Source organism: Macrobrachium rosenbergii, chromosome 35 (genome assembly GCF_040412425.1).
Source record: "Macrobrachium rosenbergii isolate ZJJX-2024 chromosome 35, ASM4041242v1, whole genome shotgun sequence".
In the NCBI taxonomy this organism is placed as follows: Eukaryota; Metazoa; Arthropoda; class Malacostraca; order Decapoda; family Palaemonidae; genus Macrobrachium; species Macrobrachium rosenbergii.
This window is the reverse complement of record NC_089775.1, coordinates 4,212,454-4,273,401: the sequence shown is the minus strand read 5'-3', so window position 1 is coordinate 4,273,401 and position 60,948 is coordinate 4,212,454. Positions and strand designations below refer to the sequence as shown.

At 38.1% G+C, this 60,948-nt stretch overlaps 5 protein-coding genes and 1 long non-coding RNA gene across 10 annotated transcripts in view; 2 read left to right on the top strand and 4 right to left on the bottom strand.

Moving 5' to 3' along the window:
• Positions 1–717: 717 nt before the first annotated feature.
• Positions 718–10,742, bottom strand: LOC136856398 (uncharacterized). The gene is made up of 3 exons (XR_010858324.1): positions 10,604–10,742; positions 7,147–7,255; positions 718–3,231 (listed from the first exon to the last, which is right to left on the bottom strand). It is a non-coding gene; the product is annotated as an uncharacterized lncRNA (long non-coding RNA).
• A 2,982-nt stretch (positions 10,743–13,724) lies between these two features.
• Positions 13,725–20,661, bottom strand: LOC136856397 (uncharacterized). 4 transcript variants are annotated; one of them, XM_067134228.1, is made up of 4 exons: positions 20,464–20,656; positions 16,773–16,880; positions 15,308–16,464; positions 13,725–14,896 (listed from the first exon to the last, which is right to left on the bottom strand). In XM_067134228.1, exons 3-4 carry the CDS (start codon positions 16,434–16,436, stop codon positions 13,989–13,991), a joined length of 2,037 nt encoding a protein of 678 aa, XP_066990329.1. In that variant the 5' UTR covers positions 16,437–16,464; positions 16,773–16,880; positions 20,464–20,656; the 3' UTR covers positions 13,725–13,988. The 4 variants fall into 4 exon arrangements, with proteins under 4 accessions (XP_066990329.1, XP_066990327.1, XP_066990328.1 ...); XM_067134229.1 differs by having other exon boundaries at positions 14,292–14,500; positions 14,598–16,464; positions 20,464–20,661; XM_067134226.1 differs by having other exon boundaries at positions 13,725–16,464; positions 20,464–20,657.
• A 1,093-nt stretch (positions 20,662–21,754) lies between these two features.
• Positions 21,755–29,801, top strand: mRpL42 (mitochondrial ribosomal protein L42). The gene is made up of 4 exons (XM_067134225.1): positions 21,755–21,923; positions 25,550–25,686; positions 27,248–27,396; positions 29,673–29,801. The coding sequence occupies exons 1-4, from the start codon at positions 21,869–21,871 to the stop codon at positions 29,725–29,727; spliced, it is 396 nt and encodes a 131-aa protein (XP_066990326.1). The 5' UTR covers positions 21,755–21,868; the 3' UTR covers positions 29,728–29,801.
• LOC136856394 (uncharacterized) lies at positions 29,757–39,479 on the bottom strand. Of its 2 annotated transcripts, none has more exons than XM_067134224.1 (6): positions 39,070–39,479; positions 37,240–37,612; positions 32,617–32,755; positions 31,937–32,105; positions 30,529–30,735; positions 29,757–30,002 (listed from the first exon to the last, which is right to left on the bottom strand). In XM_067134224.1, exons 1-6 carry the CDS (start codon positions 39,133–39,135, stop codon positions 29,973–29,975), a joined length of 984 nt encoding a protein of 327 aa, XP_066990325.1. In that variant the 5' UTR covers positions 39,136–39,479; the 3' UTR covers positions 29,757–29,972. The 2 variants fall into 2 exon arrangements, with proteins under 2 accessions (XP_066990325.1, XP_066990324.1); XM_067134223.1 differs by having other exon boundaries at positions 36,853–37,612; positions 39,070–39,276.
• Positions 39,480–42,343: 2,864 nt separating this feature from the next.
• On the top strand, positions 42,344–53,993 carry LOC136856393 (adenosine 5'-monophosphoramidase HINT3-like). The gene is given in 7 exon segments (XM_067134222.1): positions 42,344–42,483; positions 45,211–45,313; positions 47,149–47,255; positions 48,083–48,200; positions 48,867–48,909; positions 48,911–49,058; positions 50,059–53,993. Coding segments are annotated over 6 exon segments (561 nt in total). The 5' UTR covers positions 42,344–42,483; the 3' UTR covers positions 50,101–53,993.
• A 3,942-nt stretch (positions 53,994–57,935) lies between these two features.
• The window catches only part of LOC136856254 (uncharacterized), a 31,349-nt gene continuing 28,336 nt past the window's right edge, over positions 57,936–60,948 (bottom strand). Inside the window, 4 exon segments of the mRNA XM_067133947.1 lie at positions 57,936–58,184; positions 58,187–58,245; positions 60,002–60,114; positions 60,571–60,771. Of these exon segments, the coding sequence (XP_066990048.1) occupies positions 58,084–58,184; positions 58,187–58,245; positions 60,002–60,114; positions 60,571–60,771 (474 nt within the window). The 3' untranslated portion in view covers positions 57,936–58,083.

Sequence of the window (60,948 nt, the reverse complement as noted above, 5' to 3'; positions counted from 1 at the left end):
ACCATAAAGTACCAGTGTTTATCAATGCAAAACCCATTACAGTACAGTCCTTTAAAAGAAGTACCTTGTACCCATCTTCCAAACTCACGGCTTTTTCACAGCCAAGACAGACAATGCAGAGACCGATTTGGTTAGCGACCAGGGACCTGAGGACCTGTTGCACATGCACTGACCTTCTTCAGTGGAATGAAAAGCCTGGAATTGAGAGTGACGCATGAAACAGGCGACATTAATGTCGTGAGTTTGCACAGAAAATAAAAATGATTTTCTTTCAAACATTACTTATTTAGGAGCTGATATATGGCTGTAATATATATAAAAGGAATGACAGGCATCACATATGTAAATTTCTGCTTCAACCCCATTCTAAAACCTTCCCCTTTTCAGCACCATTTCAGTTAAAAGATGGAAAATTTAAAATGGCTACACCTACATTAAATTAAATTAATAAGATACAAGGCGAAAGATTTGAGAAATATAAAATTTTGAATCTTTAGGAATTAATGAAACTGTAAAAACTGGAAAAAACTGCAAATTAATCTTCTTAGATATAACAAAAGACTTGATAACATCATACCTAGGCCTACTGTGTAAATGTACCAGCGTTATCATTGCGCTTGGAGATATCTGCCTTCAAGTTCTTGACTAGCAGTGAACTCACTCATATGGTCACACAATATCACATCTTTCTTCAGCCTAGGATAATAAAAATATACATATTTTCCATATTTTATTACCTATCGTGATTTCCAGGCAGGGTGTAATCTTATTTAGGGTGGCTGCATAATTTCGTAACAGCCACCATAACAGAGGTAAGTGTCGAAAATAAGTCTTCATTAGGAAAAGTATTCACATTCTTCAAAATAACCACCGATACCTTCACAATTCCGTCTACTTTAATTTGTCGACAATGTTTATCGTTTCCCACGTACGCCTTGAAGTCCCCTATTCCAGGACCACAAAAACCATCTATACTATAATGTAAGGGTACCGTACACAAGGCGTACATTTCTCTTGCGGAGTTCTGCACGTCACTCTGCTTTCACGACCATTTCAAATCCACTGGGATAAAGTCTACGACACCATCCCTTTTCTCACGTGAACGTCTACGACGAAATCATCTCATTAAGCCTAGTACTTTTAGTAAAGATAATATAGTGCAACCAATCTCACTATGAGGGCTCTCTTCCTAGTTCTTTCAGTTAAAATCATCACAATCAACTGTCACAAAAATATGACCCTTACCACAAGGACACATTTGTGACGGCGAGGATCGTGAGTCCACCACAACTACGAAGCGCCGACTAACTTTAATAAAATACTTTATTTATCACACAATGGAATACCATACAAACGTATGAAAATAATTTTACAACTTCCATTTTTAGCTTCAGAATTCTTTCCGGCCGCCACCGTCACGCGAAGAACGAAGCTTTTTTTTTTCTGTTAGATCTCGGGGCGAATGTCTTGTACTGTGTCCAGCGTTAGTCTTCACCAGCTTTGTGAGACAGTCTTTTGGAAAATACGCTTCCCTGCAATTCACATAACTTTAACTCTAGTAGACTACAGTATCCCCATGCCGTGTAAGTCGATATTTACTAAACATACCTTCGTGGGTTCATCACTTCTGACTAGTCTTATCAGAGTGAACCTTCATGTGGTTTTTCAGAACACTTTCCTCGTTGAAGGCTTTCCCACACTGGTCACACGTAAACTGCTTCTCCCCGGCGTGGACTTTCTTATGATTCTTCAGGAAATACGCTTGATTGAAGGCTTTCCCACACTCCTCGCAAACATACGGTTTCTCTCGGGCGTGAGTCTTCATGTGATACTTGAGGTGAATTTTGTGGGACAAGGCTTTCCCACACTTCAAACACTTGAACGGCTTCTCGTCGGTGTGAGTCTTCATGTGGTATCGGAGGTGGATTTTCTGGGAGAAAGCGACCTCGCATTTCCCACACTTGAACGGCTTCTCCCCGGTGTGGGTCCTCGTGTGGTACTCGAGGTACACTTCCTGGGAGAAGACTTTCCCGCACTCGGTACACTTGAACGGCCGCTCTTTGGACTGGCGTTCCCGTTCCTCCTCGCTGTCCTCCGGCGAACTCCGCTTGTTCGAATACTTTGCGTCGTCTTCGTCCGACTCGTAGAACTCCTCCGGCTCCGCCTTGACCTCCACGAACGATTCCGAGGACACGGGGCCGTCTTTGGCAGCTGCGCTACAGCCCACCATGTCCCTGTTTTCACGTTTGACCGAGGGGAGTGCTAATGGCTCTTCCATTTCGCACTTCATGGGGTATTCCACGGAAAGTTCCGAACTCATCTTAGCTGTCCGTCCCTCGCTCTCGAAGCCTCGTTACCGATTTCAGTAAGTTCCGGGAACTAGTGTTTGTTACTTGATCTGTATGGCAACATCATCCATAATCAATTGATGTACCACATTCTCGCACTACCCAGTCCCTGAATTTTTGTTTCTTACGCCGATAAACTGAATCGATGAACTGTTTTCAAGGTCACTGCCTTAGATTTCTCGTCATGTATTGTTCATGAATACATGTGTACTGTATATATTTACTATTCACATCCATTGTTACTCATTTTTCAATTATCTCTCAACTTTCTCTTTTTCCACTATTCAGGACAAGTTAACTTTGCAGGTAAATTGCTTTGTAGCCTAGGTAAATACTGTACATTAATAATAATAATAATAATAATAATAATAATAATAATAATCTAGGATAAAGCTATATTAGTCGACATAACAGCTTCCGACAGTCTACTAGTTCTGAATTCCTTACAAACAAAGGTGCTAAAGTGAGCAGTTTCCCTCGTCAAGACAGCATCTACCCTGACAAAGCAAATGGAATCGCACCACCAAACGAAAGGTTTGACCGTTTTCGCTGCGTACATGACATAAAGGAATGTCCGATGTCACTCGTGTGTGATGAATAAATACTGAATAGAAAGTTTTTCCACTTACAAAACTATTACAAATAAATATCTGACAACATTAGGTGATGAATAGGTATTGGATAGAGAGATTTTCACTTACAAAACTGCCTAAAAATAAATATTGGATAACACGTGTTAGCAGCGAAGTATAATCGACACTATCTTTCAGGTGTATATGGTATTCGTAACTGATGTTTTCTATATAATTTAAAGTAATGGGACACTATCTTCCTGCCTCAGTCAACTCACAGCCACGAACTCCATGCTTCCGGAAGAAAATGTCTGAAACGACAGAATGCAACGCAATTAGAGTGCAGTATATATGTATATATTTTTATCTATTTATCTATTTTTATCAACTGATCTATAGATTAATTTATTTCTTCTTTTTTAAGAAGTGGGAACGATTCTTTCTGTACTACCCTTTACTTCCTCTTACTTCTTCCGAATGAACACTTTAATATTCTCTGGAAGCTTCAATTTCAAGTTAATGGTCCCTGTGGTGGGCTTGTTCTACAAGAATAGGTTTCATCTAATAATAATAATAATAATAATAATAATAATAATAATAATAATAATAATAATAATAATAATCATAATACTGTACACTGGTAACAGCTGTGGAACAAGTGGTGCATGTGACTATCTTCAATTTAATATTAAATGCAAATTAACTAAGGACTGTTCACACAAAAGATTTAAAGGCAGGCAGTCCCAGGTTATCGGAGGGGGTTCTGTTCCTGACGGCGTGACGACAAACTGAAAATCACCGATAACTGAAAATCGGCGAAAAGATAACCTGATATCGGAACTGCTGTTAAGTGGGAATCGGCGCCAATAACCGGAGATCGGCACCAATAACCAGAGATCGGCACCGATAATCGGAGGTCGGCACCAATAACCGGAGATCGGCACCAATAACTGGAGATTGGCACCAATAACTGGAGATCAGCACCGATAACCGGAGATCGGCACCGGTAACTGGAGATCGACACTGATAGGCAGAGATCGGCACATGTTGGCACCGAAAATCCAGTTATCATCGTTGCTAGACAAGCATCATAAAACCAGATTGCCGATAACCGAGGCCACCGATGAATGGGGACTACCTGTATTCTTGAAGGAACAATATGACACTAATAATTACAGCAAGCATCTGGTTGCAGAAATTCAGTAAAAGCCTTAAAAAAGAAAACTGAGTATTTTCAGCAACCTGGACACACAATGTCTCATAAAAATTCATAGCAGTTCAGTAGTTACGAGGGATTTCCCAGCCCCCAAAACATGTCCCTGTCGTGCATACTAACTGTGACAGTTTATGTTTGTTAAAATAATACACAAGAAGTAGCCTTGAAACTGAAGAATGACAGTTCTTCTTCACTGGGTGGCAACACACGAAATCAGGAAGATAAATAAGCTAACAATAAGTAAATACTATTATCATTATCATTATTCAGAAGATGAACCCTATTCATGTGGAACAAGCCCACCAAAGGGGCCACTGGCTTGGAATTCAAGCTTCCAAAGAATATGGGGTTCATTTGGAAGAAGTAACAGAAGGTCATGGGGAAATTGAGAAAGAAGAGGTCTATCATTAAAAGAAAAAATACATTAACAAATTAATGAATACGAAGATAAAAATGTAAGTAAAACCTGACAAAGTTGGCTTCATTAGTCCTCCTTACAAGCCCAACTCTCAACAAACCACAGTTTCCTGCGATAAGGACATAATCATAAGAGCATATACCTTGGTTCTGGGGCACAAAATCACACTGGTATGTGGTCGTTTTGAATTTCATCAGTATCTTTACCTTCAGTTCTCAAAACCATTCAAGGACTACGACACAGGCCTTGGTTCAGGGGCAAGATCTCACAATTACTATTTCGTTACAGCAAGCTCCGAACGCAACGCAAAGGCTGTTCACACATCCACACTGGGGCGAACTATAAATGAGTGCTCGAAGATTGTTTAACGAATTAAGTTTCAAGCCCAAATATAAAATTTTAAGAACAATTTCAGATGCCAAGCAATGGTCCTTAATTGGCTTTGAACTCCATCACTATTCAGCATTTTTCAAACGACAATTTGCACTCTTCCAAATGTACAAACTAAAAACATCCACTACGATTTTCTATTTCCATATGAAAACCCTATTTCATTCTTCCCATTACCTATACCTGGGCCATTTCGTCACAGAATCATACCAAACTTAACCCTTGCCTACAAGTAAGAAACAGGGCAGGAGTCACCTGGTAGCACTGCACATGCATGCATAGATTTCCTAATCTATGGCAGTCAACTTTCTCACATTGTTTTTGTGTGTGTGTGTGTGTGAATTTACTATTTTATCCTGTAATCCATCTTGTAACGAGTCTCTGTCGTTTCCATGAAGCATAATTTTAATTTTTTTAATTTTCATAGTTAGATGGATCCAAGTTTATTTATCAGATTCAACAAGATGAAGGTTGCTTTTATGGTATCCTGACAAGAATATTTTTCAGTGCTTTTTCCTGTCTGTTCTAAATGAAAACCAATCAACATTGTTCTCCTTCTTCCGTGTTCCCATTACCTTCCGTTCCTTATTTCGAACGACCACCGTATTCTTTGGAAGCTTCAATTTCAAATCAATGGCCCCATTTGGTGGGCTTGTTCTTTATGAATAGGGTTCACCTTCTGAATAATAATAATAATAATAATAATAATAATAATAATAATAAAGTAATAATAATAATAATAAAGTGTACTTTTAAGCATATTTTATACAGCTCATTATATCTACTGTATTGGTAAGGCTTTGTGGTGTCTGTAAGTGCTACAATTAGCGAATGTTTAGCAGCTAACTACATTTTCATCAATTCATTTTCATTTAGTTTTTCCAAACTAAAATTACAATGATTATTTTTAGGATTAAGTTAACTGCTTGGACAAGTGGAATGTCTGAGAGAAAAACGTCATCTTCCTAGAATTGCAGTTATATTTTTACTTAAATTGCTCTTATGCACCTTTCAATTTGAGGTGCCTGAGTAACACAATGACTTTTATTTTATATAAAAGTACATTCCGACACTGAGTGTCCCCTTGAATGCGGATCTGCGCACTCTTTTAACTCACAAACGCCAAAATTTATGTTGCTAAGGGAAATGAGAAGCATGACACTGGGGTACCCTAGATGTATATAACTATAATTTCTCTAATCTTTCTTTAACTCTTCAGCTTAAAACCCTTACAGACAGAGTCAACTAGGCTATAAACCCAAGAGGGTTCCAAAGAGAAGTTGGCCTGCAGAGAGTTATAGGAAACGGTGATAAATATGTGGGAATAAGAAATACAACCGATACATCTGAAATTCAGACGTCAGGAGAAAAGCAGGAATGAATTTGCTCCTCACTTAAAAATTTGGAGATTCAGAGACTCCACGACTGCCCGGGGCAAACTACTCCACATTTTAGCTGTGGCCAAGATAAAACTAGCATACTGAGTAGTATTAGACCTGATACTAGACAAGACTTGTAATGGAGTACATGTAAATTTCAGAGGATTGAGACATGAAGTGATAGCAGACATGTCTTATCAGCTCTACAGCCACACCATTACAAAATCACTCAATGGATTTGGGAAGAAATAAGGAAAACTACGTACTTCTAATTTAATCAACTCTAGTCAATCAAAGGAGAGTTAGATTATGAAACTAAAGCCATTGTTGTATATAACACAAAGATCAGTATTCCCAGGTCAAGATGACTCTTTATTCTGTTCATGAACGAATGTAAAATAGCAGACAGTCAGGTATCAATTACTGATTACTTAATTTGGTTTTCATGTACAGAAATCAACCTGACTACAAACGAGTTATGTTCCAGATGAACTGTTTGTATGTTGAACTGTTTGTAAGTCGGTAACTGTACTCTCCATAAAATCAACAGAGTACAGTACGTTTTTTCGTCTAAAACACAATACTGTACACTGTACACACAGTACTGTGTGTACAGAATACGTGCGCAAAACGTAATTTGAACTTACGGGTGACAAAGAAGAGCGCTCTGAACATAACTTCAATTTGAGATCTCATTTGTTTGTATCTCTGAATGTTCATAAGTAGAGCGGTGTCTGTACTGATTAACAGAATACTCTGATTAAGGATTACATTAAACCATATTTATCTATGAAAAAAATGCAAAATCAAATTGTGATCTTACCAATTCAACAGGCAAACGCAGACTTCGTGTCACCGGTTTAATCTCTCACCGAGCTGCCTCGAGAGGGGGTGTGTAGATCAGTTACAGACTGTACCATTCATTTCAAGGCCTGAAATAAGGAAAATGCTTGAAAAGTCTTGTAAGAATACAATACAAGAAAGTTATACATGCCAAAAAGTATACATAATATCCCAACATAGATTAGGTCCTCTTGGGCTTACGCCATTAACATTCTCAACCAGAAGTTCTGAGAAACTTCAGTTAAAATACGTGACAAATCTTATTTTGCAGTGCCATAAATTAAAAATGTAACAATTATAAAGTTCGTACACTAATAAATAGTGTATTGCTTAAATAAATAGGGCAGTACTTAAAGTACTTTACAGTCCTACATGCAAGAGTTGGGTCCTCTCCCGTAAGAGAGGCTGGTACTCCAGTCTGCCCCAGTGAGCGCTTTCAGACCATGGACATGGAACAATCAAACCTTGCTGAATAACAATTTGAGACTTACCAGCGATCGCTCAAAATCTAGTCCACATTCCTGACCTAACACACACAAGACATGAGGAGTCTTGGATGAGCCCTGAACAACTCAAATGCCTAAATGATTATTTGAACGCAGTTTGGCACGATAATAGGATATCATAATGCGGCGACCTTCCACGCATGAACCCTCCGTTGCACATGAATGATTCAGGGATCATGTACATCAGGAGTTCAGGGCACATCAGACACCTACCAAGGGTTTGCAACAATCACACACACACACACACAGGTCAACATGATAACTAGCTGTACCACGCAGCAGCAACGTGTCAAACGTGAGCCTTCTGTCGAAACACGCACGATCCAAGAATCATTCATACATGTGCTCAACAGGAAGGCAGGCCAACTCTTCTCTGTGCTCCGCAGCAGAGGTATCAATAGGGGAAGAGTCGACGACAGCCCCTGAAGTGTACAAGGAGACACTGGTTCATGAGAATATTAGGAAGACTCTGTGTCAGGCCTCCCACAGCAAATGACCCACCCACCCAAAACCACGTCTCCCCACAAATGGAGGAAGAGGAAGACGCAGGAGAAGCGGGAAAGAGATTGACAACGAGAGGAGGAAGAGGAAGGAAATGCCCTCTTCCAAGGACATAGTTCCTACATACTGGCTTATATCATTTAGACCTTGTGTTGTTCTTTTTCCTGTTCAAATCCACATTGAATAAAATATATACTGTAGTATACATATAAAAAATAGAAGTTTCCATATGGCAGTCTGCAGGAGCATGTCAATACGTCCTCACATAATGATGACCGAAGTAAAAACTGCTCGGTGATGGCTGGTGAAAGGGATTTCTCCCCACCCTCCTACCACCAGTAAACTTCTTTGTTACCAAGTTTTAACGGCCGAATCCAACTCCTGCTGAGAGATGCGTTTACATAAAAAGCGGATGGTTTGTATTTTATTCAGTTACGACTTTGTTTCTCCATCTCACAGACTTACTGAATTATCTAATTTATATTTGGGAACACTAAACAACTTCCCCTATACAGCATTTCTCAATCAGAAGGTGACCGACTAAACTCCTGGCCATATTTGGTGGGCCATAATCAGAATAGCCCATCACCAACTGTACATTCTGGGTAACGCTAAAGATACCTTAATTCTTGCCATATCCAAATTCAATGGTTGGATAATAGTAATTCTGGGATTTTTCCTGCAGGAATATTAGGGTAAGAGAATATCGTCCCTTTAATGTTAAAAATAAGGCCTAAAACATTTCCTAAGTCCATTGTTACTATTTTGAGCATTCAGATATTATTCATGATAGCTTGTAATAGCTTGTAATACCTAGCATTTTCGACTAATTGAAACTTTATAAATTCTTTACAATGATATGTCCTGATACCTCCCAGTTTTCTACATCCAATATCCTCATGTTACATCTCTTTAAAAACACCTTTAAACATTTTCACTAGTTTCTGCTGCTTCTCTTCGCTCTCCAATCAGTGCCGTAAATCACGTAGTGTTTTGCTGATGAAAATAACATCTGCCTGTTGTAAGGTTTTCAAGTTTTGGTTGTTACACCAGTCTCAGTGTCCTTCGTTTCATTTTCCAACCACTTGCTTTCATTACGCAACTTTACAAGCGAAAACCGTAAACGTCTCGGGCACAAACTCGATTCATTCCACGTGCAAAATCAAGAATAACTCCTTATCGATTTGAAAATGCTGTATAAACACCTCTCTCCACTGAACTGAATCGCTGGGATCGAAACAAAATCGAATCGTCCACCTTTAAGCTAAAGAATATGCCGTGTGCGATGCTAATGAGGAAACAAGAAGTGCCCCTTGCCAGATGGTGTTCAGTGCGCAAGGTTAGGTTAAGATGAATTTCTCCATTTCACCTTCAAGATGTCTATCTCTCTACGTCAGGGTAGCCTGGGTATGACTTAGGGCACCCTGGGTCTGGTAAGGAGGGGGGTCCAGCGGGGAACAAGGCCCTCTGGCCGGGTAAGGACACCGATCCCTAGGTCAGGTTAGGTCAGATGTGATTGTATCCGATTTTATGAGATTTGGGGCATTTTCGGCCATACGGCGTTTAGCCTATGACGGTGAAAAGAGGGAGTTAGAGTGGTTGGACAGCAAGATAAATTAGGAGAAATGAAAAACATGAGATGAGGTACAAGGATTGAAGGATACAATTATAATTAATAATTCGAGAGGTTGAACAGGAAAGTAGAAAAAAAGCGAGAATAAAGTTAAAGTAAAATGCTAAGAAACAGATAAAGCTATGGGCACAACAGATGCCCTCTGGTAACGCCTACAGCGCACCACAGGAGGCACACTGACGGCACCGACCCCAAACGGCGAGGGGAAGACGAGGCTGGCCTAGGATGCGACCCAGTGACCCTATAATGGGTCGTATGATGTTTCTGACCCCTGAAAAGGATTTGGTGACTTAATAATGATTAAAAATAATAAATAATTATTTTTCCCAAATATTCCCTTTGGGGTTCGAGCAACTCGACGCGGGGCGCCGCCGCAGGACCCCACCTGCGATTTAAAAATTATTTTAAACGAAATTAACCGAAATAATGAATAAATAAACAAAAAATACAGAAAAAACAATTTAAAATAACAATTAGCAGCAAAAACGGCGTAAATGTCACATCCCCACAAAACACAATAACGCCGTGACGGACAAACATATTGTCGGCACACACACCTGAAAATGAAAGTGGATATTAAAACAAACGTGAAATCCGCCCAAAAACCCCAGTCAGGACCCTTAAAAAAAAATCAATTGACGAAAACAAATCTGCCATTGAACACCAAACCTAAATAGGGCACGGGTCACCCCTTGACTATCACCCCACACCACGGGCTTATTTCTCCACTTGAGCTCCTTTGACCCTGACCCTGAGGTCAGGTGGCTTGAATCCTCGCTCGTTCGACGTGAACTCACCCTTAAAAAGGCCCTAAATTTAAGGGATTTGCGAATTTCCGAAGCCCTGAAAAAATTTCTTACGTTGACTGAAAGTTATGGGCTCACGATCAGGTGCGGGGGGAGTGTGGCCTTTGCAACGGCTCCTCGCGATTTCTATTCTGTTTTGGCGGATTTCATCTATTTTTCGGTGTTTTATTCACTTTTTCTATGGATTAATGTGTCTTTGTGGTTTCTATATTATATTTATTACGTTATAACCTATTTTTGCAAAGTTATAGCATATTATTGTCGATTTTTGTGACTCGGTACAACTTTGAACTTTCCGCACATCGTTATGTAATTTCTATGGATGGATTTACCTTGAGGATTTAAGTGTTATCTTTAATATTATGTTATCGATTTTTTGTAATTCAGTATAATATATTATTATGTTGTTACCAGATATACCTTGTGGCCTTCAATACCGTTTGAATATATCATTATATAATTTTTTGTAGCCGAATATACCTTGTTGACTTCAATATTGCACTGAATGGATTAGAACCCATTTTTTGTAACTCATTGTAATATATCTTTTGTAATTCAGTTTATCTCAGTGCCTAAAATATCCCTATGAATACATTACTATCTGTTTTCTGTAAATATTTTATTTTCTTTTTCATTTTACGCCGTGATTTTCGTACAAGTGTGAATATTGGCGTATAAATTCTTTTCCAGTACAGTTTGACCGCCATTACTCTGCTAAAATTTTACTTATAATGAAATCTATCAATTTTGCCAGTAATTTTGACTGTATACTTTAAAGTAGGTAACTGTAGCAAGCCAGGTATCTACAGTTAAAGATAATTTTATTATATGTAGTAAATCAGCGTGAGGAATATCAGTTATATGTGAAATTTGTAAACAGTAGACAATTCACACTGTAACGGAATTGCAAAAATAGTATTTAAATAGAAAAATTTTGTATTTTGAAAGGAATAGGGCTACTATACGTCTTTGTATTGGGAGGAGGTGAGAGCCATGGGCATACAAAATGGAATATGATTTAAAAATCACAGTGGAATAAACAGTGGAAGTCTCATTAAAATTAAATAAGAAGAAGAAGTAGAAAGATTGACGGGTTACAAAAAGACAAAACATGGTACTATCAACCTCAATCCTGATGCTTTCTGAAAACTAATAATAATAATAATAATAATAATAATAATAATAATAATAATAATAATAATAATAATAATAATAATAATAATAATAATAATAATAATAATAATAATAATGTTCTCTGAATGAGGATAACTTATAATATTAGAGTAGTTTACCATCAAACGTCCCGACAAAGTTGAGCAAAGAAAACGACACACGTCATGATGTCATGTCTACAAACCATTCATTTTTCATGATAATCTTTATCAAAATACAATAAACGGATTATTTATTATGTGCAATTACTAGATAATTATCAGAGTTACCCCATGGGTATTTTAACATTGACTTAAACGCCTTATCTGTGCCCTGAAATACCCTGAGACCGTCTCAAGCCATCATTATTAATGTTCATTATTATTTAGGGTATTCCATGTTACCTATTATTCTACGGTAAATTAATCTCTTGTCTTTATTTATCCGGAATAATATTAATATAAGTTTTTCGAAAATTTGTTTAAGAATGTTATATAGAATTTATTTTATTGTTTTTATAGGTTTTTGGTCTGAATGAGCTAAAGTGATATGGTTAATAGTATGGTAAGTTGAGCTTAAATTTACGGTGAAGTGATCATTACATGACCCATTTGTACCTTAGTAATATTATCAGGGTCATTTTTAGGAATTGATATGGGAATTACGTAAATTTAAATAATGTAATATGCATCTACTATGACCGGGAAACGCCCATACATCATTAAGTCACGAGAAGCACTTTAATTTGAGTCCTAGAGACATTAATAAGTCAATTTAATGAGTAAATCCGATAAAAAAAAACTGTTTAAAGAATCCACTTCGTGACTATCTTTGGTATATAGTGGCAGAAGAACTTTCAGATTCAACATTACTAGAGCTATGTCTGTATATGAACCTTCTGATTGATTAATTTCCTAAAAATGTTAGACATAGGCCTAGCATACTAAATTTGAAGGCACAATCACTAACATTGACCCTCTAGAATTATAGACAGTTAACTACAGACATTAGGTCCAGGTCTTCCAGGACCCAATGAAGGATTTGTAATCAAAATTATATTTTTTTGTCTAAATTTACTTAAATTATATAAATTCTTGAGATTTATGAGAGTTCCTGAGGTCACTATGTTCCAAGTTTAGGTGATTTCATCAGAACAGTCTTTGTTTCAGGTTATGTACTCTGAGTAATGATAAAGATATTATTAAGCTTAATCTGATTTTACAATGTTACGGAACAGCATAATATAACTATGAATAAAGTAAGTTTTTGGCAAAGGTTTGTGGGGGCCCTAGGCACCAAAAGAAGGGACCCGTTTCATAGGAAAACCTTAAGAATAACTACTACTAGGTCGCGTCACGTTTGCATGAAGACATTCACGTATTTAATATATTTGGTCATGATGTTTCCTTAATGGGTCATTTTCCTTACGAGAATACAAACTGCTATCTTTTATATATGGGAGTTTTCCAGACCTGATCTGGGAAGGAGCCTGTAAGCTTTCCCTTTCAATGGCCGTTGTTGAATCAAGATTTCTCCTTTTGTGTAGTGGGTCAGACTCTTTGTGGACAAATAAATAAATAAATTAAATCTCTCATCCCTATGCCTAATGGAAAGTGTGCTTGGATATGTGTTCAAGTTAAAATGGGCCTGTTTTGAGAGGTTTCAGTGCCTCTGCTTGAGAATTTAACTATTTAACTTTATAGTCCAAGACTGCAAACTTCCTCAAAGGGCTCTTTCAGAACTCAGAACAGCAATAGTATCTGATGTACATTTCCCAGCATCAACATTTGCACTGTGTATTCGACATTTTTAAAATAAGGTGGTAATTGTATATTACAGTCATTACTGTAAGCTAATTGCTGTAAAGTTTGCTTATAACATTTCAACAATTATGAATGCAAAGGCCACATGATGTCTGAACTATGAGAGGTATAATTTTGGATGTTGAAATTGCCATTAGTTTCATCGCTTAATTTATTTCCTTTGATAACATAACTTGGTAAATTCAAACATAGCACTAAAATATTAACTACATGTGAATTCATCAGTAATAAAAGTCTAAACTAATCTCTTGTCACTCTGTGAAAGAACATTTCATTTAGAAAATATTTGTTGCAAGCCTTAACCTATTAACACAGCACTTTTCCCCGAGATTGTTTCAAACCATTACGATACAGTTCAAAAACTTTGCGCAATTCAGCGGTGTGAATTGTGTAGGCCTAGGTTAGCCTATGGTGATCACCGGCTTCTCGAACATGCCGTAGCTCTCGTATATCCTCTGATGACCCGTCAGTGCTGGTGCCAAGTCCGCCAACTCCTTGAGGGAGAGAGAGGCCAGTTCACAGCAGTTGCACGAGTCGTCCGCTTCAGGTCCTGACTCTCCCGCGCAGTCTTGCGTAGACGCTGATGACGGTGAGGAGTCGGTGGTCTCCATTGTTGAGTCAGTTGCCTTATACGTTACCGGATCGGTAGATACTTCGCCACTTGAGGCAAAACATTCCTCGCAGTTTACACAAGCATCCTTACTTTGCAGCGAAGTAAGGGATGAGGTTTGGGGAGATTGAACGTCTGGCGCAGTTTGGCTTCCCAGCTGAGCCTGAGGGTGTGAGCACGGCAAGATGGCGTTAGGGGGTGTGACAACCCTTTCTGGCCTTTGGTCTGCTGAAGCACTCAAGGGAACTGACGAACACAGGCTGCACTGTTGGTCTTGACAGACTGAAGTCGATGGAACCGGACCTGGAGAAGAAAACGAGGAATGGACATCGTGGAAAGTGGGAAATTCAAGACCACGCATCAAGCACCGAGCAGCTTGCTGTTGAGTGTAGGAACTTACTAAAGTGGGGCTGGCAGGGCTTGTCTGGGACAGTTGCTGACAGGCGTTTGTTGAGGCAGTTTCTTCTAAGCAGGACTGAGCAAGGAATGAACAGGTTGATGGGCACGACGAGACACTGCAGTTGACGGGAGATAGCTGCAAAGATGTGCTTTCCATGGACGTAGTTTGGGAAGACAATGACTGGATGTCTGCGCAGCCTTGTGGGTGTGGAAAGATGTTCGGAGATGGCGTATCCCTTAAAAGAAGACATTCAAGCTTCGACAATAAGGGTTCAGTGTCTAGCTGGCTCTCAGGCAGATCTGGAAAAAGGAAAGAAGATTGTAACAAAACATCTGCAGAGGTTGTTGGGGTGGAGACATGATTTATAGAACTACATGCATTGTCTTCTGGCTTTGTTGGTGGTGATCCAACTTCATGGTGAAATCCATGGGCGGACGGCACCTCGTGAGCGAGCACCGGAATGTGATTACACAGTTCGCTTTGCAGAAACTGATCCTTTGGGGTGAACTTTTCAAAGTTATTTTCGTTTAGGGATGATGATTCGTTGCTTCTCATGTATATGTCCTCGGACCTTGTTGATGGCGAGCGGACAGTCTGCCGGCTCTTGGAAAATGGGCATGACGAAATGTCGCTCGGTAATGATAGCGATGATGTTGCGCTTTGGATGGGCTGTCCCCCACAACTGGGTACTAAAGGTCTGAAATACTCACGACTTGGAGGAAATGGGTCTGTTGAAACGTTGCTCGTCGATGTGTGCCCAAATTGCTGGGGCTGTGCGTGAATGCACTCGACTGGCTGGTTTTCAGCGGACTGGCACGATGAACTTTGGTTTTCGAGGTGAGACGAGACTGGAACCTTTTGGCTGGACCGGGCTTTGTGTTTTGGCACCGAAGGACGAACGAAGTGCTGGCTTTTAGGATATGAATAGGGTGAAAATAGATTTTGGTTAGTTTTCACCGACATATCATATTTTGGTGCAAGTGGATACGAGTATGACATAGGACTTGGAAAGCTAATATGGGGTAAACTCTGAGGGTAGACAAGGCTTGGGGGGGAGAATGCTGGCAGCAGAGACTGACAGTGTCTCCAAGTTTGTGGGATGAACCAAGGCGTGACAAGTTTTGGAACGGGTGGTGCCGGAAAAGGTCTCTGGAAAGACGGATTCTCAAAATACACCGGCACTAGGGGCTGAAGCCACTGTTGACCGTGCTCTGAGGAACAGGTTGGAACCAGTTTTGTTTCAAGGCTCTTCAATTGCTCTTGGCCTGTGAAGTTGGTGTATTTGTCTTCCCAAAACGTCAGTGCTTTGAAGCACTTCACGTGAATGTTATTGATGAAAATCTTGTTGGCAGTTTGGTCATAAACCGTCCCAGTCCGTACGACTACGCAGACAATGCTGGTGGACAGTAATTCTGGGGTCACGTACGGGAAATCCCTGAAGTTCATGAACGGCAACTGGCACAAGAGCGACCCTAGACCGAGCAGGTACATCTCCGTGTTCTTGTTGTAGTCGAGCAGGATTCCGTAAAACAGGCGATTCACGAACTGGAATTCCGTGGGCATGACATCGGGGACGACCACGTCCATGTACGTCTCGACGCGCCTGATGATCGTGGCGTAGTTGTACTTCTTGCTCGTTTCGCACTGTTCGACCACTTCGAACAGGCCGAACATGAATTTCTCCATGTCGATCGCTTTGCTTGCACACTTGCCGTCGATGAAAATGCAGGATTTGAGGGCGATGACCGGTTTCCCCACGCCGTTGCAGGGGTCAAATCTGTACACTTTGATCCAGCTTTCCTCTGGGCTGAGGTACCCCACAAATGTGTATGCCATCATCTTGCCGGGATATCTTCTCTTCTTCTCTCTGAAAGGATGAAGAGAGAGAGGTCAGTGCTTGAGCAAAGATCCCTTCCAGAACAGAGCAATGTGTATGTCTCAGAATCAACGTGCTTTGATAGTTAATTTTTGTTTGTATACATGTTTTCAAAGTTAACTGTGATGTGGAAATTACTAGTTCTACAATTGTAAAATACTAAGATGTCATATTATAAACATACAGGTGACAGGTGCATGTCCATTCTGAGGAGTGCCAAAAAATATAGTTAACAAACTCATGTGTATACACTTCATTTCAGTATTTTGACAGTTAAGCAAAAGTCCTGAAGCACTTACCACTTGTGAACAATCAAGGATTTCTTCAGTGTTGCCAAAGTTCCCATCTGCACCCTTGCTGACTTGTGTTACAGGCTCATCTCCGTCTGTCAATCTGATTTCTGTAACCTGCAAAGGAAGTAAGTGGTATGAGGCACAATTTCTGGAAAAGGTGTCATATTTTAACCCTAAATTGTACAGTTCTAGACGTATTAACATGAAGAATTATGTTATGCTGATCTGTGAATGGTTGTAATTATCAAGAGAAAGGTGTAATGTACATTTGAGACAGGATTTCTTTAATTCTTTCAAGTTTATCTAATGAGATAATTTGGTCATGTCTAGCTAAATCTTGCTTGAAGATATGGTGCCTTAAATTTAAGACAGGGTTGAGAGTAATGAACCAGTTTTAGGCTTCCAAAAGTAGGGTTGAAGGTACAGGATTGAATAAATGATAATGCCTGAATTCTTGAAATAAATCAGCCTGATTTGAATCGTGCAGTAACACCAGGCCTACAGATGAAGGTCCAGTCAAAGCTTATATTTGTATCTTTCGAAATATGTTATCTGTCATGCCTGTAGGGCACAGAGATTAGCTTAAAATTTTGCCTTTCCTAAGATTGGGGCCGGGGTGTGGCCCATAGTGAGTGACCAGACTTAGCAGGTATCCGTTATAGAATAACAAGTGCTTGACATTGTGCTTTTTAACCTCTGTAAGGGGATACTGCCTACAGCAGTGGTTCTTAACCTGGGGTACTTGTACCCCTAACATAAACCTGGGGGTACGAGACATGGTAGCTAGTCCAATGGTACTGTATATTTATCATGAGAAAGTAAAACGTATATTTTCCTAATTTTTCCTCTTACTACAATTATCTCAATTACTCTTTCAAAGTCTGTGCTTTTGCAAGAACTGATCCAGTCCTTCCAAGGGTATTTCCACCTTGGAGAAGTTCCCGTGGCACAAAGATGGTTGCGGGATCCATTTCCTTTCAACCTTGATTCCTGGGATGATAATGATATGGTGAAAGATGATCTTGTGGAGTTGCAGAACAATGACAGACCCCGAATGGAGTTTGGAAAAGTGCAACTGGATTTTGGCGTGCACAAGAGCAGGGAGAATTTTGGGGGTGCCATTATAACAAGAGCCTGTTATAGTGTGCTGTGGCCTACTTAAGATTGTTGATATGACGAATATGGAGCATAATATAAATGATATATAAAGCCTTTCTGGCAAAATTAGACAATTAATTTTCAAGTACTTTGCATAGAAACGTTTAATAACACCAATTCCACGAACTATTTTCAAGAATAAGAAGTATTACTTATGTCAAGGCCACCTTGATCAGTCAACAACACCAATGGCAGTTTAAATTTAACGATTTTGTATGGTTCTTCAGTTTTAGAGGGTACCCATACGGCCGAGAGTCCATGATGGCATAAGGCCAGCTTAATTCAACAACTGTAGGATATATGAAACATAAGATATTTCTTTGTATTTTCAAAATTTGTCAAGATTATCTACAGACATTCCCCATAATATTTAATATTTTATCAACGCTTAGTCTACCTTCATATTATACGATCAGGAACATTCCTGCCGAGAGAGAGAGAGAGAGAGAGAGAGAGAGAGAGAGAGAGAGAGAGAGAGAGAGAGAGAGAGAGAGAGAGAGATAAAATCTGTACTCTATCTAGGTACATCATCCTATTGTTCTCCATCTTGTCAGAAAAGCGGGGTCCTTCCATTCCAGTTTACTTTTAAATACAAAGACCCGGAGACGTTTGTGTCCCCAAAAAAGAAAAAAAAAGGAGAAAAAAAAATGACAAGAGATTCTTGTGTTCAGGCCATAGGCCTAAAGAGGCCAGGCATCTCTCTCTCTCTCTCCCTTTCAAGGGCAAATAGTAAGGTGGGCGCTTCTGTTTACGAGGGGCGTTTACTTCGCAATTTTTATCATTTGTTGCTTATAATTTGAAAGATATTGAGGTTATTTTTATATATGATTTATAATTTATTTATTTTTTCATTATATAAATAGTTTTAAGGTTAATTTGAATGATAAATTGCTAAAATGCTGGAAATATATGAATGCTTTGGGGCGTTCTTTTCAACGTGAAGCCATTTTTCCTTTCTTTTTGGGGTGGGCTTAAAAAAATCAGCTACCATTACCAAAATCACACTCAAAATCATATACAAATTTATAAACAAAATCCTAAACTTATTCTCAAAACAACAGCTGTTTGTAACACCTGCACAGACGCCGTTTGTCACCTACATGTCAAAACCTATCCGTACCTCTTCCACACCGGCCATATAAACCAACAACACCCATTTTCTGCCCATTTATCTAATAAATACTCCTTTAATTCCTTCATTCATCCATCTATAAACATAAAACACCCGAATTTTAAATCTATATCCCTAAACCACTCATCCATCTGCGCATTTAAGCGCTCTGAAGCTTCAGTAGGCCTGCGGACGTTTTTTTAAAATCGCCCCCAGCCACTTCTAAATCCAGACCCCCCGCGACCTGGGTATCTGGAGATGGGTATTTGGACCTGGGTATCGGGTGCGTCACCTCCATGTGACCTTCTACCACTGCATCCCTTCTCCCACCGGGAGTTCGATGGCTCCGTTCATCTTTCCGATTCGTTTCTTTAACCTTTTTTCTCTGTTTCGTATAAACTTTCTGCCGCCATTTTGGGCGTTTTGCTATGATGGAGGGAGGATGAGATAGAATATAGATTATATAGAGTCTATAGAATCTACCCATTTCATGGAATCTATAGGAAATCTATTCATTTAACTCATACGTAGGTCTGGGTATTATTCAAAGCAATAAGTTAGAAATTAAATTAGTATTTATAGAATTATATAGATTCCGTACCCAACCCCATTTATAGAAGGAACTTGGCTGCTTAAAAGGTAGTTTTAGGATTATAGGACCTATGGTCACTGGCGGGACAAGTCCTTATAGCGAGGCCAGAGGGTAATGTCAGGAGGTAAAACAAAAACGAAAATATACGGTAGCGGTGCCAGAAGTACGATTATGGCTTCAATAAAATCGAAACTACTGAGGCTAGAGGGTTGCAATTTGGTGTGTGTGATGATTGGAGGGTGGATGATTAACTTATTAATTTGCATCCCTCTAATGACAAAAAAACAATAATAAAGTCAATTTACACCCAACACCTTGATTAGAAAATATCTGCAATGTCATTCTCTCTCTCTCTCTCTCTCTCTCTCTCTCTCTCTCTCTCTCTCTCTCTCTCTCTCTCTCTCTCTCTCTCTCTCTCTCTCTCACCATAACACAAACATCTAAAAAACGTATTATTCCTAAATACGATTTGCTTTAATATATAAAGGAACGCAAGCACAAACAATTCTCTCTCTCTCTCTCTCTCTCTCTCTCTCTCTCTCTCTCTCTCTCTCTCTCTCTCTCTCTCGTTATCTCCATATCAATGCACATAGGCCTAAGAAAACCTGACCCTGACTCAGACGCAGGCCTGAGGAATGTGCCGCCGAGTCCGTCGTGAATAATTCTCAAAAAACCCAAAAAAATCCCTTTTAGATACACATAACAAACCCACTTCCATATTTCAGCAACACAAACACGCACAAACAAACACAAACGAGCGCAAACAAACACAAAAACGAGCGTGAGAACGCGACGAAACGACGTGGAGACCGACATAGGCCTAGGAATTCCCTTACCTCGTGGTTAGCTCCGATAAGTATGCGGTCGCTATCTCCGGGCGATATGCGGAGATAAGTAGATGTTAAGTAAATAAGTATGTCGTACACACTTGTGGAGATTTGGGGAGCCTGTTAATACTGCCTCTGCGACATCTTCTGGTCGTCTACTACGCCGGCCACGGCGTTCCATGGTCGTCATAGGCCTAGACTTGTCCTCGGTTGCCAGTTAAGGACGAGCTCGCCAGCGCTATAGGCCTACGACACAAACAGGCGAACATACGCACAGACACACATACTCGCACACATACAGCATGGATACAACGTCGATTTGATTAAATTATGTCCAATAGATGGATTCGTTTGAAGATCAGATACTTAAAACTCATTATAAACTAAAAATGTTTCTATATTTTTATAATTAATAAGGTTTATTTCAGCCATATTGAGTCCAAAATAGGAAATATATGGAAGATATTCGTTGCCTTTTTAGGTGGGATTCGAACATAACTCATTTTAGTTCAGAGTCAGGTCATTATAAACCCTAATTTTAGGTCAAGGTCCCGTCCATACCATTTTCAAAAACGAGAAGAAATCGAAGAATTAATATCTTTATCTTCCAATATTTATTTAACTACTTTCCTAATGGTTGTATATAACTATAAATTACGGTAATAACTGAATTAATAACCTATATTATATTATAAACATCCCATAACGTAATAATGGAATTAAAAACATATTTTATTAGAATGAAGAGTTCAATAGGTCAGAATGGAAAGAGTGTGTTTGTGTGTTTTGTGCGTGTTTGTGTATGTGTGTGTACGTGCACGCGCGCACGTAAGTACGTGCACTATATCACACATACAAATGAATTCATTATATTTAACCATTCGATTAGAATTCTTGAGGTTTTAGTTTAAATTTATGTTCAATAAAATAGCTTTATTATCTATTCGAGTTTTGTTAAAATACAAACCATGCTAATTTAATGAGAGAGAGAGAGAGAGAGAGAGAGAGAGAGAGAGAGAGAATCACTTTCTCTCTCTCTCTCTCTCTCTCTCTCTCTCTCTCTCTCTCTCTCTCTCTCTCTCTCTCCTTATATAAGCAACCCCTTTTCTCCCGTCCCGTCCATCAATGAAAATTCATAATATATAAATATACATTAATATATATATATATATATATTTATTTATATATATATATATATATATATTAATATATATATATATATAAAACATCCAATTCACGCCGGTTAACTGTTTCTATTCGCCCAAAAACCAAAAAGAAACAACACTGAATTAAAAATTCTAACCCTCTAAGGTAGAATAGGGATCCCCGTCACCATTACTGTTTACATTTAGAAGTGAAAAGAAAAGAAATAAACGAAAATAGAATAAAATTAATATAGAAAATAGCATCAGCGATGTCTACGCTAATTAAAGTGACGTCACTCATCGCCCCAGGGGTCATTAACAGAGGTATAGGCCTATGGCTCCAGGGTGACTTATTCTATGCGGTGTTATTTTTCCGTAGGCCTAAAATGTGGCTTCTAGGCCTTAATTATTAATTTAATTTTTTATATATTTTAATTTTTATAGTTTTATGTTAATCTGATATTTATTAAAATGTTAAATTTAATTTTTTGCCATTTTTTAATACCACGTGACTTAGTATATAGGCCTATGGGAATCTCCCCCTAGGCCTATTTATTTTACACATATTTTCCTTCATTAATCAGCTAGGCCTACCTTGTTATACTTAGGGCTTCACTAAGGCCCTTCGATGTATCTTAACCCCCCTTTTTGGGCATATTTTGACGTGCCAAGTAGGCCTATGTACTGTAATTCATATTAGGCCTATTGAAATGTATAGTAAATGTATCAGAGTATATTTTACAGGAACGAGAAAATTTACTAATTGTAAATTACAGAATTGATTTATTAGCTTAAAATTCAAATTTTTCTTTAGCTAGGGCCTATTTCTGCCTTTCAATTGATTGCTAGGCCTATGGCTACCCGTTCAGGACTGTGCGGGAATTGTCATTTTATTTTTCCAGGTTTTGTTTGCAGTAACTGAATAGGCTACAACCTAACCTAACGTTGGTCGCAATGATAGAGGCCGCCACTAACGTTCAGTTATGCCTGCGCACTCGGCCTGCGCAGGCAAAGCTGAGCGTTAATGTGAACAGCCCGCGCAGTTCATCTCGTCTGCGCAGGCGGCCTGAGCAAATAGCTCGTCTCGGTCGATGAGCCTCCGGCCAAACTGCCTGCAAATGCGCACTTCAACGTTAATGTGGCGGATGCAACCTTTTTTGGATATCAGAATAATATATATTTATAATTTTGCCGTTTTTCCACAGGGAGAATAATTGTGTATAATGAAGGCTGAAAGTGGCGGCGGCATTATTCCTGAATTTCTTTTAACAGATTTAGCCTATGTATGTTTTTCGTGGTCATAAACCATATATGCAAGTTAGGTTTTAAATGAGAATAAGTATTCATTATGGCGAAATAATGCAAAACAGGAATAGGCCTATAATGCGTCGATTCATGATCATGCATCATATATGCAATTCATTTTTAAAATGAGAAGAACATGATATTCAACATTCTGATAAAAAAAAATTATTATTCTTTGCTCACGTCCCATGTAAGCAACTTCCGAAATGAAATTAGATGAATAAACACACAAATAAAACTATCGATGTTCACTCATTGTAATGCATCTTAAGAAATCCATCCTTATAATGAAAGCAAATCAGCATTAAGCATTTTAATGAAACAGAAAAACAATATTAGACATATATATATCAACTTTGAAATGAAAAACAATTGCTAAAGTAATTAACACAATTATCTTGCCATGAAACTCTTCCTTCATTCGTAAAACATCCAAAAAACATGATGGACGTCCTTGGGATCTAAATTTAAATTCTAACAAATTCTCGTGGGGGAATTGAATTCGTTTTTTCGACCACTGTTTCGCTGGACGTCTTCGGCGGCCGCTGTTTTTTGTGTGAAAATTAACCTGATTTTCCCATATTTTTTTAATGGGTAGTCATTGTATGCATTGTAGTCTTTATAATATGGTTCTGTAATGATTAGTAACATTGTATTCTCTGTAACATGGTTCTGTAATGATTACTGTAGTAACGTTGTACATTTTATTCTGTATAACTTAGTTCTGTAGTGGTTAATGACATTATACATTATATTCTCTATAACTTCACATACAGAAGTACATTGTAATGTACATACAGAAGTACAATGTAATGGTTTAGTATAGGAATACCCTTAGCAAAGAAGCTTAGGTACTTTGAATGTCTTATGTTGTGACAATTTAATTTAAGTCTAATAAAAATTGAAAAATTGTAGATTGAAGTTTTCAGATATTTTGGCTTTTAAAGGATTACATGATCTTTCCCCTACATCAAAAAAAAATTAGAAATTTGGGAAACTTTATTATAAATTAACCTCTGCTTATACAGCCATAAATTTTAATCAAATTTATACGAGAAGGCCTTGTTCACGGACATTATAGTATTAGGTATATTGCTCCGTGACAATATAAATCATTACAGAATTTGTAGGACTAAAGGAAACCACTAGATATGACGGCACTAGATTTTGTGGTGGTATACCTTCAGAGAATTTGTATAATTTTCTAATATCAAGTTTAATACGATTCAGTTCGATAGGAGTCTTTATCTTGGCTGCAACTAGAATGCTAAATAGTTCTCCTAATACAATTATGGAATCTTCTGATCTCCAAATATTTAAGCGAGGCACAAATTCATTCCTACTCTCTGCTCACGTCTCCTGAATTTCAACTTTATTTTTTATTCCCTCATATAAATTGATTTAATCACCTTTTCCTATAAGTCGTCTCTCTCTTGGGTTCATAGTCTGTCGATTCTGCCCACAAGGGTTTTCAGCTGAAGATTTCAAGAATGAAAGAAAGAACAAGAAAAGCTGTTTGAGAAATATACAATATACACCATGTCAGAAATGTCTTCTCTACGGTGGAGATAAAAGATCGACTTCGGAAACAAACAGCTCTCGAAATGCTGACGTCCTATCCTAACCTAACTGGATGCCCACCTTGTACTACCCTAGACTCCAGCTTAGCTTTTTCAGGACCCCTTAACCTAACCTAGACTCCAGCTTAGCTTTCTCTGGACACCTTAACCTAACCTAGACTCTAGCTTAGCTTTCTCTGGACACCTTAACCTAACCTAGACTCTATCTTAGCTTTCTCAGGACCCCTTAACCTAACCTAGACTCTAGCTTAGCTTTCTCAGGACCCCTTAACCTAACCTGGACTCCAGCTTAGCTTTCTCTGGACACCTTAACCTAACCTTAAGCATTGATGATGAAATGTCCTATCCTTGCAAGGTGGCTTAAACTCAGAATCCTTGCCCATGTGGGCTACTTATGCTATTTTTAAAGATACAGTGTATATCATAGTGCCAAGGTCTTCATATAAATTAAACAGTAGAAGAGCTGTCACTGAATTTGATTGATAATTTGTTGTCTGAAAGAGGAAACTTTAGGTGGAACAAATCATGAACAAAAAGATTACCAAGCCAACTGATTCTGGGGTTACTATTATCCAACATTAGTGAATGAAGGAAAAAGTTGTCTAGTTATTCCTATGTGGCATTACAGGAGAGAGTAGAGTGCCTGATAAATTCATGAATTAGAAATTGAAACATTGTAGTGCCGTTATAGAAGACGGCCATTCCAATGCCCATATGAGAAGAAACTTGGATATAGAGGGACTGCGTCGACTTGGTTAATTGCCTCTGATTCAGTCTCTCATAATGGAATGGTACAGAAAGAAGCCTTTATCTAATCTGGGATGGTTGAAGCAAATACGAAGCCTAACTATTTGAGATGGACATCATAAAATAGAACACCTTTCTTTTAGATTTAGATTAGTAATTCAGATTAGCTTATCCTGCAAGAATGTTTGTATTGATAGAGTTTTATCTGTGGCTATCAGTATTTTTTACAACGTTTTGCTGACTCAGATGGCATTTTTGCAACAAAATCCTGCACATTGCTAAATATTGTATAATCAAAGGGTCTATTTATTATTTCAGGTACAATGGGATTTGTAAAGAATGTGCGTCGCGCTTCAAGTACCCCTGGTCGCAAAGAAGCAGTCGTGGTTACAGATGATGGCAAAACTATAGTGGCTTGGCACCCTGAGCCTCAGATTCCCTATGAGATGACAGTGGTGAGTGAAGCGTCGTTATTCAGTCTATAGAATTGTCTATAAAATGATTGGCCATCATACAGTATCTAGTTGCATGTTTAATGTAAAAGGGAAAATAGCACTAAATGTTCCTTAGGTTTGTGTCCCCGTTGGGGACGTACTTTTGATGTGATACGATTTCAGTTTTGCGCACTTTGGCTCAGATCTCCATCTTGCCTTTCTCCTTGGACGTATGGCCTTTACGATACAGTATATGGTGTCTTTTCATTTCCTGATCTGCCACTCCTTAAACAGACATGTTTAAGGGTTTCTCCAGAGCTTCTGTCTTTGAGATATAAAAATATATTTCAGTCATGGAACACCACATTCCTCAGATGCTTTCTTATTTGTAAAATGACTTTTCAATCGTAAACCAGCCATGAAAAGCACCATTTTGTTGTCATGTTTCTGTATATTCTCAGTTTTTCATGGTAAGTCCACATGTCTCCTCTGTGTAGAGAGGAACAGGTTTTATTCAAACATAAATTCTTCACTCTTTTTCCTGAAGAAATGACTCACGTATAACAGGAGCCTAGTATAATCTATTTTTGCTTTAGTTAGACCTTTCAGGTTCCGACTGCCTTCTTAGTGCTGACCTAAAGTAGTGAGTGTTCGAAGCCTTCCAAAGCTTGCGCCTTCTCTTCCATAACATGACATTCTTCCTCTTCCATTACTTCTCCATTAGCTCTGATGAATGCCGAGCATTGAAAAGCCTTTATCTTAATTAAACTGTAATCATAAGGAGCTACAGTAATGAAAAGCATCCACAGAAATTGCGGTATAGTAATAGGAGAGAGTTGAAGGTAAACATAAGAAGTGGATATATTCAAGTGCTCTTTTCGTATCTAACTGTCTTGTTTGTTACTTTGTGGTAGTAATGGGAGTCAGTTGCATCCATTAAATCGTGCAGGACATCATTTTAAGGTGGATCTGCACTCTGCATTAATCTTATCACCATTTTAAGAGTCTGAAAATGGGTTGTTTATGTTTGGGCCATGTTCTTACATAGCTTGGTAATGCACATTCCTAATGGGCAAATCTGTTCAGGACCTTACTTAACTGAGAGTCTTCTCGTAATTAGATAAGATTGATGAGGAATATTGTAGTTCTCCAACTGTTCTGGTTTGTGTGTCACAAATTTTTCAATAAAGAGCAGGGATGTCTGGTTTTATTGTGCGTTATAATACCATCGCTTAATCTAAGTGATTGTTGAATCATAACTATATTGTTCGTTGGTTAGAATAATCTAAAAGTATGGTGTTTAAGCCCTGTGGAAGGTAATCATTCGTATGTTTTAAAATCAGATGTATGAATTGTAGCCATTACTATTTGGTACTGCACAAATATCGCCATTTTTGCAGCCAGGGTAGCTACAATTCATTGTAAATTCTTTTACATTAGCATTTGATCGAAATCTTGAGACAACATAAAACCTCTTGCTGGGAAAAAAAAACTAACATATGTTTATGTAGAGTCAGCCAAACTTGTTATTTCCGTATCATCCAGTGACTGAATATTTCTAATGTTTGGGTACCGATTTCAGCCTCTACCAGAAGCTTCCAAAGCGGATACAATACTGAAAGTCGAAAATGCAGGTGCCGTGAAGAAGCTATTCCGTAATCAGCATCCCTTCTTTGTTATCAAGGAACTGCGGGAATTAACGTTCACTACAAAGCACCCTTGGAATCATAAGTGAGTACCACTCTCCTGGTAATTATGTCTGGGTTGCATAGTTGTTAATTAAGTGTACGTGTGCGCTGTAGGTGTAAAGGTTAAGATATCTTATCATCTTTTTTAAAACAAGAATTCAGAAGTCTAGCAGGAAACATTAAGTATAAAAAATTAATTTTATACAGACACCGCCCTACTTAAGAACAAGTTACGTTCCGGACAGCTTTCATATGTTAAACTTAAGTTGGTTAGTGTAGTCTTCACACACGCTCTGGACAGCTTTCATATGTTAAACTTCAGTTGGTTAGTGTAGTCTTCACACCCATTTAAGTATAGTATGATATAAAGTTTATACGTATAGTACTGAACCTTTTTTCATCCCAAAACACAATACACTGTACATACAGTTCTGTATTCATAGAATAGGCATGCAGAACAAAACTTGAACTTACGGGTGGCAAAAGGGGAACACTCAGAACAGTTTTAATTTGCGATCCTGTTCGCATCTCTGAATGTTCAAAGTATGGTGGTGTCTGTAAACAGTTTTGCATGTTCATACCAGGCAAGTTATTTCCTTAAATGAAGCTTACGGCTGTAATCTTCTCACACCTGTCATGCAGTATAAAAATTCAGTGTTGGAGGTAAGGACCTTTCGCATTTACTTGCGCAGAGTGACCGGGAGTGAATAAATCACTAATTACCATATACCATCATATTAAATGGAAAAAATGGTATTAGATACTTTTTGCGTACTTACTTTTTCAAATTATTATTCCAGTTTCTTTTAGCAAACCTGCAAGCTATCTGGTTTTGGAGTTCCAGAGTAATTTAATTTGAGGTCAGTTTGTAACACTCAGAAACAAGAACATGGAAGTCTTTTTGTTGCAGAATTTTTTATTAATATTTTTGTTGCATTGATGTATTAGTATAGAATACCCTCTGAAAGGGAGGAACATTTTAATGACATTACTGATGAACCATTTAACTTCTGTCTAATGGGAGGGGACCATAGAAATGCCAAAAGGTTGAATGTTATTGCTATGTTTCAGAGACCAAACTGTGTTCCTCTGCTGGCAAGTTTATGGGCTCATTTAGATGGATTTCTGTTATAACGGAAAATATTTCAGTCGTTTAACTTCTGTTTTTAATTTTACCATAAAATATCTCATTAGAGCACAAGAAAAGTCATTTCAATCTAGAAATGTACTTAGCATTAAAAAAAAAGTGAATCAAATTTACATTTAGTTCCTCGATTCATATACTGGTTGCCCTTCATGATGTCAAAATATGTTCCCTAAAATCAAACACATATGAAAAGAATTCATCCAGGAAAGGCGTTCCTGACGTAAAATTGTGTTAATTTACTTTTCTGCTCCATACTTCTCACAAAGGTGCCACTTTTTGGCTGCAAGGTGACAAACGTCTGCGACTTATAGTTTCACCACTGGAAAATATGCCCATGTGACAGCACCTTGAGGGAGGTGGAATGATAAAGTTGGATATAGGCACTTTTAACATCAAACGAGCTGTACAGTCAAGTAACATTTTGGCTCTTTAGATTAGTGCTGCTCATTTATCCCATGGTTGTTTGGTGAATAGTCCACATGAACTCATTTTTCACGCTTTTGCTCAAATTTCAATCGAGAGAGAATGCCTTAATTATTCCTTCCACAAATATCCACTCTCGTCTCAGTCCTCGTCCAAGTATGTTAGTGTACCAACTTTTCTGGTGGACATAGGACCCCTACTGACACTTGTACTATTTTCGTAGGGATTTTGCCGAGGACTTGTCTGAGCCCTCTCCATCACCTATTCATCTTTAACTTTAAATATGATTCAAACTTAATTTGTCATGACACCCTAGAACCTCAAATGAATTAATCATTTCTCAGTCCACCTTGCCATCTGATTCATTATATTCTTCGTAAAGCTTTATTGTCAAATTGGTAGACTCTTTTGGGTATGGTTTCATATTCATAAAATAATACAACTTCAGCTGTTAATCGGTGAGAACTGGGAAATTGCCAATTAAAATTTTAGTATTATCAAGAAAAAATGTCAAAAATGCAGTTTTTTTTTTTTAAACTGCTATGTTTTGAGTGCAGTTATAGAGAGCAAGTTTGCTTAGGTACAATAATTTATGAAGGATTACATGTGTTTGCTTGAGATTATACAGTAACGTAGCTTTTTTAAGCAGATAGGATATTTTAATATCCTGTCTTTCATAATTCCTAGTATTATAAATTAATAAATAAGACTCCTTCATCGTTCTTAACCACATTCTCTTTCATCGGCAGACCAGAGAAACGTTTTGCCAAGAAGAACCCCCCAAGGGATCGAGAGTACTTGTAAGGTGACCGAAACATCTCGCACAGACGGAGAACTTTTGTGAATACTTTAATTAATAAAAGATTATGACTGTACAATATGAATATTCTTCAAAATCTTATGACATATACATCTGCTTTTTTCCCAACAAAAGAAACAGTGCTGTACATTTATAGCCTGCTAATATGTTCCCTCGCGGTCCGCTCACTTCCAAGTGCTTTTTGTGGCTGACGCAGTGCTTGATGTGGCATTCTTATTGTGATGATTCCTCAGTGTGCTTCTTGCTTCATAACTGATTGCTGAAAAGGGTATTATTATTATTATATTATTATTCAGACGATAAACCCCTATTCATATGGAAGAAGCCTATGGGGGCCATTGACGTGAAATTCAAGCTCCCAAAAAATATGGTATTCATTTGCAAGAAGGTATAGAAGTTGCAGAAAAAAAAAATGTCATTAGACATGAAAATTAAATTAATGAATAGATAAAAATATAAAGATTATAATTATTAAAATACAGGGTGAAATGTTTTAAGCATTGCATCTTCCTTGAACTTTTCAAGCTCTAATTGCACGAAATCCTCAGGGGTGTTGCAGAGAAAGAGACTTACTTTAAAATAACCTTGCAAGCCATTTTTCAGCTCTGGTACACAAACAAAAAAGAACTACGCTTGATCCCACATATTATTGGCAACTTGAAAACAAAACACTAACACAATTAATATCACTGCAATGCAGAGACTACAGACTCTTCCATATACACAAAAACTAAACAGAATATGTCATATATAAGACCCAGGAGCAAGAACCAAGTGGCACTAACCAGACGTGAAAGGTCCACGCATTGTGCAAACTGCTCCACCTCCCTGGCGCACCGAAGAGACTGACGTGGATGGTCCTGGTAGCAGTGCATGACGGCGTCCTGGTGGTTTTGGCACACGGGGGAACACGAAGCCTTCATGAACAATCCCTCCACTTCCTTCAGGGTGCTGGCCACCTGGTCCTCGGAGAGGCGTGCCATCTTGATGAACTGCAAGAAAGTATGTAGTATTACGGGTAAGAAAACCAAACTGGTACCCAATTATGATATTGAGATTAATGTAAACATGATTTATATTATTTAAAACAGGATACTACGACTGGAAACAAAGTCAGTGCTATGAGACATAGATGAGTGAAACATTGTATGAAATAGTTATTAAGACAGCAGATTAACAAAGGAAATAGTGTAAATTTACAGTATTATCACTAACAGAGCACAGATTTGAGCTGGGGCATGAGCTGAACAATAAGCTAAGAATACAAGAGTTCTAGAAAAAGAGGAATGCCACAACATTAAGGGCCTCAACAGGGAAAGCAGCCCTGTATGTAAAAAGAAATACTGATTTAAAGAATAAACTATAAAAAAATGGAGAGAAACAGTTAAGCTAAAACCAATAGACTAGGCAGAAACAAAACGTGCAATCAAATTGCTCCATTTTCAATTCTCGTTCAAGAATAAATTCATGAAAGTCCTGATGAGAGAGTTAAAGGCCTGAGCATTCTATACCTCACAGAGGCCTGGCTCTTCCTGTTAAATCAGAAGAGGTTGATGCTGCATTCTCCTAACAGAAACCTCTTTTGGTTTGTCATGGGTTACTGTAGCAACTAAATGAAGGAATCAACTTTTAATGATCCAGTTTGCAAGGTCATGAGTCTTCTTTGAACTGGATTTTAAAAGAGGAAGTCATACCCTAAAAGAAACCTCCTCAACAATCTTGCATCTAAAAGTATCGATCAGGACTCGACAACTAACGGCACCTTTGGGGACCTGAGCAATGTAGGAACTAGAACCACTTAGAGGACCTTCAAAGGAACTACTCCAAATCCAAATAGTATTTACTTCAGCCACATCAAGTTTCTTAAACAAAAGGTGGAAATTTTGCACAAGACAGAGTAGAAGCTGGACAGCCATGCGGACTCTGCTAAAACAACGTTGTTCTTCCAACAGGACCAGACTGAACTCTTAACGCCTGCAGTATTATAATCTGTCACGAAGCTTGATGCAAGACTGGAATGTATTTTCACGGGCCGACCAAAAAGAAGTCAACGGATCTCGCCATATTTTGCCCTTAAAAACGGTGTACTCATCCTCAGAGCAACGACACTGTCCATACATGAAAATACTGAATGAGGTTGGAAATTGCTCAAGAACAAATCAGTTACATACACTACAGCTTCAAAACACTCACCTCCTTTTCTCTGGCGTCCAGCTTATCACGCCAATCTTGGTTGAGTTTCTTGATTTCCTGTTCCTTCTCCTCGCGTAATCTCATGACCATCAGGTGGGCCTCCTCAGCGTAAATGGACCATGGCGGTATGTTCCCAGCAGGCTGTGTCAATGTAGGGCTTGGACCAGCCCTGCAAACAGAGTCATCCAATGAAGAAGTGTAAAATGTCATTTAAACATGTATGAATGATAAAAATGAACAAGGGACTGATCATTCATTTTTTTGAGTGGGGGAAATGTCTTGCATAACTAATTGCTCTTCTTTGCTTAGATGAATTCAGGTTGGGTTTTACAATGCTGATTGATTAGACAGTTCGGTTAAATGATGAATTTGCTTATTCTGTAAATGGGCAGAAATATTTATACATTTCATGGTATTAAATATACATTATGCAAGAATCCTAATGATTGTATATCCCTCTACAGAAATATTTTCCAATGTTGCAACACACCCTTTTCCAACTACCCTCGTCACTTCTCATAAGCAACTTCCGATAGCATTGAAGTTCAAATAACAATTGCTTATCAACTTAATCCTGTTGGACATAAGGACCTCCAAGTACACTATAATTCCCCTACACACAAGTATGACTCGATCAAAGTTACAGAAACAAAGGTCTACTTTACAACCTCGCCACATACCTGACTGCAACACTGACATCTGGGGGGGACGGAGCCTCTGGCAGTATCTGAGTGGGGACAGCTTCCTCGACGAGCGCCACAGGTGGAACAACTGGAACTGGAACCTGACCAACGCTTTCGATGGGAGCAGACTGCGTTGCTGATGACGATAACGATAAACGGATTAGCCTGGAAATCCTGCAAACTCGGATTCAACGTGTACCATTCTCACCTTACATTAGTTCATCATTTTTCATCTATCTAATTGGTATCACGTCCACTAACTTTTAACAGCAATGTAAGTGAATTTAATGTATTAAAATTGCATAACAAAAGGAACATTGTGAATCTTAACACATCAATTTATTTATTAATACAGACTTAAGCTACGTGGGAAGCAAAATTAGCAGCAGCCAAGCATACTTTCACAGCGTTATGTTTCCTCAGAAACCCAGCGTAGGAGCCATCATCAGGGAAGACACATTTCTACTGTTTTATACCCAAGAAAAATCTTCGGTGTTGAGCGCTAATTAGAAAACTGCCTCATTCCCATCAGCAATCATTCAAGAATCGTTTATATACAGTATAAAATTACTGAACGAATTTTCTCCCGTGTTGAATATAACGTTTAAATTATCTTTAGCTTTAGCCGACGTGAGTAAATCTAGTGCATTTTGAAATTTAAATCTATTTTCTTTACTTTTCTGCTCTAAGCACAAAACATATCCCATTCAATGACTCAAAATGTGGCTTTGAATTCCCGAGGACAGTTTTCTACTTATCATACTGGGCAATTTGTTGTCCATTGCAAATGGGAGGAAATATTAGCCCACCTAGAATACACCTGATGCTCTTAATGAACGGATGGAGCATTCGATACCTGGGGAAGGTTCTAAGGAGCACAAAACGATGGGGTGAGGAAGATATACGCTCAAAGGATGAATGTACGAAATAAAAGCTAAAATATGCTAAACGCTTTCTCAATGATGAAGTGATAGTGTGCAAAAAAAAACAATGTTTAACACAGAGCCACTAAATGTGATAGAACTGAATACACAATTATCCTATTACTGCAGGATACCAAACTACTGAGAGAGAGAGAGAGAGAGAGAGAGAGAGAGAGAGAGAGAGAGAGAGAGAGAGAGAGAGAGAGAGAGAGAGAGAGAGAGAGAGAGAGAGAGCGCTACTACCTAAAAAAATAACATAGGAATACGATATCAATTAAACCGTCAACCTCCACACATATCAAAATCTAACATAAACTTCCAAAGTGTCAAGTTTTACCTTACTGGGAAAAGAATTCTGTAAATGTAAAATACAACAGATAATTTAAAGTCGTGTTCAGGTTAGAATGCTCCATATCAATTTTGTCCGTTTCCAAAGAAATATGTCTTATTTGCAGTGTTATGAGAGGTTAGGGGGGTTGAGGGGGAATGAAAGGGGGGGGGTGGGATCTGGGTATATACACTGTGCATGCATGACCATCACAGGCCAACTCCTCCTCTTTCCAATCTGCGCGTGTACGACAGAAGCTTCCTGCGGAACTTGGCGGCGCCAAGTCCAATCTGCTACTTACAATGTGAGTGTCATAAAACTGGTCAAGCACATCGATATGTCATTGCTCCCTTTGACAAAACATAAAGGTGGCCACATGAGATACCATTCTAGTCCAAACTTTGGACAAACAGCAAACACGAGTGAGTCATCTAGAGAATCCCTTTGTTTACCCGAGAGACGAACAAGCGTAAACATAAGTTGAGGCTTTCTCGGATTCATATAAATGCCGCTTAATCTGGATAAAAACCTTAATCAATTCAGTGATACAGAGAAAATGGTAAAACTGACAATATGAGTTGTACTATCTAGCATGAAAAATTACCAAGACTTCATATCGGCCTCAAGTCATTTAAACCACTTCTCCCAAACCGGATGAATTAAATATGACTCCAGCGTAGGGAGAATCTAATCTTGTGTACCCTAAACATGACGTCATTCTGTACGACATGAGAAGTATTCATTCCCAAGGCTCTTACAGAAGATTCTTAAGTACCAATCAGCTTCTGTAACTGGAGAAAGGAAAGTAACTCCATCCTAAAGTCAATATATAATGTTTTTAACACCTTGATACACTACACACCGACAACTTGTAAAGCACAATGTACTGTGTGAACTGAATGTGAAAGATCTTACCTGTACGGCATCACAGTTTAATTGCAATGTACAAAACAAGTAATAAATATTATGCATATTTTGGGTGATTGTAAATTTTTGTCAATCCTACAATTACATGGACAGGTGAGTATATTTTTTTTCATAATATCAACAATGTAATGTTTGAACACTTAAAGAACACGACACTAACGAGAGAGAGAGAGAGAGAGAGAGAGAGAGAGAGAGAGAGAGAGAGAGAGAGAGAGAGAGAGAGATTTTACAAGTAGTTTCAGCAAACCAACGAACTATCGTTATCAGCTCCCACAGGAATGTCCCCAGAAGAATCACATCAACCAGAGAGAGAGAGAGAGAGAGAGAGAGAGAGAGAGAGAGAGAGAGAGAGAGAGAGAGAGAGAGAGAGAGAGAGAGAGAGAGAGAGAGAAACTTAAATTACGATTCTGCTGACTGATTCAACACACACACACACACACACCATGAAATGAATAAAATAAAAATAAGATCGTACCTACACACGTCTGATCCTACCCCATCTTCAGACCTCAATGTTCAGTCAATCTTTAATCTTCACCCACTTTAGTTTCAACCCTGACTTAAAAACACACTTCCTTCCCATACTTTGTTTTTGACTTGTTCCTGATCTTTCAAGAATTCATACTGATAAATATTATTAGGAAGCATAATTTGCATAAAATGCCTAGGTTGTACAACAGTTCATGTTCCTCTCTACAAGTTCTCATGTTCAAACTCCTGAATAATAAATCTAATCCCTGATGTTATTACATTCATCAGTGAAATAAAAAAAAAAGCTTCCCTGCAAAGCATAACTGTAACTTCAAAATTTCTTGCATACAAGTCTAAAAATAAATTAGAGTTAATCATCGTGCATGGCTAAAAGCAGAGTGACCTCAAGTCTTCTGACTATGAATCAATAAAGTAAATAAACAATCTTTGGTTTTGTATACCATATCAAAATTACTGCCAGTTTGGTTCTCTGGTGCTGCAAAAGAGGAAAGAGTATACAAAGAATATTAAAAGGTATTAATCCTGTTTAACAGACTCTGAGGGCTGGAACATATCACCGTCACACTTCTGGTACAACACAAACAGGACAATCGCTGCAAAAAGCATGAAGACTTGTTATCCAAACACCTCGTTTGACGAATGGTTAAGACTGGGAGACCTCAAACCCCTCACTGTTAGTCGTGTTACGTGATAAGTCCAATTGGCAAAGCAAAGTTAGGGGTATAATACCAGAAAAATTTGGCAGGCAGAGTCATGGTAACGTATGATACCAGTAATAGGGACATCTTAACCTACCAAGACACATGCTAAATGGAAAAAATAGGTGTTGCTATTCAATTTACAGCCCACTTATACCAGCAAAGTCCTCTAAAACTGCTTTGTAACAAACAGTAAAAACTGACTTGGTGCACAGTAATTAGGTACAATATGTCTGAAGAGAGTAACAATAAAAATATTCTGATAAACTGAGAGCAAAACAGCAGCACAAAATATGAAAAACAGCTTGATAAAAATAACCTAATGTACTACTGTATGGCTTCAAACACTTGATTTCCAAATTATAATTACATATATAATTCATCCCCTTGTGTTCCAAACACATTTCAGGGTATAATCAAAGTACATCGTTTAGAGGCACATAAATAATAAAAAACCTCTTCATATTCTCATTAAAAAAATCACAAATATTGACTCACTATCCTGAAAGTGTCCCGTCTAGGAATGCAAAATGCTAACCTGAAGCCAGAGCTTATATATGATAGTCAAGCCATACCTGTATATTTCACAACAATACAATCCTTATAAAGTACTCTTAGAAACTGAAGAAATAAACCAGAACTTTGCACATCAGAAAAGCAAGTACAAAACGTATGTACAGGACACATCTGCGATATAACTGTACGGACAATAACAATGTTAAGATGGACAAAGAATATGAATGGGGAAAGAACGGTTAAAAGGATCATATTCTGGAAAATGGGAGGAAAAAGTAGCAAAATCTACGGCATCATGCTCATCCTCTGGGGCAGATTGGAACCTGCCGGTCTTAACTCCTACACCTACTGTCTATGGGATCGCTTGCAAAGGCTGCGGACAAGAGTGTTTCGGGAGAGGGCAGCACAGCTTCAATAACTTTGCCTGCAATGACAGCTTCTTCGACAGCACTCAGTCCCTCTACAACCGGTGTGACAGGAGGTTCAGCAGAGTCAGCAGGAAAAGCAACAATTTCCTCAACAGAAGCAGGACTATCCAGCTCAAAGACTTCGGTCTCTACGGACTGTTTGGGCTCTGAAATCTGACTGTTAGTGTCGTCCACTGCCTCAATCTGGGCTGGTTCAGGGGGAGGGGACTGAACAGAAACAGAGAGAGAAGTCTCGTCGGAGGGAACATTCTCGCTACTAAGAGGCAAAGACGGCTCAACATCTACACTATCCGGAGGGAGGAACTCACCCAGGAATGCTGGTGGCTCTGACACCAAAGGCTCTGGGGGTTCTTGAACGACTGGCTCCGGAGCGGCCGAAACCTTCGGTGGCTCTGGTAATGGTGTTACGTCAGGGACTTTAGGGGGTTCAGGGATGGGGACCACTTCAGGAACTTTTGGAGGTTCAGGAGATATGGGAAGCGGCTTCTCAATGAAAGAGGGTGGTGGTGTGGGGAGAATGGGTGCCTGGGGAGGAGGGGGTGGTGAAACATGCAATGGCTCCTGCTGGGCTGTTTCCTGTTCTGCCTTCTGAGCAGCTACAGCTGCAGCTGCTGCTGCTGCAGCAGCAGCTTGCTGACCTTCGATCTGGCCTCTGAGACGCTGTGCTAAGGTTTCAGATAACTGAAAGTAAATACAAGAAATTCATGTATGAGTTGAAATCAAATTAAAAGTGCACAGAAACTGAATGGGATTCTAAAGCCAAAAGAAGATATTAGAAACCTAATCTAAACTAAGGTACAAGTGTTATCACTAGACCATTTTCCTTCATCAGAAGTAGTAATATATATTTCATAAAAAACTGAATAATGAAGCCTTATTTTACCATCTATTCACGTCATGAAATGTCAAGAAGCTAAAAAATTACGTCAATGTGTTACGAACATAAAAGAATGTAAAATACTTGATTTTATCTTAGTTTAATTCCTTAACTGGCATCAAATTCTATTTGAATTTTGTGAGGCCAACTAATAGCATGATATGACGGTAATGTTCGTAAAAAACTGCTATTAGTATTAAGTTTATCACTATTAATTAACTTTGAATTATACATTACACAATGAAATGAAATCACCTTTTGACCTGTAATGACTAAAAATACCTGACCCTTTCAAATTCAGCTGTAATAATGATTTGACTTGTTAAACTGAGCATATACTTCAAGCTGACAACTTGACTGTACTTATTTTACCTAATCTGTGCTTAAGGAACGTCTCGCTCGATCACAGACACTCGTTATCGTGTAAAAATCTCAAGCAACATTTTATCACTACGTAAAAATATAGAGTGAGACAGGATACCTTGAAGGTTGCCCTGTGATGCCATTACTCTAACCTAACTTTACTTTCCCTTAACCTAACCTAACCTTATCTTTCCTTAACCTAACCTCCCTAGTTACCTTCCCTTAAACTAAAACCTTATCTTCCCTTAACTTAAACTCCCTTTAACTAACCTTATCTTCCCTTAAACTAACCTTATCTTCCCTTAACCTAACCTCCCTTTAACTTCCCTTAACCTAACCTTATCTTCCCTTAACCTAACCTACCTTTACCTTCCCTTAACCTTATCTTCCCTTAACCTAACCTTTTTTACCTTAACCTTACCTAACCATGACCTTATCTCCCTTAAACTAACCTTATCCTGATCTTATCTTCCCTTAAACTAACCTTATCTTCCCTTAAACTAACCTTATCTTCCCTTAACCTGACCTTATCTTCCCTTAACCTAACCTCCCTTTACCTTACCTAACCTCAACCTAACCTTAATCTTCCTTAACCTGACCTTATCTTCCCTTAACCTAACCTGACCTTACCCTTCCTTAATCTAACCTAGCCTAACCTACCCTGGGGCATCGTGCCCTGACCCGGCAGGGGCATGGCTATGCCCCAGACCCCGTCAAGCCTGAACCGTCCTATAATTAACCCAATTATTAAATAATATATAAAATTTAATAAAAAAAAAACAAATAATTAAAATGGTGGGATTATATCCAATCGCCCCGTAACCTTTGACCCTCCAAGGGTCGGACGACCCCGAAAAAAAATATCCAAATACGCCCATTTCCCCTATTTAAACCTCACCTTAATGACTCCCGCCTTATCGTCCTCGACGAGGGTGATCTTGCGGGTGCTCTGCGCCGCGCCCATGTCAATCAGTCGGTGGAAATGACCCTAATTGACCCAATGACCATAATAGAAAGAGGGGATGATGGACGTCTCTCTCTCTCTCTTCGGCCGCCGACAATAACAAGACCGAGCGCTTCTTCTTCTTCCTTTTTCTCCTCGGGATTTCTGCTGACTTCTGCTGCTTCTTTTTCTCTTTTTTCTGCTTCTTTTGCTCTTTCTGCTTCTTCGGGGGGTGTTTAAATGTATTATTTTGGTGAAAAGAGGGATTTTGGTTCGTTTTCCATTAATATTTTACTTTTTTTGGGTGATTATTTACCCTTTTTTCTTCCTTCGTCTTCTGTGACTTGTAATTCTTCTTCTCCTTCTTCTTCAGGGGGTATTTAAAGGTCTTGCATAATCGGTGCCATTGGTAAAAGAGGCATTTTTGGTTAGTTTCCTAAAATTATTTTCCATTTTGGATAATTGTTTATCATTTTCTTCTCCTTCCGTGACTTTTGCTTCTTCAGGGGATATTTTAGAGGTCTTACGTAATCGAGGCCATTGGTAAAAGAGGCGGTTTTGGTTAGTTTTATTATAGTTTTTTGTGTTTTTGGGTAATTGTTTATTATAAATTTTGACGAGATTTCTTTTACTTCTTTTTCTTCTTCAGGAGATATTCAAAGGTCTTACATAATCCATAACATTTGTAAAAGAGGCGTTTTTTGCTTGTTGTCATGGGAGTTTTTCGTCATTTTGATAATCGTTTATTGTAAAACATTGCAAGATTTCGTTATATTTCGTTTTGAATTCGATTAACTGAGATAACAAGATGATTGAGATAACAAGGAAAGACGGGAATTCTCAGACAGGATCCAACTCGATCGCTGGTCAAAATTAGACCGATATCGTTGCCCATAAACCCGGCAACACACTCTCCGTCATTTTTCAATCTTCACAAAAATAATTAATCCTTATTATTGCACGAATAGATCGAAATATTATAATAAAACAATTGTGGGTGAATTGTTTGTTACCTAAAGAGTTTTTCAAACAAGAAACAAACAATTACTTTTTCCCAGGAAACAAACACTTTATCTTTTTCCCAAGTAAGATAGTTGGGCAAATCTCTCTTTTATTCAGACATTCACCCCACATAATATTACATATTCATTTCTCTGTCTTATTTAAATTGACTTCTTTCATTTTGTGCTGTAGATTTCTCAAGATCAGGTGGTTGTGTGTGGGGTAGACGACTCGTGGGCGTGACCATGTTGGTTCCGGGTGGGTAGGAGAGGCCCTGGCCCTCCCGTTGCCAAAAAAGTGGGTATGGGTTGGCCCCCTAACACCCACCCACCATCTAATCAAATCTTGCATTTATAAAAAATTATGAATTTAACAGGGATCTACAAGTTACAAAAATAAAATAAATATCACCAACACTTTATGAAAATAATTAATAAAATTGGTATGGGTCTAATTTTTTCTCCTGGAATCTTGTTAACGTTTATATAGTCTGATATTGAAAATTTGGATATCTTATTTCTAGCAAAGGTTTAAGGACATTTTACTAAGCCATCTGAGGGGAAAAGTAAATTTAGGATTAGTGACAAACCTTCATGGAACTACAATGTATAGGTCTATGGACCTACACGAGTGATAGTAACCTTTCACATTTTGCTTTGACGCAAATATCACCGAAAGATTTGGTGAGGGAATTATTGCTAATGATAATTTGCAAGCCAAGTTAAAATGTTCCATCCCTGAATCTAGTACAGGTTTCGAAACATTAATATCTAATGGCAGAAAACAAAGCTATGCTTATTGGTAATGTTTGGACCCAAAAATTCTTCAGTAATTGGTCCTCTTCTTAATATCTATCATATTTAGATTTGTTTATCAATATATATGTACATAATACAATATTTTTTTTTATTTTTCTATATTTTTCTAGGCCTACGGGAATCCTACCACATAAATGCAGAGTATATACATAAATTTACTTTTCTCTGTGTAAAACTGATAAGTCTAGGTGTAATTAATTCCACATTTAAACTTGTAGTCATTCAACTCATTTGCTCCAGAAGGCTGTTTACAAGTGCTGAATACAAAATACTATTTTATTTATCTATTCTAAGACACTTGGAAGATTTATGGGAGAAAATCTAGGTTTTCCTATCAGCCTAACGCCATGCATCAAAACAAATGAATGCTTACAATGCACAGACTTACTTCCGTCTTAGTAATTATTATTATTATTTAGAAACAATATTGTTTGCTTTGTAAACAAGACATTAAAATGTGAAAACGATGCAACTCTATTTGTAAAATGAAGCCAGGCATTGATATAATCTTATCAGGAGCATTATCAGTGCTTGTGGTCAGTGGGTTATAAGACTGAGGTCCGGTAAATCAAAGACTTTGGTTGATTAGCTGATCTCTTGTAAAATATTTGTGTTATGGAGATTGCAATTCTTTCCTTAGAATTTGTTATGCCTTTTACTCTAAATGAAACACCTGCAGATCAGATTTTTTCCATTTTTGAACCTAATCATCAATTCATCTTTTTACGTTGCAATATTCATGACCATAATCCTACGATTTTTTTTTATAATATATTAATATTTTTCAATATCTTCAGTTATAGTTTTACTTAGATAATCGACTTATTACGCATTCATTTAAGTTCTTAATTTTCTATATATCCTATTGTAATATTCATTAATAATGAATAATAATGAATTTATACAAACCACTGAGCGTGGTTTCATTCATGACAGCTGAAACGTCGTCTTTAATTCTTTTATATAATTGAGTTATTGTCGATTTCTTCTCTGTATTTTAGTTTATTCCATTATTTAATAATTCCATTTTATACATATAATAAATATCTGCATTTTTATTATATTTTTCCAACGTTTTTAAAAGTTTTTAATCGTTTTTCGAAAGAAGAAAAGGAATCGACCTTGACACAACTTCTTCTTCTTCCAAGTCGGCTTCGATTTCTTCTATGTATATTAGTTTATTCCCTTATTTATTAATTCCATTTTGTATATATAATAAACATCTGAATTTCTATTATATTTTTCCAATTCTTTAAACAGTTTTTAACCGTTTTTCGAAAGAAGAAGAGGAAGAGACCATGACACAACTTCTTCTTCTTCCAAATCTCCATCGGTAATTTGGAACCACCCGATATTTACTACCAAAGTGACATAACACATATTTAGGCCTATTTTCGACAGCTAGGACCCAATTCTATGCCGAATTGAAGCCTAAATAATCGAGATCGTGACCAGAAGAGCCTTAAAATAGGCCTACGTCGACCGTGACGCCGCAATTAAGCAAAGAAAAGGCTACGTCGTGAGATTGCCGGAATAGGCCTACCTTACGGTGTGTATTATGTTCTTATAGGCCTGTGGCTTTTGTTTTTAGATTGTTTTATGAATTTTTTACAATTTTAGGTCGATAATGAGATATAATTTTATATATTTATATAAAAATTATGTTTTATGAATAACAATGTTATAGGATTCACGTCCGTAGGCCTACGGCATAGGCTTAGTTGACGGTCATTTTGTGACCTCGTCCATAATTATAGATGTTCAAATTAATGTAATTAGAGGTTAAATACTCATAATTGATCGTTTGGTCTAAAAAAATTGGCGTCACAACAGCGAGGGTCATTGAAAGTGGGCCTACTTCGAATGAAGCCATTTTGCATGATACGTAGCTTAGCATAGGCCTATGTAATTTACAGGTCGAAATTTTGGTGTTAATATTATTTCTTTCTTGCTGAGTTATGTTTTTTAGTGTCTAGGCTGATTTTCAAACATGGGGAATTTTTTTAAATTTTTTTTAACATTTGTATGATTTTCTCTCTCTCTCTCTCTCTCTCTCTCTCTCTCTCTCTCTCTCTCTCTCTCTCTCTCTCTCTCTCTCTCAGAGAGGCTATGGTAATGAAGAAGAGGTAAAATGAAATTGTATGATCAATTAGGCAAATTGCACAATTTCTCTCTCTCTCTCTCTCTCTCTCTCTCTCTCTCTCTCTCTCTCTCTCTCTCTCTCTCTCTCTCTCTCTCTCTCTTTGTATTGACAATTAGGCAAATTGCAGTTTCTCTCTCTCTCTCTCTCTCTCTCTCTCTCTCTCTCTCTCTCTCTCTCTCTCTCTCTTTATTGACAATTAGGCAAATTGCACAATCTCTCTCTCTCTCTCTCTCTCTCTCTCTCTCTCTCTCTCTCTCTCTCTCTCTCTCTCGTATGGAGTTTCAGCCAATCGAAACTCCACTTGCCAAGTTCTTACGACAGAACTGCAAACACCAAACCTTTTTCCTTCGAAGTTGCTGTCATCCCAAATAACATCATAAGAGAAAGCAATCAATAATTAAAACTTGAAAACTCACATATATCGTTATAGTTTCTTTGTGACTGTCAATAACATCGTACATCTTTTTCATTTTTTTATTTTATTTTTCGTGCCCCGACGTTGCAGAAATAAATGTTTGAAAGCGCTTGGTACTGAACGTCTGCCTCCTCTCATTTTCCTGTGGTATTCGCTTATATACTGAAGTCACTTGCATCTACTGTGATTTTTTAACCGTCATACATCTTGTGTGGTTGTGGAGTTCTCTTAAGTCACATTTCCGCATTTATTGCAACTATCTTTCATTATGATCCAGTTTTATGGCATACTTACGGACTTAGTGTGAGAATTGTTCGAAAAACTTAATACATCTTAACCAAACTTACCCTTAACCTAACCTTACTTAGGGCATTGTGCTGTCACATAGCCAGGGTGGCTAAGTCAGGGCCCAATAATGATTTTTTATATTTTTGGCCATTTCTGAAATAGTTTATAACCCCCCACCCCCAGTCAGTCAGTTAGCAGTCGACTTCTCTATGTAAGTCAGAAACACAGTTTCATTTATATTTGGCATGTCATTTCAATGTTGCAAACATTGCTAACATCAATGTAATTAGGGTAGAGTCTTCAAGAATTGATGCTTTTTTTAGTAATCATTTTTGTTTTTGTTGAAATTCCTTGCTGTTATTTTAATGTACCTATAGCTAGTTTCAAGTTCTAGAATGTGCATCGGTAAAGTGTGTAGAAGCATTCCTCAGCCTGAGGAATCTTTGTAACAAGATGGTAAATCAGAGGTATGCCGATGATTAGGGGATTTCCCCCCCCCCCCTACTAACTTGCCACAAGCTAGCACTTAGCAACATGTCAATCGCTGGTGTTGCTGCCATTGTTTCGGCTGGTTGTCTGGCCAGTGTAAGTGGCCTTCGTGGTATCAGGCACATAACGTACTGCCGCAATTCCACTGCCTAATTCGCTGTGTCTTCTGCTGTAGCCAAGGAAAATAATAAGGAAAAAGTGATGGTATATGGCAGATGAGTAAGGGTTTTCCCGCACTAATCCACCAACCTCCTATACCACCTTCTTACCAAGCTTCAGTGGCCGTTTCCGGCTTGCAGTGAGGAATAATCCTATGGCTGGTTTGTATTCCTATGAAATATACAAATTAATTTAAGAATTTGGTATATTTTATGAGTTACAAAAAATATAACTACTGTATATATTTTATTTGAGATACTTGTAGCTTGAAACCGGTACTTAATAGTTTTTTATGTTCTTTAAACTATTTTTCTTGCAAAACTCTAAAATACTTAAACCAAAATGTTGAACCCAATCCAAAAATGACAGAACTGATGTTATTTAAATTTAGAGGCAATAACTCATTCTTCTTTGATATTGAGAAATACAGTAATGATAGTTTGCAGATATATTTACCCTTCAGCATTTTTGCTGTCGCCATCTAGTGCCTTAGATAAGGACATATGTCAAGACATTACAATACATACGGTCCTTTTTTGCAGCGGTATAATTTACTGGAGGGCATGTTCGATGAATTTCAAGTGCTCGTATAGTCAGTGTCTGTCTCTTAGTAACGTGAATCTCGTAAGCTACTCTGTCAGTGGGCTTTTATTTTAAGATGCCAGAGAAGTTACTATCGTTCATTCATACGTCAGAATTTATTGAGATCAGAATTAGATAAGCAAACATTCGGTACGTTTAGTTTTCACGGACCTAATGAATGTGAGGTTTCTTCCTTAAAGATGATAAGCTGTTATTGGAAGAGAGCTATCCAGACCTCTGGCAACTTGAGCAAATCTTTACTCTTGCAGTGTAAGACGACTCCGGATTATCGAGTCTTGGCAGGTGAGATTTCAAATTCCCCCCCAAAAAATCTTGTCTATATAGAGTAGTTCTATCTTTTGCACAAGCTTCAATCTGCTACTTATTTAAGCCTAATTTGTCTGTTTGTGATCATTGTACATGGCAAACCTCACCTAGACTAATAAAAAATGTATTGAGATGCCCGAGTGATCTCCTCCCGGTAGGAGGAGTTAGTGCCAGGCTGAGGAGGGTAATTTCCCTCTTTCCGGGGTACATGGAGAAGTTGTTTTGAAGTCCGGTGGATTGTTAAATCTTTTAAGAAGTTGGTTGTCCTGTCTAAAGTGTAACAGCTTATTGTGGATTATTGCTCTTACTAAATTTTGTTTTTAAAATTCATTTGTATATTTTTAGGCTTGTATGAATAAGTAGTATAAGTAAATAATTCATATCTAGTGTTGACAGCCATGATATTTATGATAGGTAATTTGCTGCTTAGAAAACCTAGATAAACAAGCTCACCATTAATCTTAGCAACACCTCCAGCAATTTAGCAAAATGTAGAAGGACTGGAAAAAACAATTACACAGTAATAGCATAAATTATGATAAATCCAAGCATTTTTTCACAGTCACCTTCCCTGTACCATGCCACATTGAAAGGAGACTCAATTTAAGTCCCTGTTTAGGAGAATGGAATAGAATATAGAATTTAGGCCAGAGCAGAAAGGTTTGAAAGGTGTAGCTGGAGGGAAACCTCGCAGCTGCACTGTCAATTGTTAGGAGAGGGTGGATAGCGAGACGGAAGAAAGGGAATATGAATGGAGGTACAGTAAAAGGGGTTGTAGCTAGTGGCCGACGGGACATCGCAAAGAACCTTAGGTAGTGCCTACAGTCTCAGCTTATTAGTGATTATATTCAGGTACCAGCAGGTTGGCGCCAGGTCTCCGCAGATTATTCCCCACTGAAGAGTTAAATTGGTATGAGAGGAATAAGAACAGTGGGAAGGTTGTACTTGGTTGTGAAAAGGATTGTAGGAAGCTTTCTGCTTATTAATACTTATCTCTGTCTCCCACTCCCTGACACTTCCCTCACTGCTCAAATATATCAGTTAATAATTTCTTAAATGGCACTACAAGAGAACCACAATCCTCGCTGTGACAAAGCAAACATGCTCTGAAATTCAGTGTAGCTTTTTGGAACTGGGTCAGTTGCTATAACCTCTTGGTAACTTGGTAAGGTTTGTGCAGAATCTAGGTTCAGATGATTGGAGACCTGATGGCTCAGATTGTTCCCATATTCTTCCACCGAACTCACCTGCAGAGAAAGAGAGAGCGGAAAAGTCCTTCAGGTGGGGTACCTCTGGAAGGGTCATTTAGATTTGGGAATTAGCATTTAACCTGGTACAAAACCAGTGAACCCCATAGGGAAGGGGGTTAGTGCCTTTAGTGCACCTCATATGGTGCACTGTAGGCACTACTTAAGGGTCTTTGCAGCAGCCTCTCTCATTTCTTTTACTGTACCTCTGTTCATATTCTCTTTCTTCCGTCTGACTTTCCACGCTCTTTAATAAAAATGGTTTCCCAGTGCAACTAAGAGGTTTTCCCCCTGTTACAACTTTCAAACCTTATTGTCAATTTCCCTCTCAGCGCTGAATGACCTCATATTTCCCAGTGCATGGCTTTCGGCCTAAATTCTATATCCTATTTCATACACTACATAAAACCGGTGAAGAAATGCAGTGGAGAGCAGTGTTCTGTATCTCTGAAACGTAACCTTGTTGATAGTATGACTGAACACTCCCATTACATTTAATCTTTCAGGTCTTATGTTCCGCGCTGTGTTATACCAGCCACTCCATAACCTGACTTTGTGTTGCAGAAAAGAGGAGAATGAGCGGTGATGTCGGGACAGCCCCTCCGGAGCGAAGCAAGTGCATCTTTTGCAAGATTAGTGACGGTGTGGAGCCAAGTAATATAGTGCATCAGGTTAGTATGTACAGATAGTTTGAGGAGGCACAGACCTCCTGTTCGTGATAGTTGCCTTTTAAAGTTTGAATTTGATGTCATCGCTTGTTGAAGCTTCATGTAAACATTTGAATTTTATGTCTGTGCTTGTTGAAGTCCCCACAGACGTCCAGGTCTCCATTTAGGTATTCCTTCTCCCCCACAGATGAATGACAAAATTAAGAATGGTGTTTGTACAGAAATTCAAACCAGGGTGATTGGAAACTTATGGGGCTAGAGCCAGGAAATTCATGGAGAAGCATCGTGGTGTGTGAAATTTGTTAAACTTTGTCTAAACTGAAATTTGTATTAGATTTTCATTTTGGATTCTTGTTTTTCAACCATTGTTTTCCTCTACTCTTCTATTTTTTTGGATGAAACTTACCTATTGTTAAAGAGAGCTCTAGTCGAGGAGATATAAGCTATCCTTAACAGTAGTAAGTATCCGAATAATAAATTTTATTTTGAAAATTTATGTATTTTGAGTGTAATTCTCATTTTGAAACCATTGCCATCTGATAGGAAGAGTGTCAAACCTTTGCCATCTGGTGGTAAGTGTAAAACCTTTGCCACCTGGGAGGAAGAGAGTAAAAGTTTTAGTCAGTGATAATACTGATCAGGAAAAAGATTGAATTATTTTGCATTTAGTAGGAAAATGTGGACAAGTAACTCCTAAATAACTTACTGCAAATTGAAACCATCACAGCAGGTATTTTGTATCCACAAAAACTGTTTACAAAATTAACAAACCTTTTGTAATATATAGCTTTTGCCAAAGTTACAGTACATATTTTTTTTATTCTACGCAGGACGATGAATTTGTCGTTTTCCCCGACATGCGACCGGCAGCACCCCATCACTACTTGATCGTGCCGCGCCACCATTACATTGACGTGCGCCATCTTACGGCGCAGCACGTACCCATGGGTAAGGGCAATTTGTTCCGACACGATGTACAAACCGTCGGTCCTTTACACTAGGAAATGTAATGTAAAGGACCTCGGGTTTGTATAGTTAGGAAAAATACAGTTTACTTTGAAAAATTGTGATTTTTGAGAGAAATATTTTTGTGTTATATTTCAGGGGTTTTATATCATTGTCTAACATGCCCTGTAGGGGGTGGGGTAGTGCCGGCAGTGCACCTCATGCTGTGCACTGTAGGCATTACTTAAGGTGCTTGAAAGGAAGAGTTCTGCACAGAGATATTGTTTATTAATGAAATTTTTGGACTGAACAATATAGAAAATTGATATTACTTGAAAAATCTACTGAAACAGTGAGAGAAATTGACTGTCTTTTGTTTGTGTTTTTGCACAGAAAAGCCCGTTTGAGTTTTGATGAGAAAATGTAAACAAAATATGGTAAATTTCAACATTTCGGTAAACTTTTCAAGTTATCTCGTCTTTACTTCATCAAGTACTCCCTTTTCTACATTGTTCGGTCACAAAATTTCGTCGATAAACAACATCTCGCTGCAGAGCTCTTCCTGAGAATCATTGAAGAATGCAGAAAATAAACATATCTATGTGACTTGAGAAATCCTCTCTACAAAACCAGAAATCTCTATAATTTCTTCCCTCTGTTTCACACCAGTTGAAAAAATGGTGACATTGAGCAAGGAGGTATTAACAGCTCAGGGGATCGCCCACCTCAGCCAGGCTAGGTTTTCACATGCCCCCTTTCATCACTGTCCGACACCTGCATCTGCACGTCATTGCTCCCGAACAAGAGATGGGATTCATAGCACGAGGGATATTCAAGGCCAATTCGTTGTGGTTTGTTTCGGTGAGTTGTTGGTTAGTTTGTTTTTGTTGGATGGAAACATTTCGATATTTTTTTGCCATCGCCTGGTTAGCCTGATTTGGCAATGATATATACTGTACGTACATCCGGTTTTCCTTAATACAGAATTATGGTAATTCTACAGAAGAGATATCATTCATTTACGTTCATCCCTGAGAGGCTGTAACTAAACGTGGCACTCGGAGGAACTTTTTGGTAGAATTACCCGCAAGTATTTTAGTATCACACGTTTACAAACTATCTTATTTTATTACAAGACCTAATCTGATAGCGAGGTGATGAAACTGATCAGTAATTGACTGATGTGTTATTGTTGTGGAGACATAAATGTCAAGATTTTTTAGTTCCCATTGGTTGGAGCATCAGCTTTGAACGCCAATGATGAGGCCTTCTTTATCATATTCTGCTTTGAACACTTGCTTTAAAAGCCTTTTGATGTTCGACTGAAATTATAAATTAGTTTCAATAGCGTACGTTTTACGATACTCATTCAGTTCTCTGTTAGTAAATGTCAGTATGGTGCACTTACTTCTGTAGTGCCTCTATCTTTTCTGTAAATGCACATTTGTGCAAAGGCTGCACATGTATGCATGTTTGCATAACTGACAGTGAAACTGAAACTTAATCAGCACTCGAGGAGATTCAGACTCACAACTAAGAGATACTCTTAGTGGCCAACACACCATTACTGATCCTGGCATAAGAAGGAAGCTTTTCAAAATCCATATTCTCCAATTTGAGGGCAGGTGTGAGTTATCCTTATTTTTCAACAGACATGGGCTCTTTCAATGATCCCTGTTTGAGGAGGTCTTGGGAATGAAGCCTACAGATGCCCAAAAAAAAAAAAGTAGCTTGTATACCAATGGTTTATATGCATGAAACAATGTTTTATTTATTATATAATTATTATTATTATTAAGGAGTTTTTGAACACTGTTTCCACCACTACAAAGACTATTGACGTGCATTCCCCTCCTTGCAGCCCGAGGCGGTCATTGAGAAGCTTAAGGAAAGGACTTCTTAGTACAGCCTTCGAGTCTAAGCTTTTTCTCGAGTAGCGACGAGCATCGCGTCTCACGCTCCAAAGCCACCAACATTTCTAGGGAAGGTAGATCATGCACTTGGAAAACATTGATGTGCCTTTGTATGATAAATTTGATAAGAATCTGTGTTGTGTTCTGTTTTGTGTGGGGGAAATTTTAGACGGAGTTTTATTTTTGTTTCCGAGGCTTCACTGTGTACAGTACTTTGAGTTATAGCTCGGTAGGGAGGTACTTCGTACAGTGTGCCTTGCGTAGCCACTGAAGGTAGTATTGAAGGCCCTTGCATATCTATCTTTTTTTCATCCGCTCTTTTTATCGTCTTCCCACTTTGCCGTCGACTTCGGCTCCTTCGTGCTCAAATTTATGCTCCTTGTTTAAGATTGAATCCTTTGGGCTAAAGTCTTACGTGAGTCCAGGCATTAGAATCTGTTATCTAGTTAAATACTTGATAATAATATAATAATAATAATAATTTAGGATAAGGTTTTGTATCAATAAACAGAGTTTTCCCTTATTCATGTATTTTAGGTAGGATACGTTCATTACCGGTGATGTTTTGTGTACTAGTCGTCTGTAAAATGATAGTTGCTTTAACTACCTTCGTAAGGAAGAAAGAGCAGGTGTATGTTTTGGTCCTTCTGTAACCTGTGGTCAGGACCTAGGTTGGGTCTGGAGTTGTTTTGTGTGGCCACCAAATTGCACTTTTAATTGATGTAATGTTGATATCTTGTTTCCTTGACTCTTGAATGTGGCATAAACATTTCTTTAGATTCGATGAGACTGCAGTGTACAGTCCTTTACTATTTGAATATGACCCTCCGCAGCTGTGTAGTTAGATATTTGCATTGTATAAGGGAAAAGAACCAGTGATTAACTCCTTGCCATTCTTCTGAGTCCTCAAGTTTCATGGTGGCTGTGCCGGGACTTTGTGTCTAGATGCGTGATGGACTGGTCTCATTTAAACTCCTTTGTAAACTTAATAATAGGAAACTCATAATATGCATGAGATCAGTCCTACTTGAGAGGAGACCATTGGGGATGAAACTACATATCAGTCTTGTAGAAAGTTTCTGTTAGTAAAGACCCTTTGAGATTCTGATGAAGTCATCTGCTGAAAATGTTGGGCGTACTTCAGCATCTCATTTCAACTTTTTCTTCATCTTGTGCTATAGTAAAGTGAAGTTATTTAGGTTCAGAATGATGCCAAAAGCAGCTTTATAACATGAAAAGTAACTTCACATAAAGCATTAAAAGTGAAACATTGCCTTGCCCATAATCAGTCAAGAATATACTTTGTCAGTGATGAATCTCGGAGCTCCCCAAAATCTCAAAGGGTTGAGTAAGGTTTTGCTGTGGGAGGTTACACAATGATTTATCACAGGTGTGATTAAAGATCAGGGTATTATATTGACCGGGTGTGTGATCCTGTTGTTTTGAATTTATAAAACAAAATTTCATTTTGTTATTCCGAATATTTACAGCTAATTACATACTGATAATGGTTCAGTTAACAGCACAATACCAAATACAGCATCCAGCATCCAGCCTTCTATGATAGCAGGGCAGCTAAAATGATAAAAACATTATTCACCTCCATTTTTCAATAAATATTTTTGTGAGGACAGCACTGTACATTTCACATTCGTCAATGTTTATTGATTTGTTTCAAGTTAGAAAGCATAATTACTTTTTCTGTATGAATAAGACTAGCATAGTTTTCTAGCCTTATAACTTTCCTTCCAGCAAATATTCTCAAGTAGTTGGAACATCATTATAAAGACTGCGTAACATATCAAACGTTATTAACTGAATAGTCTACAAAAATTACTGATTTCAAGTAGTACATCTTTTTAAATTCACAAGGAAATATTAATATGATCTTTAGAGTGTATGGTTTTAGCTAAAATAAATTAGTAACGCACTGTGTAATCTGGGAAGTTCTCGAAAATTCACTCGTGTAATTTGGGAAATTTAAGTAACTGAGATGCCTTCAGATTACTTAGTATGTATTTATTTTTTTAACGACAGTAAATTATCTTTAATGTAATTATCAACAGTATATGTGGGTGATATAATATAAAACTAGAATTAAGCCAAAGGTAAAATTTTTCTGAAAAATAAATGGAAATGTATAAACCATAGTAGGCTAGGATAGCCTACAAAAGATTATTTAATAACTTTGTTTAATGCATTTTATATTTTATACAGGAATGGAATTAATATTACATAATTTCTGTACTGATAATACATTACACTACACTGTATTGTACAAAACAGTGATGTTTAGTGAAAAAATCACATCCCATTTTACATGTATTAAAATGTCAGTCAACCTTGAAAGATATAAAGTTTAAGAATGTTGAGTTACTGTGTCTATATTTGAAATGAATTATTGTATGCACAGTAAAACTAAAACAGTCAAAACAGCAATTTGTGAGCACTTCTTAATACTACAGCCTTGTCATACATCACTGTTTAATATACTTCTTCCAAAATGGCTGCCTCCATGTGTAGACAAACTGAAGGATAGTAGAAATTGAAACCTAGGTCTTGAGCGCTGAGTTCAACTGATAAAAATGTAGGGAATTTTTTCAGTACCTTTATATCTCATATTCAATTTCTTGACATTTTCTAATAGATGGGATTTTCTTGTATTACTGTGCTGAGTAAGTTTATGAGTTTCAAAAACTAACCTCCTTTGCACTGCATGGAGAATTATGCAGTATTCCATTTTTTCAGCTTTTGTTCATTACTTTAATTGCTGCAGATTGTTTCACGACATTCACCAATACTCTAATGGTACTCCGAAGTAGAAGGCTAGGTGTTGTTGCATGACAGTTGAGGGTAAAGGTTAAGCCAGGTTAAGTTGGGGCACAGTGAAACAGCATTAGTGTGAAATTACAGTACAGTATTTTGATTCAGGTTCTTATAATTAGACTGAAATTTACAGGTAAGGTGTTATGATGTTGGGTAAATTATATAACAAAGCAACAAAATCCATTCTTTGATTGACTTTTTGTCTGCACAGGACTGCCCAACCTCTTCAGCTCATTCGGGACTGAACCCTTTTTACGGCAAAACTTTTGCAAGCTTAGACACATGACTCTGTGGTCTGGTTAAACTACTTTCGAATATGTAAATAAGTAACATTTTATTTTGATATTTAAATATGTGTAGTTTATTTTTGAGCACCCTAAAACCAGTATCCAGATTTGATATGACTTGTGTTTTAGGGTATGTATTGTATTAGTTGGAGATTAATATTTTCCTGTTGGTAAGGTCGAGCTATATGAAGGAACAATGTGTGTTTTGACTGAGGCTCCTGGTTACCGGAGGGCTGGCGTTTTGCTGTACGTAAATCGGCATGTGTACGAAATATTATCCTGGCGGGACCATGTCTTCAATGTATAACCAATTTTTAGTTTTGGGTTGAAAGGAATGTAATAAAATGGAAAAATTAAGACGCTGGAAAAGGTGAGAAGGATTTGTAAACTACGTAGCACCTCAACTTAATGTGATAGACACTTTTGGTTTTTCGACAAGTCACAAAGTGTGTTAACTAACAAAGACTCTATACATTATTATAGCCGCACTTGAATATTTTTTAGATGTAGCTAACAGCACTCCACATAGTTCCTAACCCAAACTAGCATATACTTTAAGAGATTTAATCTGAAAATGTATTCTATCTAAGATGGTAGCATATAAAAAAGCAATCCGTTAAGTTGAGGTGGTACCGTTGTTAAAAGTTAGATTTTGAGAATATTGTTTTGCTGCTCGTGAGGTGTATTTTAGACAATAAGCAATGTGTTGATAAATTTGTCAGATTATATACATGTTTGGTCTTGTAACCAATGAAGTCATTTTAATATTTGGTGTTATGTTTTAATCGTAACCTTGGAAGTTCGGTTACTTTGTAGGTTAAAAGTTACCGAGAGTTCTTTTTAGGTCAAGGCATATAGTATTTCACAAATGGGATGGAGATTTGTGACTTAGGGAGCTTTTAAAGAGTGACTGAACCAGCAGCAGAGGTTGCTTAAAGGTGTGGGGATTAACACTGTTAGTCATTTTTTGCAAGTGAGCAGACTTGTGGGGTTTGCAATCTTTGGTATTTACCTTTTACTTTCATTTTTCCAGTAGCTTATAATCATGTATCCAAGCTACTTATTTACCAAGTTATTCTAATTGCGACCAGCCACGTTTATGATTAATATGGGTATCAGAGTAGCCTTCAGGAAAAATGCAAATTACCTACAAAAATTTGTAAGTTCGTAATGACCCTTGGATCTTAAATGTACATGTGGATGCTAGTTAAACCATATGAAGTTATGTTTAGGTTGCATTGTCTTAATTGGTCACTTCATGGCTGTAATAAACCTGCCATTGTCTTCCTCAGTTGCATTAATTACCAGCTTACAAGTTCTTGCCAGCTCTGTGTTAGACTGCTCTCACTCCTTGTTACTCTGACTGCCCAAGAATGGTTCCTGGACTTGCTGAACTAGATTTTCTAAGGCTATTGCCTCAAAACCCAGTCTACTCAGACCTGTTGTTTAATGTGCTTTTAGTACTGTTTTTGCAAGTGTCAAAATTGCAAGTCGGTAAAATTTGCTGTCATGTGAAGATTGCAAACTTCGCATGCCTCCTTGCTGATGTGTAGTGGGAGGAGAAATTGCTAAGCTGTTTCTGAAGGAACAGCCCCCAAGAAAGTTGATGTTCTAAAGTAATTAGGGATTGCACTGGGAGAATATTTTATAACTGTTCAGTGGTACTTTCTGTTGAATCTAAGAAAGGGTGAGTGTGGACCTTATGTCTGTTTGCTTGTTATTGATTTCCTATTTTTGCTTTCCTTTGCATACTGACTAAAGTTTTGAAATCATCTATTAAGGGAGTTGTCTTACTTTGTAAAGTGGGAATAGTAAGGTGTAGGTCCTCTAACTGAACCAGTCTCCATGGCGTGAACAAACCTGGTTTATTGTTTTTGTGGTTAGTCCATGTTCTTCGTAAAAAAGTGGGGATCCACTTACAGTATTCTGGAAATCCTGGATAGTGAAATTGCAATGGAGGTCTTCTGTCGAAGATGAATTGGAAAGGGTCAAGTTTTACTTGTCAAGAACTCTGTAAACTCTGGTCTAATATATCCTGGTTATGATGCAGCACAGTTGAAGACAGCTCTCCAAACACTTCCTCAGTCACTGTTAGGTAAGTTGAGCTTTGGCCAGTTCGGTTATCATGCAGTCTATATAGAATCAGCTCATTGTATTTGAATTTAATTTTATTCTTTGAAGAGTGTTCATGCCCCCTCCACGAAAAACAAAAAGGTTGCCTAGTTGTGGAGAGATGCTCTTGAATACCTGGACTTAGAACATATAATTTAGTCCAAATTCCTCCATATTTAAAAGCTTCCAAAGGCATATTTTTGTCACGTGAATACCTGGACTTTGCTCATACAACTGAGTCCAAATTCCTTGATATTTGAAACCTTCCAAAGACATTTTTATTAGATTTTTATAGGTGAAATTTATTAGCAAATAAAATAACCTGATAGGAGTCATTTTTCCAGTTGTACGAGACGTAAGTTAATGATTTTTGTGTGTAAAAATATGTAGTGTGATGTTGGTACACTTTTTGTAAAGCGTGACTCTAGCAGAAAGAAGACTTTTGTCAGTGAGTACCTGAAGTTCAACTGAGAGGAAAGCTGATGCAGTATCCTTGAGCTTAACTACTGTAATCACTTTTGTCACAGATGAGTTTTATATGGCCAGGTCCATGCTGTATAGTATGCTTTTCTTGTTTAATTTCTAGTTGTAAACTTTCTTGGGTTTCCCATTTCAGAATTTCAAAATGTCTAGATTTGAATACTATATGGGAACCTTGTCTTGCACTGGATGGGGAGTGACAGACTTAAAAGTTCACAAAACTGTTTTGTTTGAGAGTGAATTGTTTTCGGCATTATCTCAAAATGCTAGTTCTGTCTTGCAACTGATGCATGACTGCTCTCGTTGTTTCTCATTTGTTTCCCTTTAGTCTTGTTCCACGTTGTTGTCCAACTTCTCAAGCTATATCTTGCCACTGTTTTCAGCGTTCATCTAAGAATAGTTCTTCAGGCTAGCTTTATGAGAGTCTAGGTGCAAAGTAGGAGCCCTAATAGAAGTCTTTGTTCACACAGTACAGTACAAGTTGGTGTTCAGGAAAAGGGAAAACGTCAGCTCGGACTGACGTACTGGAACATATTCGCAGGAGGGTGCGTTGCAATGACAGACAGCTCTGAAATAACATTTTATTCCATAAATTAATTATTTAGAAGCATAAATATTAACAGAATAAAATTCAACAACAACAGAAACGCATTGAGAAGTGACGAAGGGGTTAAGAGAAGTTTTGATACCTAAAGTTAGAGTTGCTTCCTTCCACTTACGATGTTCGTTAAACTTGAAATGTTAGCGCGGACAAAGCGAGTTCAAGAACAGTTCGTGAACCATCTGAAAACTGTTAGAGGATGAATTTTTGTGTGTGGCCTTCTGAGACATATAAATACACTTAGCGATATAAAAATAATGATATGAATATTTTTTGCATTGTTACGCATCCCATTAACCCCAAAAATATAGGCTTATTCAGAAAGACAAACCATTTGGTACTTGAGAAACATGGTTCAGGTTACGGTGAATGTTTGAGAGAAGACCTGTCTTGGGTTTTGGTTAAAGGAGAATTGACAGCAAGCAAAAGTTGGATGCTTGGGTGAACGTCTAAAAAATAATCTCCAAATGCAAAGCCATTAATTTGTGGATTATAATTCACTTGAGTAAGAGTAAATGCCTTTGGAGATGAACATTTGAATAAAGATATCATTAAGTAAAATGATTAAAGGAAGTGCACTTAAACTTCACTTGCGATATTTTAATCTTTTAAGTTGATATTTTTATAATCAGGGCGAACGAGGTTTCAGATGTTTGTCACTAATAACTCCGGGTTACACACGACTGCAAAAAAGCGAAAGGACTCGAGTTCGGCTTCACCTTACCACAGGTCTCCTAAGCAAATGATACATAGGTTAATTGAATTCGTTCTTCTCCACATAAGCGTGACTTCAGGACCAAGCAGAGTTAATAATCTTAAACTTGAGAGTATTTTGCAAGGCTAAAAAAGAAAGTGAAAAAGAGGAATAACTTCATACTTGAAAGACGACTTTATCGGATTCAACCTAAGTCACTGAGTGAATGGATAATGGATGGGTACAGTATTTAGCATCGAGTGGAATGGAGGTGTATTTGATTACAACAGCCTTCTAAAATATTTTCTTTGTTTCAGAATTACGAGCTGCAACTTTTACCAAAATGTACAGTACTGCAGTATTCATAATGAACTATTTCCATGACATAACTAAGAATTGTTGAAATGTTCCTTTCGTATTTCAGGGATGTTTTGCAAAGTCTGAATTCAGCGTTGCTTTCAAGCAATGTTTCATAATTACGATTTATATATTGTCTTGATATGAATGTATTCTTTATAATTATGATTCATAATGTCTTTAAATTCATTTATCTGAACTGTACTTCTTATAGTATGACTGTTCTCACAAGCATAATAAGTTAGGTGGTTCAGCCTGCGTCTAAAATGTTCATTGTATATCGATAGCCACTATGGTGACGTACAAAATACCCTCTCGTTAGTGAATATCACAAGGTTAAACAGGAAGATATGTTATATGAAACTGTCGCTGGAAAATAAAATAGGGCCATTTATAATGTCCTACAGACCTGTTAAACATTTTACTATTTCTATACAGTGATTTTTAAGAGGCCTAAGTCTTTGTAGTCTGTATTAAAGTACCGTATGGTACGCAATGTGTTACGGACAAGTAAGTGCTCGTGTAAGTGTCGAGCACTTTCGGGTGGGAACAAAGTTAATGGTGCATTTCTCCAAGTTACGTACTGAATAATATATTAGTTTCTTTTAGCTTTATATCATATCATCAAATTAGAGAGTGAAGCCGAACTCTGTCTAGATCTTCCTGGGGAGGGAGGCGCCGAAGACTTGCGGGATCGCCCGGGGGACGACGGCGCGACGATCTTGGAGGAGGAGTAACTGCCGGTCTGTTCATCGTAGGAGTGCGAGATCGTTTGACTCTGCGGAGAAAAAAGAAACCCATGGATGATGCAGTTTGGAACTGGCAGTAATCTACTGTATAATCTGCACAATTCACGAAACTTACGAACACGTCATGAACGCTTATGTCTGGATTTTTATCTGCCTACAAAGTTTTTTCAGTCTGTAACCTAACACTGATACAGCCCTGTGTTTTACAGAATCACTGGCTTGTTTGTACAGTAACAACCAAGTGACGGCAATTCAGTAGTTACAGATATGACAAAGACATTAGAACAAGTCAAATTACTTGCTGGAAAAAATGTTATTAACCAAAAATTCCCATCAAACAGACATTCTTCAGGAAGGTAAATTGTGGTAGAAGGCCAGGGATCTTTCAGGTACGCTGCGTGTGATACCACTTTCACCGAAATACTGGTATCTGATATTCATGTGGAACACTAGGCCCTCAGCTTTCGTCTCTACAATTCCACAGGCATCCATCTGGACAGAGGGCTCCAGTCTGTTCTAATCATATTTTATTCCAGTGGGTATCTGGATACGCTGACCCTTGCATCCTCCCAGTGGGTCATTCAGCTCTGCACCTGTCCCAGTTTGTAGATATACTTTCCCCAGCCAAGGTGATCAGATCTTTTTCTGATGTGGTAATTCTGGCAACACTGCATCCAACATTGGCAACAGGATATTATATAGGGACAAGCAGCCAGTAAGGAGTGGTTGGCATTCCCCCTACGACCAGAACATGCCACAAATAGTGGACATACTGTCAGCATTCATCACAAATTGAGGTCTAGCCTGTGTTGATGTGGAACCCCCAGTACCTGGGCTATAGCCCTGAATCATCCATCCCAACAACAGGAAGTTCCATTTAAGGTAATGTTGTGATGGAGTAACATAATAAGTAAGCATCCTTTAGCTCAACAAAACCCTTGGAATACTCTCTGAAGGAACAAGACATTTGTAGGGAGTGCTTCCATGACAGGAATCCAGGGAGCTCCCTGCAGCTTGCTTGGGCAACGAAAGTTGATTTCTGAACTGTGTTAAAGTGTAGGGGAGCCATTTGAACAGGAGAGATTGGGATTTCCATGAGACTTGTTTGATTTATGGACCATTGCTCTTTTCTTGAGGCATCCAGGTCTAGAGCAAAGAGTCCTCACTACTTGCTCAAGACAGCAGCAGTTGCGATATGAGGGATGACTTCCTTTTTGCTAAGGCTATCTAGAAGATATTGTAAGTCATTCCATTTGACTTTAGACTTGTTTGAATTCTTGAAAGCTGAGATCTAGAGGTACTGCAGCTCCTAGGAGGACTTCAGTATGATTTATTTGTGGTGGTAGGTTTCTGTTTCCTAATGGTAGCAGTAATGACTTGGACCATCGACGGATGGTCTCTTGTTTGTCATTTTTTCCTAAGTTGTATTTTAATAGATATCTTTCCTATTCACAATTGATCCCCGATTCCATTTTCCTGACGAGAGGAACCACATTCGCTGAACAGCAGCTGTGAATAAGCAGCAGCTGTGAATGTGCCTCGCTGTCGAACTTCTCCAAAGTTCCAGAGGTCCTTTATTCCTCAAACCGTTGGACTGTGGAACAAATTCCCTGACGATGTCGTGCAATTGGAACTTCATGGATAAGGTTCATCTTCATGAATAAGGTTCATCTTCTGAATAGTAACAACGATTATATGAAGGATCGTCACAGGAGGACAAGCGAGGAAGAATGTTGCCTATATTTTATTTCATCTGAAAGACTGAAAATGACTTCGGTTCCATACCTCATGGAGGAGTAAGGCGATGACCCTCTCGACAAGTTCATGTGTTTGTAGAGCAGCACACCCACGTCCTTGTGTCCCGCCTCAACTGCAATTGTTAAAGCTGTACTTCCATCCTGCAAATCAGATTAATTAAAAATAATTCATATCACAACAGTGAAAACTTTGTCATTAATTGGACTTAACTGGCATGTGTTAATGTCTACCTTTCATTTTAGTTTCTTTTTATAGCAAAAAGTAAATTATGCGAGTAATGTTTTTATTGTGTTAAAAAGTTCTAACTGCAGTCTTCAATATAGTTCCATAATGTAATGTACTTGTTGTCTATTGTTAAAACATTCTTTTTTAATGTAAGTGTCACACTTTGTTCTCCTGGTAATCACATGCTTAGAACTCTGAGATATTTTGGCTAGATAAAGTCCATTAAGTTTAGGTGCCACTTGACGATGATTATCATTCTAAACTGCATAAAAGGGGCGTCATATGAATGATTCTAAACGCAATGTATTAAAGGATAAATCTCTGAGTGACCACAGATGCCTACTAAATTTCTCTGGTCATGCACAACTCACGTTATCCATCAACGTCGGGTCGGTGTCTGGATGGCCCACGAGGAACTTAACGATGGCAAGGTGTCCGTGTTCTGCTGCACACATGAGTGCCGTCGAACCGTCTTCGTCGTGGATGTTTATGTCGGCTCCGGCAGCTACTAGCATTCGGACCATGTCTAGTCTGCCGTGTGATACAGCTAACATCAGGGCGGTTTGGCCATGCTGGAAGTAGAAGATAAAGGTTAATTTGTGCTCTGAATTCCTGTGAGATAGTTTTGTTTTGTTATTCTAAACCCATTAATCATTAAATACCCTTTGAATGTGTGGAACGCTTTCAGGGATAAGTGGATACTATGGTTATGAGCAGTCTTCTCCGAAATGCACTGCCGTTTGCTTCAA

Coding starts and splice junctions, on each gene's coding strand:
- LOC136856394 (XM_067134223.1), bottom strand. CDS start 39,135: ATGGGCGCGGCGCAGAGCACCCGCAAGATCACCCTCGTCGAGGACGAT. Junction 37,613..39,069: donor ATAAGGCGGGAGTCATTAAG/GTGAGGTTTAAA, acceptor ATTTACTTTCAG/TTATCTGAAACCTTAGCACA. Junction 30,003..30,528: donor GCGTGGACCTTTCACGTCTG/GTTAGTGCCACT, acceptor TACCCTTTTCAG/CAATCAGTTATGAAGCAAGA.
- mRpL42 (XM_067134225.1), top strand. CDS start 21,869: ATGTCTACGCTAATTAAAGTGACGTCACTCATCGCCCCAGGGGTCATT. Junction 25,687..27,247: donor TTCCCTATGAGATGACAGTG/GTGAGTGAAGCG, acceptor TACCGATTTCAG/CCTCTACCAGAAGCTTCCAA. Junction 27,397..29,672: donor AAGCACCCTTGGAATCATAA/GTGAGTACCACT, acceptor TTTCATCGGCAG/ACCAGAGAAACGTTTTGCCA.
- LOC136856397 (XM_067134226.1), bottom strand. CDS start 16,436: ATGATGGCATACACATTTGTGGGGTACCTCAGCCCAGAGGAAAGCTGG.